We start from the raw sequence: 72,089 nt of genomic DNA on the forward strand, positions 1-72,089 counted from the left end.
AAATTAAAATAATAATAATCAATAACTAATTATTAACTAGTTATGCCATGTGACTTTTTTCTAGGCTGCCAATTGACTTAAGGAGAGTGTTTTTTCCTCTCCTTTTAATAATATATAGATATAGATTACTTTAATTTTCTCAATGCATAAATATATGCATACAATTGAGAAAATCTTTTTATTTGCAGTGTTCTTGAAGCTGTTGTCCCTGAAATTGGGTACACGGCTTAAATCTTAAGTGCTTGTAAAACTCTATGTAAACGTTGAGAACCTTTACTATATAGATTATCGACACGTCAATCTGATGATAGTAAAGACAATTCATGAATATAAAATTGGAAGATTCGAGTAGTATCCAAATCACATGTTCTAACTACTTGGTAAACGCAGAAAAGACAAATTAATAGTAATTAAAAGACCTCGCAGCCCTAGTATCAGTTTTAAGTCTTTGTTTTTCCAGAACATACAAAATTATTAGTAAGTGTAACTTTATTCAAACGAAGCTCTGCATATGAGGCAATGTTTATGACAATGTTATTCCCTTTAACTAGGGAAAGAAACACTTCACTTTACATTTCTTTCGAGCATTATGTAGATATTAGTAGATAGCTTTCCTCCTCTTATACTTGTTGGTTTAAGCTTTAATTTTACCAGGTTCTTGACCTACAAAGGTTGGACAGGATTACTCCTGTTATATTTTAAAGCTAACATAAAGTGATCCCTCTATCTGTTGTTGTTTTTTTTTTGGCATGGAAAGATAATATTATATTAATTATAAAGATGCATTCGTACAGAGAGGATGGTGCTGGGGATGCACCAAAGTACTAATACTACAAATATTACTAGTAAAATTGTTACTGACATCTATTATGGAGTGTTGACTCAAAGGATCAGTACAGAAAGATGAGTTTTATACTATAGTAACTCCATTTACAGCACCATGTTGCAGACGGTGAGTGTCTACTGCCAACAAGTCCGCCGGATGTGAAGCAAAAGGTGGTGTTTCAGTGTCAAGCCTGGCAGATTGCCATGCTTTAGCTGGTGGTACTTTCTGAAGAGTTGTAGCGCCTAACTGATCTGCTCTTAGTTGGTCGATAACAAAAGTGGGAGGTGAGACAAAAATAGTTGGTACTGCTGAGTACTCTATCGTACAACCTTGCTTGGCTAACCTATCTGCTACCCCGTTTTACTCTTTGTACACATGTATAAGATTCGAATCAAGGAGCTGGTAGAGCAGGTGCCTGCAATCATAGGCGGAGCTAGGATTTGAAGTGTGTGGGTTCTAAATTTTAAAATAAAATACTGCTTTCAACGAGAATCGAACCCCCATCTTTTCCAGCGAACCCACAACCCTTACCGTTGAACCAAGACCTTTTTTGTTACTGGGTTCGGCAGTATATATTTATATAGATTTAGTAAATATTTCAATACAAATACAGGGTTCCGAAAAAAGTCACTGGGTTCGCCCGAACCCGCACCCACTACTGTAGCTCCGCCCCTGCCTGCAATCAGAGATGATATTACTATAGAGGAGATTTTCATTTCTTAAAACTGTGATTACCTCTGAGGCATCAATATTTACTTCAAGTGGAACCAAGCTAAAATTAATTGCTAATTGTAATCCATGAAAAAGTGCCTGTAATTCTGCGTCCATGCTATTTTTTGTAGTGATATTACCAACAAACCTTGTAATCCAAGTTCCCTGAGCATCCCGAATGAGCCCCGCTATGCCGGAATTCCCAGTTTGATGAGAGACTGCTCCATCAGTATTTAATTTATAATAATTTAGTTTTGAGAAATCCATTTGACAACAATTTGTACTGTAGGAATTTTAGCAAGAGAATTTATCGCACAATAAGTAAATTATATAGCTTGATTAATTATATATTGTACATGGGCTTTGCTTTTTCTATGTTCAAAACAGTTTGTATTCCGTGTAGTCCTGATATTCCATAAACTAAAAGAAAGGAATGTGTGTGGGTGGAGGTTGTGGGGCATATGCTTTTTTCTTCCCCTGGAAATTAGATGAAGCTACAGAGATGGAGTGGGAAATCGATTTAGCGATAGCTTGTAGACCTAGAGTTTTCCAATAGGTTTGTATGTTAGGACATGTCAAAAAGATGTGGTTGAGTGTTTCATTAGGGTCTTGACAGTATAAATAGTTCGTCTCTGATAGCAAACCTATGTGGTGGAGATAGTGGCGAGAAGGTAGACGGTTATGTCTTAGGAGCCAAAGGAAAGACCTATTTTTTTAGGTTACTGGGAGCTTCCAAATCTATTTATATTGAGGTTGGTGTGCATTAATTGAAGGCGCGTGATTAAGGAAAGAAGTGTACATGGATTGTACTAAGAATAAACCATTGTTGGTCAAAGCGTAGAATGTACTATCAATATTCTTTTTGTATATAGGGAAGTGTGAATTTTGCATAAGGGCCTTGATACATTGCAGTATTTCAAAAGAAAATTTTTGCCAATCCAACCTGAGTGAGTTCTGTATGATGAAATTGGGAGGTTGAGGTCTTCTTCTGGCAAGGGTCCAGAGATGGTATAGCGTATGATGGTTGCAGCTCCAACCCAAGCGTCAGTCTAGAATTTAATATGTTGGCCATTGCCTATGCGCCATTGTAAGCCTAATTGGTAGTGTATTTAGCCCTAGAGAATGTTCTTCCAAGCGTGGGAATGAGTTTTAGCGGAACAACGTGTAAAAATATATTTGTGAAGTAGTATTGTTTCCCAAAGTGTGGTTGGTATATGGAATAGCCACCAGGAGAGATTAGCATGTAAAGCATCATTTTTAAGAGATATTCTTTGTATGCCTAATCCTCCAAACTCGCGGGGGGTGGTTATTTTTTTTTTTCCATTGGATTAGATGGAGTTTCTTTTTTACGAAAGTAGTTCCCCAAAGAAAGTTTCGTTGTTATTGCTCCATTTTATTTAATATGGATTTGCGAATAGAAATGTATTGCATTATATGATTAGGAAGGCTGTTAAGCGTGAATTTAATTAGAGTTGTTCTCCCTGCTAGGGATAGAAACTTAGTCTTCCAGCCTGCAAGGCGAGCTTTGAGATTGTCAAGGAGAAATTGAAAGTCGGATTTTTGTGGTCGCTTGACGAACATGGGAAATCCTAAGTATTTGACGAAGATGATCCCTTATGACATGCTAAATCATGGGAGCACATAGGCTTTATCACCGTCAGTGCAATTCTTTGAGAAGAAAATGTTTGACTTTTAAAAATTTATTTTCTGGCCTGAGATTGTGTTAAAGTGATTAAGCGTGTCAATTATGGCATGAAAACTTTTATTAGTTACTTTGGAGAGGAGAATGATGTCGTCAACAAAGAAGAGATGTGAGAATTCAGGTCCATTTCGTGAAATTTTAATAGGCTTTCAGAGAAGATAGTCTACCGATGTGGAGATGCTACGCGAGAGCATTCCCATACACATAATAAAAATATAGTGGGAGAGGGGATTGCCTTGGCGAATACCTCGAGACGGTTGAAAAATATTTGTCCTTATGCCATTTATCAGTATTGAGGTTGAGGTGGTCGTGATGCAGGACATGATTAGAATAATTATTGAGAGTGGAATATTAAAAAAGTGGAGCGTACGACGAATGAAGGACTACTCTAACATGTCGAAGGCTTTTCTTGATCTAGTTTTAGAAGCATGTGGCTTTGTTTATCCCTTTTTTTACGAAAATGTGTGAGAATATTTTGGACAATGATTGCATTGTCCGAAGCGCACTTTCCTTGTTGAAAACTGAATTGAGTGGGTCCTATAATTTTATGTAACAGAGGCTTGAGACGATTGACTAAAATTTTTGTAATTAACTTATAGATAGTATTGCAAAGCCTAATTGATAGCAATTGAGTAATTGAGACAATATTTTTTTATCTTGGATATGAGGCACAAATAAGTTTTATTTATTTCAGGAGGGATGTGGTTATCCGCAAAGACTTTGTGACAAAAAGTAATAACATTAGAACCCACTTCCGACCAGCAATCTTGAAAGAAATATTACTGTAAGGCATCAGGTCCTAGGGATATGAAAGAGGGCTTGAGTAATTTCAATATCCTTGAGAGGGGAGGATAAAGTAGCTTGATCAGCAGGAGATAAGCAACTATTATAAACAGGAGAGTAAAGCCGATCGAAAAAGGCCTGTTCTGTAGTGAAGAGAGTATTGTAGTACCGGTCGATCGAATTTTGGATTTCTGTTGGATTGAAGCACCAGTTGCCTACACTATCTTGAAGAGCGGTAATTCAATTTCGTCTACATCTTTCTAAAGTCGTCATGTGAAAGAACTTTGTGTTAGCATCTCCATCATTTAGCCAATTAATTCTAGATTTTAACTTCTAAAAGTTTTCTTTTAACCTAAGAATACTATTGTATTCATTTGTGAGTTGGATCTCTAGATTTTGTAAGAAACTACTCGTGGGATAATGAATAGCGGATTGGATTCCATTTAATCGAGCAAGAAGCTTTCGTTTTTTAACAAATATATCTCCAAAATATTCTTTCCCTCTATCTGTTAGTTAAAAAGGTATCGACTTAAAGTTGGTAAGAACTTACTTTTAGGGGTGGGCATTCAGTACTTCGGTAAGATTTTTAAGAATTTCGGTATAGTACACTACTAGAAATTAGCTAAAAACCGACCAACATTGGTCGGTTATGGCAAATTACCGACCAAAATGCGACCATTACGGTGTGGACGGTGTTTTGATGGTCGGAATGTCTTATCGACCAAAGTTGGTCGGAAATTACCGACCAACTTTAGTCGGTATATTAAAACGACCATCTGACAAGTTTAATTACTTACCGACCAACTTTGGTCGGAAATATATTTTATTAATTTAATTTTACCGACCAAAGTTGGTCGGTTTAACTAAATTATATTTTTTTTATTAATTATTAAAATTAAAAAAAATCGGCCAACTTTGGTCGGTAATTGAAAATATATATTTTTTAAAAATAATTAAAATTAAACATTACCGACCAACTATGGTCGGTAATCTCAACAATGCAAGCAAAATACCGACCAAAGTTGGACAGTAGTGTTGAATTCTGGGAATTCAATGTTCATTAACCGACCAACTTTGGTCGGTATTTTGGAATAATTTATTTTTTTTATTAAAAACCGACCAACTTTGGTCGATTTTTTTGGGTTTAATTTTGGCATAAAATGCCTGTTTTGGCAGCTACACCACCTGCCAGCATACCAATACAACAACACAATAATAACAACAACAACAACAACAACAACAACAACAACACAACAACAACAACAACAACCAAAACATTCAATAAATACTTTAAAACTAACAAATTAAAGTTTAATTGAACATAAAAATCCAAAACCAAGTTAAAACTAATTACAACTAGTTCAAAACTGGTTCTATTTGTCTAGTTCAAAGTATATAAAAGTCAAGGGGTATTTTCTACAACAACATCATCACCGTCTGATGAACTTTCATTTACAAGACGATATAGAGAACGGTCTTGTGGAGGACGGGAAGCACGATCACGGGGAGGACGGGAGGAACGATCACGAGCAGGGCAGGAGGAACGATCACGTGGAGGTCGACCCTCTGGAGATGACTCACGAGATCGGGGCAACGGAAAAGCTCCACTAGATAGGAGAGTTCTGATCTGAGCTTGCATGCCAAGGAATTGAGCATCTCTAAGCCTTTCTCTTTCCTTGGCCGCTTCTAGCTCTGATGTGAGCTTTGTCACTGTCTCCCGCATAGCGGAGAGGCTCTCCCTATTAAGTTGCTCGCCTTGCGAGGAAGTCCCTATTCCTCGCATTCCACACTTATAGCGATGGAAGTTTTTAGTAGGAAGCCCGTATACCTTCCCCCATTTTGGACCGCCAACAGACTCCAACCATATTCTTTCAGCATCCTCGTCCGAAGGTTGGGTTGGCTCACCCGATTCACCAGCTGGATGACTACGGATGAATTCCTCCACGTTACTTTGGTAGCGACCCTATATTATTTTAAATTAAATCAGTATTTCAAGTTTTTTATAAAAGTAAATTATAATACTTAAATAAAATTGAAAGCTTACATATGCAGTCGAGGCCCGGTCCTCGACCCACCTATCTTGATCCCCCTCTTTCTTCTTCTTCACAATATGTGTCTCCTTGAATAGCTCATCATGACTCATTGGATGCCCATACTTCTTTTCCTAAAAACAAATTAATTTAGTTAATAAATAGAATAGATATACTTAGAAAAGTAAAATAATTTAAGCAATTACATACCAATCTTCTTTTTATTGTCCCTAGGCTGATCGCACCTCCAGTGTGCAAGGAGCCTCCCTTCTCGGATGCGCGAGCTTTCTTTCCCTTTTTGCTCCTCTCTAAGAACTCTGCGGTAAGCCATTGCCTTTGCAAATCATTCCACAAATTCTCAAGTAACCAGCCAGGCCTCTTGTTCTTCTTTCTAGCATCCAAGAAAGCATCCGCCAATCTCTTGCGAGCTTTATGATGAAAATTTATAGCCACTTCCGCGCTATAGCGGTCTTCCCATACACACTTGCTCTGTATTTCAAAAGTTAAATATTAGATGGAAACATCATAAATATAAATTATTAAACTGTTTAAAAGAACATTTATACCTTAAATTGATTGAAAATTTGCTCCTTCAGTGAGAATGGGCAATCAGTCCAAGTCGCATAAGGGCCATCATAAAGCTTTCTGATGGCATTGGTGATTATCCTCGTAGTCTTATTACCCGGCCTGAACCTGCAATTTAACAATAAAAACACATTAATATCTTAGTAAAAATGTTACAAATCAATAGACGCAAAAATAATGAATAACACTTACCCATCACCCTCAGGGACTATGATGATCCTGCCATATCGATCATAATACACTACCTCGTGTAAGAAAGACAGGCCAACATGAATATGGTGTCGCAGATATAGAAAAAGGCGTGAAGCCATCGGCACACAGACCTAACCGAATGTTCCTTGGTTCACTAGCAAAATCTGGATATGTCCTATCAAAGTGCTTCCAAGCTTCTCCATCTGAAGGATGACACATAACACCAGGTGGTCTTCTATTTTCAAAGTGCCATCTCATATGAGGAGCAGAACTCATCGACGCATATAACCTCTTTAACCTAGGTATAAGAGGTAAATAATGCATTGCCTTGACAACGACCATATTCCCGCTGGAAAGCCTCTTGAAACGAGGCTTTTCGCAAAATTTACAACTGTCTAAAGTTGCATCATCTTTATAATATAACATGCAACCATCTTCACAACAATCAATTCTCATTGACGAAAGTCCTAACTTAGAAACCAATATCTTCGCCTTATAGAAATCACCAGGTAAGTTGATATTAGGGTCAACTAGTTCACTCATAAGGTCAATGAAAGAGTCCATGGCTGCTTGAGAAATATTCTAATTAGAATTGATACTTAGTAATCTAACAACAACAGACAGTTGAGAGTGCGGACTTCCTTCACGTAGTGGACGACTAACTTCCTCTAACTGTTCATAAAAACGTTTTGCGTCATCATTAGGAGTTTGTTCAACATTTTCATTGGGCTCACCCCCAAAAGCATCCGCAACCATATCCTGAATTCTAGAATCAAGATTTGTATTCTCCACCGACCTACTACTTTCACCAACAACCATGTTATGAAATATCCCACGGCTACCATCGATCTCTCCATGATTAGTCCACACAAAGTAATTCTCTATAAACCCCTTCCTATAAAGATGAAGCTTAACTTCCTCCGATTTTTTAAACTTCATACAATCGCACCTGACACAAGGGCACCTAATTACTCCTTCACTTTGGTATGGTGGAAGTGACATTGCATGTCTAATAAAGTCATCAACCCCTTCTACAAAATCCTCCCGCAATCCCCGCCGATTAGGATAATTTCTATTGTACATCCAAGTACGATGTTCCATCTATACAAATAAAACAAGAACAAATTAATTTATTCTACAATTATAAATTAATTATATCTTTTTTAGTTAATTCAAGATAATTATTTTTTTCTAATTACATCAATTTATATCCTAAAAGTTCAATTCATATCCAAAAGGTCCAATTCATATCTTAAAAGTTCAATTCATATCCTAAAAGTTCAATTCATATCCAAAAAGTCCAATTCATATCTTAAAAGTTCAATTCATATCCTAAAAGTTCAATTCACAAGAACAAATCCTAAAAACTAAAATTTCAATTCATATCCTACGAGTTTAAACATAAACTAACTAAACTAAAGAAATTCAACCCATACCCTAAAAGTTCGATTCACAAGAACAAATTAATTTATTCTACAATTATAAATTAATTATACTTATTTAGTTAATTCAAGATAATTATTTTTTCCTAATTACACCAATTTATATCCTAAAAGTTCAATTCATATCCAAAAGGTCCAATTCATATCTTAAAAGTTTAATTCATATCCTAAAAGTTCAATTCACAAGAACAAATCCTAAAAATTAAAATTACAATTCATATCCTACGAGTTTAAACATAAACTAACTAAACTAAAGAAATTCAACCCATACCCTAAACTAAACTAATTCATAACTAATTGACTAATTAACAAAACTAATTAGTTAATAAAACTAATTAACAAAACTAATTAAAACAAGACCTAAACCCTAATCCTCAATAAAATGCAATGTTCAAATAATTGAAACACTAATCAATTGAAACTAATTCATAACTAATTAACAAAACCTAGAAATAATAAATAAATGGGTTGTAATTCAAACCTAGAATTTTTAGGAGATGGAGAAGGAGAGGGGTGGCAGTGGCAGTGGCAGCGGCGACGGCAAGGGTGAGGGCTGGACGGCGAGGGGGAGGGCTGGGAGAAGGAGAGAGGGGAAGGTTTAGAGTGAAGAGGGAAAAATTTCAGAGAAATGGGGGTTTTCCCCGTTTTTTACTTCTCTGATTTTAGAATTACCGACCAAAGTTTGTCGGTAATTTTGGTCGGTACATTAAGTGCTGACCGTAAAATTAAATTCTTTTTTTTTGTGTTTTTTTCTTAAAATATTATAAACTATAAAAAAATATTATAAACTACAAGCATTTATTTTATTTAACTATGCAATTATTATAAATAATTATAAACTATAAGCATAATCTTTATAAATAATTATATTAACTATTTAATTTTAATAAATTATAATAGCATCTATCTAAGTAAATTTTCTAAGTTATAATTAAGTATGTGAGTAATTTCTCACACACACACATACACTATATTGTAATTGATGCTAATAACTTCTTTTTTCATTCGTTCATCACTAATAATGCATGACATAGATTAATCGATATATAGGTCGAGACGTTTTGATGAATCATCGATTAATATTCATCAATACATCTAAGTAAGTTATAAGTCGATGAATCAATTTACAAATAGATATATTTGATGATAAAGTATATATACGAATTAATATCTTCCCAAGTCTATCCCTAAAAGAACCCGACCCTGTGGTCCTAGCGCTTCATGTTCTTATATATATATATATATATATATATATACACACACACACACAAACACACTTCACTGTAATACTTTAACTATATATATAGCTTGTTATAGTATATGTTAGTATGTATATATATAGCTTGTTAAAGTTTGACCATGTTTGACCTATTAATTTAACTCGTTTACTTAATACTAATATCTTCTTTCGTTTATTTAATTTGTGATCCATATATATATATATATATATATATATATATATATATATATATATATATATATATATATATATGTCACAGATGTTTAGTATTAATTCTTTTATTTTTCATTCATTCATCACTAATAATACATGGCATAGCTAGATTAATTGATATAAGTCGAGACGTTTTGTTTTTACTATTAGTCGATATAGGTCAAACGTTTTGTTTTTAATATTCATCGATGCATCTAAGTAAGTTATAAGTCGATGAATCAATTTACAAATAGCATGTTATATATAGTATATGTTAGTGTATTAATTATTTGTATTACAAAAGTGTTAACGAATTACATTTATATTATTTAGATAGTAAATATAAAAGTAATTCGAAAGTTTGATCAATGTTGACGTAATAACCGACCAACTTTGATCGGTTATTTTGCAGAAAATAACAATTACCGACCAAAGTTGGTCGGTAAATGCTTCTCCTACATTAACCGACCAACATTGGTCGGTAATTTTAAATATAAATTCTTAAATATTATAAAATATTTTAAATAATAAAATAATTATTAAAATTTAAAAAATTGGACAAAATTTTCTTGTCTGACCAGCTTGGTCAATTCGTTGGCCAATTTACCGACTAACGTTGGTCGGTATTTAGTTTTAAAAAAATATAAATATTTTTTTTCCCCATTTTCCGTCCAACCTGGACGGTGTTTGGTCGCTTTTTTTGACCGACCAACGTTGGTCGGAAATAGTTGGTCGGTTTTTAGCAGATTTTTAGTAGTGGTATTTCGGTATACGGCTTATCAATTGTGCATACCAAATACCGTACCAAAGTAGTTTGGTACGGTGGTACGGTTCGGTATTTTCTTATTTGGTTCGGTATGATTTCGATACGGTTCGGTATTGTACCAAATCTTTGTGAATAAAAGTGGTGAATTCTAATTCATTAGAAATCACATAACGATATAAGATCAGGACCCAATTATAACTTAGAGCCCCGGTCTATTTCTAGCTACATGCCTCTAAATAAAGAATGCATATTCAAAGTCTATTAGAATATACAGATGCTATGAAAATGTTTAAAGGTGATGATCGGCACTATCTGTGCATACAAGAAATCCTGTGCATACAAGAAATCCATAGCGTCCACCCCACTCTCCACCCAATTCACACAGTAACAATGCAGCAGATCCACCATAACATGCATTAGTTGAGTTAACTCCTTCAATGTAATTATTCCCACATTTCTGCATGTTTCATATGGCCAGGAAACAAGACTCACTACAATCAACTTATGAGATACTAAAGTATAAATTAATAAGTGAAGTAAAAGTTTAAAGGACAAACAACATAGCTAATGCAACCAAACAGTCAAGGCCAACTCCCAAAGAACAGTATGATTGAAAAGAAAAGCCATGAAACTCATTGTTGGGCAGGCTTCTTAAGTATTTCGGTAGTTCGGTATTTCGATTTACCGAAATATCGAAAAACCAAACTTTTGAAAAAGTGATACCGAATTAGTACCAAAGAACCGCTACCGAAATATCGAATTAATTCGGTCCAATCCAATTCTTTAGTTTTTCGAATTTTATGCTCACCCCTACTTGCTTTAATCCTTACACCAGCAATAGTTGTTGGTAAAAGATATCAACTGAAAATATGTGGTCTACATTGCATTCATGACAGTCTGGATTGCAGAATAAAAGCTTCCAAAAAAGTTCAACTCACGATTGAGACAGAATAATGGAGCTCGTAAATGTAATATGGTCTATATCCCATGATTGTTAGTATAAATTTATTCCTATTTTTCACGCAGAGATGATTCGTACTATGTATGTCCAAGTGCCTAGCTATTCGGTATCATGCAAAACATGCGTCTAAAAAGTTCATTTAAAAAATATTGAGCAGCACTAATTAAAAGTGTACTGAAATATCTATGACAATGATCTACCTTTTTATGAATAAGCTAGGTTCCATTATTCAAATATTTCATATAATAATAGGCATATCCTAACATTAGGTAATGGATTAAGACCACTTTAGCGTTTTTTAAATTGCATTAGGTTATGTTAGGAAGGGGTATGGTATGCCTAACTCCGCCAATATAAAAGTGAATTTAACTGTTAACAAAATAGATATATAGGGACATTTATTTTAATAAAATAATGCAAAAAGACATTGATAGAACATACGACAAGAAATTTGGCAAATCAATCTTCATACTCTATTATTCTTATTTGGAGTTTATCATGACGTCTCTCTCCACAAATAACCGAATTAAGTTTCGTATGGGAAGTATTCATTGCTTCCTCTAACAAATTTTGTTGAATGTCATTTTAATGCACTTAACTTGGTTTAAATAAAACATGAAAAAAGAAGAAGCAGCTATATACATACGTATTTGATTAAGATGCCATGAAAACAAATTAAGAAAGTCTCCATCATTTACACTAAAATAAAATGAAAAAAAGCATCCTTTTCTACAATTAGTAAGTATTTAATTAAGTTCGACCACTTAATCCTCTTTCAACAAATACTTCAGATTCTTCTTTTTCCGTAGACTTTCCAGCTTTGAGCTTTAATTCATCAAGATATTGCTGATAACCATAGGATAAAAATCCCCAAAGAGCCAAAATCATAGAAACAGCTTTCACCCCACTCATCTTCTCATCAAATATAATGACAGCAAGAACTGGAATTAAGGGCACACTTAATGTGGTAATCACATTAGCAAATAAAGCAGATACCTTCATAATCAAGCTGAGAAGTCCAATTGTGTAAATCTGCCAACACAATGCAGTCCATACTAAAGTCATAACATATGATACTTTCCCTAACTTATATTCTTGCATCTCTGATTTCATCCACTTCCATTCCCCACTCGCGAACAGACCAATTAGAATCGCACACGTGGCAAAAAAAGATTGCCAAATCACTACGTTCATCACTTCTCTCACTGTGCGTTTTTTCATAATTTTTCTAAAAATACGTTCAGTGGAGGATAACAACAACGCCATACCTGCTGAACCAAAAAGTGTGCATATAAATCCTATTGTATAACTCTTCCCTTTGGATGATTCGCCGTTGCCTGAAGAGGAATCAATAGGTTGAAACACAAGAAGAATTGAGGAGATTGTGAGTAAAATTATAGAATTGGCTATATAAGTAGTTATTTTTTGGGAATTGAGGAAAAAGGAAAAGAGAGCATTGAACCCCAATTGGCTAGCGGCAATTAAGGAAAATGTAGAAACAGGGAGGTGTAATAGTCCGACAGCATTCAACATGCAACTTCCACCCAATAGTAAACCGAGAAAAACATAGACAGACAAAAACATCCAAAGAGATGGATTTTTGTTATTCCTCGCGTTGTTGTCGTCTTGAGTTTCTTCTCTTTTTTTCAAGAAGAGAATTGGGAAAAGTACTGGAAATCCACCAGTTTGTACAAGTGAATTCATCCAAGTGCTTTTTCCACCTTCTTTGTAGTAAAGCTCACCGAGTAGTGTAGCAGCTGCTAGGCAAATTAGGACTAATAAAGAGTTGAAGCCTATTTCGAGCCACCTCTTGTATTTTGCACGCCACGAAGTCAATGATTGAGAGATAGTAATATTTGAACTATTCGCCATATAATCTGCTCCTTTATTAGCTTCCTCTTCAACTATATGAATTAGTGGCAAATAATAGTTTAAAATTTTAGGAAAACACAAACAAAAAAAGATGAAGACTGAAGGAATGTGCAAAAATCTTACAAGAAATGTGGTGCTGCTTTTCTTGAGTATCTCCCATTGAAAAATATATCAAAGTTCTTCAGACTTCTTAGGCCTCGTGGACACTTTAAGCTGAGATTATGTTTTCTTTTTGTAGTAATAAATGTCTAAATATATGTGAAATTGTACTAAAGCACACATCATCCCAGGAATGGATTTATGAAAGTGTGGGGGTTCATTTATTTAGGGAGGGGTTAGGTGAGTCGTTGCGTTTGGAGTGGGTGGGGGATGTGGGGTAATATGAGAGCACAAAACAAACAGAGTAAATTATTATCTGTTGCCAATCATGAAATATGGGTGGTTTTGTTCACTGTTCTTGTCGATTCACATTTCAGAAAGTCACCTTTTCCACTTTATAGAAAGTTGGATTAGGAACGTGTAACTGTTTTCTGCTATTCTTAGCTAATTTGCCTGTTTAATTATTGGATTTAATTACTTCTATCTCTTTTATTAGATGTGTTATGGTTTGATACACAAAATTTAAAATTGTAGAGAAAGACAATTTTGTGATAAACATGTCATTAGAATGTTGAAATTAAAAAATTGCTAAATGCTGGATATGATATCCTTTTTGATATATATTAAAAAAGGAAAGTAATATGCTTTCTCTGATCCATTTTAGTTGTTGTGGTTACGAAAAATAACTAGTTCAAAATATTTGTTATTTTAAAAAATTAATTATTTTTTCTCATTTTACCCTTAGTATTAATTGTTCTTGAAAGTATATGATTAAAAAAATAAATAAGGGTATAGTGGTTAAAAAATCCTTAATATGAATAATTTTTAAGGGACATGTAAAAAAGAAATATGACAACTAAGATGGACCGGAGAGAGTAATATAAATTGATTGTTAGAATTAAATCATGTGTTATATCTTTCTGATTTAGACGAGTTCTTTAGCAGGTGTCTATATACAGTCAAACATCTCTATAACAACGTCGTTTGTTCCGAATATTTTTGGATGTTATAGTGGAGTGCTGTTATAGAGAACATATATTATAACATAACATAAAAATTGGTTCCGAAAAAGCTTGGCTTTTATAGTGAAGCGTTGTTATATATGGATGCTCTTATAGAGATGTCTGACTGTATATAGCAGAAATATATACAATAAATTTGTAAATGAAATTTGACGGGGGAAGAATTTATTGAATTTGACAAGATTAATGTGAACTAGTGTGAACATTTGAAACCTCATTTTAGGAAGAAATTGGTAGATGCATTTTTCATGCATTTACGTTGCATGATCACACTTAATATGATGTCATGCACGACATTATTAAGGCTATCTCCCTTCTATAAATAGCAAGTGTTTTGTTCATTTGAAAATATCTCTCACTTGCCTTCTTATATCCTAAGGCATTTGAATCTTTTTTCTCTCATGTAGTATTTCACTTGTATTTTTGGAGTGAAATAAAGTTTGAGTTGATTGTGTCCGAGGACTAGGCAAAAAATCAAATTTTACCGAACCTCATTAATTTTTGGTGTTCTTTTTATTATTATCTCATTTACTATTTATTAGTTACCTTTAGATATAGTAGTTGTAATTTAATCACTCTCTATATATTCGGCTTCCGCAATAATTGGTATCAGAGCCAAGGTTCTATCTTAGTATGCTCTATGGTTGTAGCATAGTCTGAACTTCCACATTAGAAAAGAATTTCTTTGGTGTTCTGTACTGTCAGCAAATAAATAGTATCTGTAGCAAAAATGGGAGATAATAAAAATGAAGAGTCCACATCGGGTGTCAGTAATACGTCATTGGCATCTTCGCTTACGACAAGAATTATGTCAAATGCGAAATTTGCAGTTTAAATTTTTGACGGGTCAGGATATTTCGGGATGTGGAAAGCTGAGGTTCTTGATGTCCTTTTTCAACAAAGGGCTAGATATTGCCATAGAAGAAAAGAAACCAGACAATATCAGAGAAGGATATTGAAAGATTATCAACCGCGTTGCTTGTGGTACCATTTGATCTTACCTCGCAAGAGAACAGAAGTATCCATACCCAAAAAGAAACTTCTGCAAGTAAATTGTGGAATGCATTGGAGGATAAATTCTTGAAGAAAAACAGTCAAAATAAACTTTACATGAAAAAAAGACTGTTACGCTTCACATATGTTCCTGGTACTACAATGAATGATCATATCACCAGCTTTAATAAGGTGGCGACATATTTGTAGAATATGGACGTGACCTTTAGTGATGGAGATATGGACTTAATGTTATTAAGTTCACTTCCCGATGAGTACGAGCACCTCGAAACTACTCTACTTCATGGGAATAATGAAGTGTCTCTCAAAGAAGTTTGTTCCGCCTTGTACAGCTATGAACAAAGAAAGAGAGAAAAATAAAAAAGTGGAGAAGGACAAGCACTGGTCGTGAGAGGTCGTTCTCAAAATCATATGAGAACGAAGAAATGAAGATCCAAGTCAAGATCCAGACCCAGCAAAGATGAATGCGCCTTTTGCCGAGAAAAGGGGCACTGGAAGAAAGACTGTCCAAAGTTGAAAAATAAGGCCAAACCTAACAATGGGAAGGCTGTCATGGATTTAAATGTAGCTGATTGTGACGACTTTGATTTCTCACTAGTTACAACTGAGCCATTCAAACCATCTGACATATGGATGATGGATTCAGCTTGTAGCTATCATATGTGTCCCAACAAGGACTTGTTCGTTGACTTTCAAGAACGAGAATATGGAGTTATTCACACCGCAAATAACAATCCTTTTACCGCATATGGTACTGGTTCAATCCGATTAAGGAACCCTGATGGATTGATCAGAACATTAACAAATGTTCGATACGTACCGGAATTGAAGAAAAATCTCATTTCTGTAGGAGCTCTAGAGTCAGAGGGGCTCAAAGTCATTGCAGAAAATGGGTTAATGAGAATATGCTCCGGTGCACTAGTGGTAATGAAGGGAATTCGGTGAAATAATAACATGTACCACTATCACGGTAGTACAGTTATTGGGACACCAACAGTGACATCCAGTGATGACAAGGAGGCAGAAGCAACCAAGCTATGGCACATGCGCTTGGGACATGCTGGAGGAAAATCCTTGAAAATTTTATCAGATCAAGAATTGTTAAAAGGAGTAAAGACTTGCAATTTAGAGTTTTGTGAGCATTGCGTCAAGGGAAAATAGATAAGGGTTAAATTTGGAACAACTATCCATAATACTAAAGGTATTTTAGATTATGTTCACTTTGATGTTTGGGGTGCTTCCAAAACACCTTCATTAGGTGGGAAACACTATTTTGTAACCTTTATTGATGACTTTTCCCGAAGAGTGTGGGTGTATGCTATGAAAACTAGAGATGAAGGATTTGGGTGAGGCGAAGAAAATTCTTGGCATGGAGATAAAAAGAGATAGATATTCAAAGAAACTCTATCTATCTCAGAAAGAATACTTGAAGGGAGTAATAGATCGATTTGGCATGAATGAGAACACGAAGTTAGTTAGCACTCCTCTTGCTCCTCACTTTAAGCTTAGTGCTGCTATGTCACCGAAGAATGAAGCTGAACGAGAGTATATGTCAAGAGTGCCATATGCGAATGCCGTTGGTAGCTTGATGTATGCAATGGTTTGCACAAGACCTGATATTTCACATGTTATCGGAGTTATAAGCAGATATATGCATGATCCTAGAAAGGAGCATTGGCAAGCTGTGAAATGGATTCTATGGTATATTCGTAATACTGTAGATGTTGGATTGATTTGTGAGTAGGAAGATAGTCAGTATCTGGTTGGATATTGTGACTCAGATTATGCGGGTGATTTGAACAAGCATAGATCAACTACTGGTTATGTTTTCAATTTTGCAAATACACCTGTTAGTTGGAAGTCTACCTTGCAGTCAACGATTCCTTTGTCTACTACTGAGGCAGAGTACATGGCAATTACGGAGGCTGTAAAGGAGGCAATTTGGCTTCAAGGGTTGCTTAGAGAGCTTGGTATTGGTCAAGAAAGCATCACACTATTTTGTGATAGTCATAGTGTTATCCAATTAGGAAAGAACCAAGTTTATCATGCAAGGACGAAGCACATTGATGTACTATATCACTTTGTATGAGATATTATAGAAGAAGGTGGAGTCATGGTGCAGAAAATTAGGACTACAGATAACCCTGCTGATATGCTAACAAAAATAGTGACTCGATCAAGTTTCAATATTGTTTGAACTTGATCAACATTGTTGAACTTTGAAGGTTGAAGTTGAAGACACAATCAAAATTTACCAGTGAGAGAAAATTAAAAAAGTGAAATCTTGCCAAGGTGGAGATTTGTTGAATTTGACAAAATTAATGTGAACTAGTGTGAACATTTGAAGCCTCCTTTTAGGAAGAAATTGGTAGATGCATTTTTCATGCATTTACTGTTACACCCTTGCGTCCCAAGGTGACGTAGTGAATATGAGACTTTTTAATCATGATTTAAATGATTTTAAAGTCATAATATGTCTATATATGATGTTTGGATAGAAAATATGAAGTGTGGAAAAAATCGGATTAAAGTTGCTGAAAAAACGACTAAGGATTTGCCCTGTAATACAGCTTTTTGAGAAATACATTTCGTATACTATATTAGGTCTTTTTGGAACATATTATATACCAAATTGAAGGTCTTGGAATGAAGGTTCCAACGCACTTAACCGTTCATTCATACGACATCCGGATAAAAAGATATCAGCATCGGAAGATGTGCGAATGAGAAGGTGCCAAGCTAGCACCTTTTGACTTTTCAAATGTTGATAAATCTGTCTTAACTCGTCTCTCTCATCATTTTCACATAGAACCCGATCATAGAACACCATAGAACCTGTCTTTGAGCTCTCTAATAGTGTTTCAAAGAATATTATCATCCCGGGCACGGAATCAAGAGGCGATAACATTAAAACGATCCCTACGACATAAGTATCGCTATATCGCCTCTCTTTTTCTTTGTAGTTTGAGTTTTGGAAGGTATTTCATAGTTAAGAAAATGTGTAATTTCTGTATTTAAGTGTTTAAATATCAAGAAATGTTGATAAATTTGTTTCCTAATAGTTAGAACTCACGGGACGGTGATCGAAAGCCGTGAGTTCGAGTTATTTGACTTGTAGTGGACTGTATATTTTTCTACTGTTTAATAGGGTTTTGGAGGACAAATGGTGTGGATAAACACCACATAATGACGGAATGGTGGGCTGGTCATTCGTCGTTATATTTTTAAGTTGTTTGACACTACTTTGGTTGTCATTTTATGTATGAAGTGATTAGGGTGTGTGGGCTGTTTTGTGGTATATTGTGATGGAGATAAGATTGGAAAATGATGCTTACATGTTATTATTGTTGTGTTCTTATTGCTGTTAGTATATGGTATTGGAGAAGGGCCTAGTTACAGGGGAGATGCTGCCCAAATTTACGTAAATGAGCTACTAGTTTAAGTTGAGGACTTAGCCTTTACTCAGCACTAATTTTGAATCTCCTTATGATGTGGTAGATTGAATTGAGTTGTTTGAAGAATTTCTTGGAAGGTATTAAGGACTCAACGAATTTAAGGTATGTTAAGGCTATCCCTTCTTTCTTTTTGGCATGATCCAAATGATACAAACGAAACGAGCAAAATACGCAACTTTCATAAATGACTCTATTCATAGAAATACTAGGGGTGTCTATATTCTTGATTCCCTATATGAATTATTATTATATCCTCTATTCATGGGTCTCATAAAAATACGTATTTGATAAAGTTTGTCCGAAAGGCATATTGATTTTATGATATTCGAGAAATCTTATTAACGTATTTCTTATGTATTTCATGCATTTATACATGTACATTGACCCATGACCAGAAGGCGTTATATACGCATATATTATCTGTATATGGGATATGGGAAAAGGTTACGGCGTTATATACGTACCACCACCTGATCAGCTGGTATACATTGATGATTTTGCCCACAGTGGCTGAGATGATATGATGGGATGCCCTCAGAGGCTTGATAATGTTATGTACGCATATACCTATGTATGGTATGGCATTTATACGCACATGCATGACATTATAAATTTTCATGATTCACAGAGTTATTCATAATTTCAGGTTGAGTTCTTTACTCCATGTTTCTTTTATGTCTTTTATATACTACTATCATGCCTTACATACTCGGTACTTAATTGTACTGACGTCTCTTTTGCCTGGGGATGCTGCGTTTCATGGCCGCAGGTCCTGATAGATAGGTTGAGAGTTCTCCTAGTAGGCTATCAGCTCAGCAAAAGGTGTTTGTGCACTCCACTTTCTTCGGAGTTGCCAATTTGGTCAGTATGATTTGAATATGTATTGTTTGGTATGGCGGGGCTCTGTCCCGACCTTTATGATATTTATGTACTCTTAGAGACTTGTAGACAGATGTCATGTATATGGATACTGGTATGGCCTTATAGGCCAGTATGTAATATGTATACGTCGGTATATCAAGTTGGGTCATCCTATATTGAGTATTTCCTAATGTTTTGTTCTACTTATATCACGATAGCCTCTTCGGCTCAATTATCTATGATAGTATGATACGAAAGATACGTTACGTTGGTACTCGGTTGAGTAAGGTACCGGGTGCTCGTCGCGGCCCATCGGTTTAGGTCGTGACATTTACATTGCATGATCACACTTAATATGATCTCATGTATGACATTATTAAGGCCATTTCCCTTCTATAAACAGCAAGGGTTTTGTGTCACGACCCAAAATCCATTAAAGGTCGTGATGGCGCCGGACATCACTGTCAGGCAAGCCAACACTAAATAGATAGTTAAATTCTCATTTTAATATTTTTTTTGAAATCGTAAATTTACCTCAATTTATCTAGTTAAAATGAACTTACAGAATAAATAACAATGTTTTTCCAATTTCAATACTGAACATCCTATAATCATCCCAGAACCCGGTGTCACAAGTGCATGAGCCTTTTCTAGAAATTTAAAATAAAATACAATAACTGTCTGGAATACAATTTGGACAGGAAAGAAAATACAATACTCTGAAGGAGACTCTGCTAGCCGCGGTGCGTCGTATAGAATGCAGCTCATCTAAGTCCCCGCCATAATCGCGCCTCTGCACCCACAAGGCCGCTAAACATATGTGTACCTACACAAAAATGTGTAGCAAGTGTAGTATGAGTACGTAAATCAACGTGTACCTAGTAAGTATCCCGCCTAACTTCGAAGAAGTAGTGACGAGGGGTCGACTCGGATACTTACTATGGGCAATAATTAATACACCAATGATATGATAAATTATGAATTTTATGAGGCAACGGTAAACACAATAATGTGAGGTATGTAAATAATTCTCTTGTTAATAGGGGATTTCCAAATTCATTTTCATCTTTTAATAATTTATATCTCCGGCCAATGAGGCCATATCAATTATCAATAATTCCAAACAATAAAATTAAGTCATGCGCAACTCATGCCGAGGTCGTACGACCCGATCCAACAAATATTTAAATTGTGCACTGCTAGAGGGTCGAATGGCGCGAACCATAGATGAATCTATTTAATCTGCCGAGGCGTTCGGCCCGTTCCACAAAAGATAAACACATTCAAACCACTAAATTAAGGATTTATTTAGGTTTGATGTTCAAGGAAATATCAATTCTCATTAACGGTCAAGTGACCCGTCCGAAACCCAAGTAGGTGAAGTTTAACCTTTTGAAATTTCCTTTATCAAGTTCCAATATGTTTTAAATGGTTAAATTATCAAGTAGGATGCAAGCATCGCAAATATAACGCAATTTGGGTCTGAGACTACCCGGACATAAGCATAATAGTAGCTACGCATGGACTCTCATCACCTCGTGCATACGTAGCCCCCACAAATAGGAGCACATATTGATTTATTTCACCTATGAGGTAAATTCTCTCTTACATGGTTAGAAAGGAGATTTACCTCGCTCCGAAGTCCCATAACCGGCTCCAACGCCACTCTAGCACCTCAAACCGATGTCCAACGCTCCAAACTAGCCAGACAATGTGAAAACCAATGAAAATATACTCTAATACTCATAACAATTCAATTTATAACAATTCCCCACTCCGCTCGAAAAGTCGATAAAATCACCCTCGGGCCCACGTGCCCGGATTCCGAAATTGTTTTTGAAGATAAATAACCCCACAAACTCAAATATATAATTTATTCTCCATTCCATGCCCAAATTCGTGATCAAAATCCAAGAATACCAATTTCTAGGTTTCCTACCAAAACCCCACAAATTCTATAAATTTTCATGTCTAAATCCATATATAAACCAAGTATTTAACTTGCAATAGGTGGGAATCACTTACCTTGACATAGATGATGAAGATGGAGCTCCAAAATCGCCCCAAGACCGGCTCCCATGGAGAAAATGAAGTGCAAATGGCCAAAAATCCCGTTTTAAAACATCTCACTGCCCAGTCCGACTCCTTCTTCGCGACCGCGGCAACCCCTTCGCGTTCGCGAAGCTCAGCCAACCCAGGCCCCGAAAACCTCCTTCGCGTTCGCGTTCGCGTTCCTCACGACGCATTCGCGAAGATTTCCGCCCTCACTGCTTCGCGTTTGCATACCCAGCCTCGCGTTCGCGTAGGCCAAACATCCCCAGGCCCAGTCCTCATTTCCTTCTACGCGTTCGCGACTCCCCACTCACGTTCGTGTAGGTTCCTCAAGTTCTTCACCGCGTTTGCATCTCAACCTTCGCGTTCGCGAAGGCCAATCTCAACAGCCCCACAATTTCCTCTTCACGAACGCGGGACTTCCTTCGCGTTCACGAAGAAGGACACCAGACACCAGCAACAGCAATTCCCAAGCAGCTCCAAATGATCCAAAACCACCCCGAAACACACCCGAGCCCCCCGGGACCACGCCGAATCATACCAACCAGTACCATAACATAACACAAACTTGCTCGAGACCTCAAATCACATCAAACAACATCGAAATCATGAATCACACCCCAATTAAAACTTAATGAACTTTGAAATTTCAACTTCTACAATCGATGCCGAAACCTATCAAATCACGTCCGATTGTCCTCAAATTTTTCACACAAGTCACAATTGATATTACGGACCTACTCCAACTTCAGGAATCAGATTCCGACCCCGATATCAAAAAGTCCACTTCCGGTCAAACTTCTCAAAAGCCTTCAAATTTCTAGCTTTAGCCAAATGACTCCAAAATGACCTACGAACCTCCGAATCCACTTCCGGATGCGCTCCCAATACCAGAATCACCACACGGAGCTATTCCTAGACTCGGAATCCCAAAAGGATATTGATAACATTGAAATGCACTTCAACCCAAATTTATGAAATTCTTCCAAAATGCCAACCTCCATAATAGGCGCCGAAACGCTCACGGGTTATCCAAAATCCGACCCGGACATACGCCCAAGTCTGAAATCATCATACGGATATGCTGGAACCTTCAAATCCCAATTCCTAGATCGTTTACTCAAAAACCCAACCTTAGTCAATTCTTACAACTTAAAGCTTCCGAAATAAAAATTTTCTTTCCAAATCAACTCTGAACTCCCTGAATCTCAATTCCGACTACGCGTACAAGTCATAATACCTGAAGTGAAGCTACTCATGGCCTCAAACTGCTGAACGGCGTGCTAGGGCTCAAAACGACCGTTCGGGTCATTACATTCTGTCCCACTTAAACATACGTTCGTCCTCGAACGTGGTAAGAACTGCGCTGGAGTTGTCCGAAATTACTGATTAGCACCTAGTGCACCTACTCGTGCTACCACAACTGAGTTGAGCACACTGGCTCGAGTAAATCTGTGGATTCCCCTTTTGTTTAGTCAAACTAGCCTTAGAGCCAAATTCCAACATCCGGAATCTTCTGCTAGGCCTATTTCCAACATACGATCACTGTATCAATTAAAACATGACTGCATACCTTTGCTGAATTCACTATGCACCGCATTATTCACACGACCATAATAACATCCTCTGATAACAATAGCCGAAATTCCACGAACCTGATGTCCACAACACACCTCATGCCACACACATGTCCTGCTCCAACTCTTGAAATGCTGCAGCAGCGGAAACGATGCGTAGAAATTTACAACTAACTGCCGAGTCAACCATTCATTGAGTTTCTCCCCTTAACAAGAACCATTACCTCATTCTGGACTGAATACCGATATTTACTCTTTAACTATGCCTCATACCGATCTGATCACATTGACCCCAGGTCCAATAATCCCGTCTCCCCTAGCATAAGCTCTCCCTCAACATAAGTTGCCCAGGCAATAAGCCACCTCAGACTCTGTCAAAAATATCATATGATGCCACAATGTGCCGACAAACTACAAACTTGAATGCGATACATAAGGAAAACGAACTCTGGAAAGAACTACTCAACCCATGTAACTAACTAGACAACCGAAAAGGTATTACGAACCTTCCTCAGAAAATGGAAAACAAAACACATGAAAATAGACATAGGGGACTGTACTCAACATCACACTGTTGCGGCGTGCAACCCGATCCAAACAACATACCCGTGGCGGCATGCCACCTGATTCACACATAATAACCTGTAAGGAATTAGTTACCGAGCTAAAATGCTCATACCTGCGAAATACCCGAATATCGGCCACAAACACGCCAAGTGCATAATACCATCCCTGGGGAGACAGATAGCGCCATACGCTACAAAACTCAAGCACAACTAAGGTGCGATATATGATCTAACACTCGAGAGCCATCCTGCTTACATAACTCCATCGCTACGCAGAACCTCAACTCATATGAAATCATCAACCCGTTTCACAACTCACACGGCACAATACAGTATTACATGAAATAGCCGATGACGAAATAACATCCCATGCCCGAATACTCCTCCATAAGGAGCGCTATGCTGAGATGAACAGATTTGTCCTGACATAGAGCCCTTATTCACATTTAAATCCATCCACAGACCTCAAGCTGATTCTGATCGCACCGTACTAGGCTAATAACCTTTCAAGGGTCCATAATAGCCCCCCCTTTTTTAACATACAAGAACGGCCGTCAAATTCGGAACAAACTTCTATAATCCCACTGGCCACACTAACACCGTGAAACAAATCAAAAATCCGCAAATCAGAACTCAAGCCTCTTACATAAGACACCGATCTCAGGTGACGCTAAAGACAATACCAGCTGGTTCCAACCATCTGGTTCCTCCCTCGCTCATCCGAGCGCGTGACATTCTTACCAACACAGAGCCACAACCTTGATCCTCAACTTCCAAATCCCATGCTAATCACTGCACTTAATCATGCCAATGTGCAAGAGCACAAAATTTTTCATCATAACTCCGGAACCACTAATAGGGTAAATACTTCATCATATAGAAACAATTTACCTAGCTCATTTCAAGAGAACCATTGCAACACACAGCCAAATTCCCATGACCACAAAAAATACAAACCTTGAGTGGTGGTTTAAACCACCATAATCCTTCCGGGATCCGTCTGCACACAACATGCCATAATTCTCGAATGCCCCCAAATAAAATCAATTACGGCGGCCGTCAAACCTCGCACGTACCACCAAAAATCACATGCACAACTCAACATGCTGAAAGAGCTGATCATTGCCATCATCATGCCAATTCAACCATTGCTAACCAAACCCGACTTCTCCTAATTTACTCTGGATCTTCCTTAGAAATAACAACAGCCCTTTTACCAATATAACGAACTTAATCCGCACTCATCCCAAGTGCCCCCATTTCACGAGACCACATTGTCTCAAAACCCACGAACCATTTCATACCCTCCCTGTGCGCATAATCGCATCTTCAACTAATATACCTATTCTAATGATTCTTCTATAAATCCAAAGTTACATGCTACCCTTCCTCTCATGATACCCCGTAGACCAAAGAAAACACGGAACACTCCAAGCTCCTTTATCATAATCCGCTGCAAAATCTCGATATTCAACCATACTATGGACTTGAAATCCTTAGGCACCACACCTTAACTTTTGAATCCACTAGGACCGTTATTGAGAGTTACCCACTCTGACTTGGTCCCGAATATAATCAACTTCAAGGCTCTTCTAGCATATGAGCACACTCTCAAAGAAGCACCTGGCCGAATCATCTTCCTTGTAACTCACCTCTTTACGAAGCATAAATCCCGAGTCTTCCCAAAGCTTGAGCATGAATCAATAAGGCCAACTATAGAACACATTCCTCAAATCGCTTGCTCAAATTACCACTGATGTTCTCTTTCCTTAGTCGTAATAACCCATCAATGTGTCGATAACCAGAAATCTTACCAATAGACGACCATGCAATCCAACTGTAGGCGGTGAGGCTCTTCCACTTAGCTTGAAGCTACCATTTCATAAACCTGGAACCCACCAAGATTCTTTCTTCATCGTTGACATGATCTTGCATAATCAACCCGCCAAATTCCTCGAAATCTTTCTGTTAAACCTTTCATGAACACTCTGAATTACTAGCCACATTTGCATATCCGACCTCTTACTGGATATCTAGTAGAATTTTTTGTAAAATCCCCAATCAACACCACGCAATCGCTAACCTGCTCATAGGAGATATCCCACCTATAGAAATTACATGCCGACATATTCCAACATCGCTGCACTGGGTATAATTACTACGAAATGAGTAACCCATCCTGAGCCCATGCTCATTCACCAGTTGTACAAGTCCATTCACTCCTCATGGACATCAACTAAAGATGCGATAATATATTCCAATCTAGAGTCATGTTGTATCCTTCTTCATATCAAGCAACTCATCTCTATCGCATTAAATCTCCCGCCGCCTAATAGATAGTATTCCAAATTGAGTCCGTAGACCCAGTCACCGTCCACCATAATTCCCAAATCACTCTAAACTTTCCTCAAGGCGTGTAGCTATCCTAACACAGAACCCATATGCTACTCTGTCACTTTCCCACTTTGGTCAAACTCACTCCTTTAAGCAACTACTCGACTTCTGTTTCCTTACACTTAGCCTTCTAGAAGTTTAACTACCGCATGCCACCTCCCACATGTCCTTCCTCATCCTTTGCTGCCCAGTTGTTTCCTTAACTTAAAATTCATCTCTGTAGCACCCGAACCAACAGATCACCGCTAACTCTAAACCTCCCCGAAGATCATCTTCCTTGAGCCATCAACATTAGGATTACCGATTTGATTCTGAACCACTACACACTGCGATTTTTGACAACTGCTTTCCCGACACCATTTATAATACTCTGCCCCAAGGAGAATTGAAGGAAACCATAACACCGGCGAACTTAACACATTTTACCAAATCAAGGATGATGACGCCATATCACAGGTGAAGATTCCACCACGCTCTAAAATATCGAGTCCAGCTACTCTATCAACCCAAGTCTGAACATTCTTAGTTCGATTGCCTATTCTTCGTCGGAAGTAAAATACCGAATCTCTTAATCATGCACTGAGTAATCCCCCTTTCAAGTCATTCACTGCCCTGAGACATAGGCAAGCATCATACCCTCACCTCAATAATGAGCGATAACAACTCATGAGCATCATAGCAACATGTGCATAGACTCAAAGCTCTTAGAAGTACAACTACTGAGCTGAAATGACAGAATATCCTTCCACCAGGAGACGACAATAGCCCAATCAACTACGCAGGGAGAAACATCCCGCACTACATCTGTAGTACCATTACAATTCCTCAATTCTCGATCGAAAGCAAGCGTTTCACGTCGCATAAGATTGAATGGGAAAGAAATGAAGGCATAAGCCTCACAGGAATCAAATCGCACGATGAGGAATCAAGAAGGGAAGTGCTCCAAACAGCCCTGTAGCCTCTCGAAGATAAGTACAGACATCTCCGTACCAATCCGCAAGACTCTACTAGACTTGCTCATGACTCGTGAGACTTACGTGAACCTAGTGCTCTGATACCATGTTGTCATGACCCAAAATCCGTTAAAGGTCGTGATGGCGCCGGACACCACTGTCACGCAAACAAACACTAAATAGTTAGTTAAATTCTCATTTTAATATTTTTTTAAAATCATAAATTTATCTCAATTTATCTAGTAAAAGATGAACTTACAGAATAAATAACAATGTTTTTCCAATTTCAATACTGAACATCCCATAATCATCCCAGAACTTGGTGTAACAAGTGCATGAGCCTTTTCTAGAAATTTAAAATAAAATACAATAACTGTCCGGAATACAATTTGGACAAGAAAGAAAATACAATACTCTGAAGGAGACTCTGTTGGCCGCGTGGCGTCGTATAGAATGCAGCTCACCTAAGTCCCCGCCATAATTGCGCCTCTGCGCCCACAAGGCCGCTAAACATATGTGTACCTACACAAAATATGCAGCAAGTATAGTATGAGTACGTAAATCAACGCGTACCCAGTAAGTATCCCGCCTAACCTCGAAGAAGTAGTGACGAGGGGTCGACTCAGATACTTACTATGGGCTATAATTAATACACCGATGATATGATAAATTATGGATTTTATGAGGCAACGGTAAACACAATAACGTGAGGCAGGTAAATAATTCTCTTGTTAATAGGAGATTTCCAAATTTATTTTCATCTTTTAACAATTTATATCTCCAGTCAATGAGGCCATATCAATTATCAATAATTTCAAACAATCAATTAAGTCATGCGCAAATTATGTCGAGGTCGTACGACCCGATCCAACAAATATTTAAACTGTGCACTGCTAGAGGGTCGAATGACGCGAACCATAGATGCATCTATTTAATCTGCCAAGGCGTTCGGCCCGTTCCACAAAAGATAAACATATTCAAACTACTAAATTAAGGATTTATTTAGGTTTGATGTTTAAGTAAATATCAATTCTCATTAACGGTCAAGTGACCCGTCCGAAACCCAAGTAGGTGAAGTTTAACCTTTTGAAATTTCCTTTATCAAGTTCTAATATGTTTTAAACGGTTTAATTATCAAGTAGGATGCAAGCATCGCAAATATAACATAATTTGGGACCTAGACTACCCGGACATAAGCATAATAGTAGCTACGCACGTACTCTCATCACCTCGTGCGTACGTAGCCCCCAGAAATAGGAGCACATATTGATTTATTCCACCTATGAGGTAAATTCCCTCTTACAAGGTTAGAAAGGAGACTTACCTCGCTCCGAAGTCCCATAACAGGCTCCAACGCCACTCTAGCACCTCAAACCGATGTCCAACGCTCCAAACTAGCTAGATAATGTGAAAACCAATGAAAATATACTCTAATACTCATAACAATTCAATTTACAACAATTTTCCACTCCGCTCGAAAAGTCGATAAAATCGCCCTCGAGCCCACGTGCCCGGATTTCAATATTTTTTTGAAGATAAACTTTACCCATAACCCCACGAACTCAAATATATAATTTATTCTCCATTCCATGCCCAAATTCGTTATCAAAATCCAAGAATACCAATTTTTAGGTTTCCTACCAAAACCCCAAAATTTTTACAAATTTCCATGTCTAAATCCATATATAAACCATGTATTTAACTTACAATAGGTGGGAATCACTTACCTTGATATAGATGTTGAAGATGGAGCTCCAACATCGCCCCCAAGATCGGCTCCCATGGAGAAAATGAAGTGAAAATGGCCAAAAATCCCGTTTTAAAACATCTCACTGCCCAGTCTGACTCCTTCTTCGCGAACACGGCAACCCCTTCACGTTCGCGAAGCTCAGCCAACTCAGGCCCCGAAAACCTCCTTCGCATTCGCGTTCCTCACGACGCGTTCGCGAAGCTTTTCGCCCTCACTGCTTCACGTTCGCATACCCAGCATCGCGTTTGCGTAGGCCAAACATCCTCAGGCCCAGTCCTCATTTCCTTCTACGTGTTTGCGACTCCCCACTCACGTTCGCGTAGGTTCCTCAAGTTCTTCACCGCATTCGCGAAGAAGGACACAAGACACCTGCAACAACAGTTCCCAAGCAGCTCCAAATGATCCGAAACTACCCCGAAATACACCCGAGGCCCCCGGGACCCCGTCCAATCATACCAACCAGTCCCATAACATAACACAAACTTGCTCGAGACCTCAAATCACATCAAACAATATCGAAATCATGAATCGCATCCCAATTCAAACTTAACGAACTTTGAAACTTCAACTTCTACAATCGATGTTGAAACCTATCAAATCTTGTCCGATTGTCCTCAAATTCTGCACACAAGTCACATTTGACGTTATGGACCTACTCCAACTTTCGAAATCAGATTCTGACCCCGATATTAAAAATTCCACTTCCGGTCAAACTTCTCAAAAGCCTTCAAATTTTTAGTTTTAGCCAAATGACTCCAAAATGACCTACGGACCTCCGAATCCACTTCCGGACGCGTTCCAATACCAAAATCACCATACGGAGCTATTCCCAGACTCGGAATCCCAAACGAACATTTATAACATTGAAATCCACTTCAATCCAAATTTATGAAATTCTTCCAAAATGCCAACCTCCAAAATAGGCGCCAAAATGCTCTCGGGTCATCCAAAACCCGATCCGGACATACGCCCAAGTCCGAAATCATCATACGAACCTGTTGGAACCTTTAAATCCTGATTCCGAGATCGTTTACTCAAAAACCTAACCTTAGTCAATTCTTCCAACTTAATGCTTCCGAAATGAAATTTTTCTTTCCAAATCAACTCTGAACTCCCTAAATCTCAATTCCGACTACGCGTACAAGTCATAATATCTGAAGTGAAACTAATCATGGCCTCAAACTGTTGAACGACGTGCTAGGGCTCAAAACGACCGGTCGGGTCGTTATATTTTGTTCATTTGAAAATATCTCACCTGCCTTCTTATCTCCTAAGACATTTGAATCTTCTTTTTCTCTTCTAGTATTTCACTTGTATTTTTGGAGTGAAATAAAGTTTGAGTTGATTGTGTCCGAGGACTAGGCAAAAATTAAATTTTGCCGAACCTCGTTAATTTTTGGTGTTCTTTTTATTATTGTCTCATTTACAATTTATTAGCTACCTTTAGATATAGTAGTTGTAATTTAATCACTCTTTGTATATTCGGCTTCCGCAACAGAATATGCTTTTCTTCATTTCTCTCCACCTCTTCGGGTACTTATTTTGGATAGGACATGAAACTAGGCTACTTCCTCTCTTTTCCTTTTTTCCTTTTCTTTTCTTCTTCCTTTTTGTTTCTATTTTTAAAAAACGTAACAAATTATTTCGTCAAAATAGAATTAAAAAGTACAAATTTGAAACTTGAGATGTTTGTGTTATGAATTGCTTGCAATATGCTATAGAATATATCCTTTTGTTGTTAGGATTTAAAAGCAATAGAGTACATAAGTGAATATATACACGTGCAAGACAATTTTAACCTATATAAATTTTTGAACCCTATACATGTTAGATTTACAACAATATTGCTAATAACACTTAACAGTACATGGAGTAAGAAAAATGAATTCATTGAAAACAAAATTTATCCAATTCTCAATTCCACCCTAAACAAACAAATTATAATGTGATAGTATTTGGGATACAGCGTGTATTATAATTTGGGACACATATTTCTACAAAATACAAAGCAAATAAATAAAAAGGAACCTTGCCCCTTTTCTTACTTTATTATTCGGCTATATGCGGTAGCATCAACGCCGAATCTTCAAAAGTCAAGAGAGTCACTAATAATGTAATCATACAATGATCAGTTTTTAATCAATGAATTTCATTATTGTGAGCGTTACTAGTATTTTAATAGCTCTTATTAGTTAAACTAAGCAAGAGAGTTTCTTGAATACTGTGTATAATATAAAAATTGAATTCCCCATGATCTTTTCGAGTTGTTGACTTACTAGGTTGACTCGCGTAGTGAGATGGATTGGAGATCCAATTATTTCGGATAACATCATAAATAAAGCATATATTCCCACCAAAACCAACAAAAGAAACAAACTGAAGAGAAAAAGGAAGTAGAAAACGACAATAATAAAAGCAAAAGTGGAAGAAGTGCTTTGATTTTAAACGGCAACCCTAATAATTAAGATGGAAATTGTAGGGCTAAACGACCACACTAATGTGGCCCAACTATGGCCACACGGGTGAAATTACTTCGACGACCTCCTAATTATTTAGCCCTATAATTTTTACTCCAAAACAGAAAATTAAATATGGAGAGACTCTTCCTATTCCCAAGCATTGAGCCGCGTGAAATCATCTATGTTCATTTACGGAGAAAGCTGAAAAGTCTTTACATCATATTGTATTTCCATTGTATTTTATGTGTATAGCAAATTATTGTATTTCCTTAAAAAAAATGGTATATGATTTAGTAGGAGGAAGAAAATTTAAATTCACCAGATTTAGTAGTATCAATACTTTCTCCTTATCAAACCAAGTCAAAGTGGACACTTCCTCGTTATCTAAAAATGGATTCAAACCAAGAAAATTTGGCGGTGTAAGAAAATATAAAACCAAATGAATATAACACAAATACAACAACTATAAATATGAACCAAGATAATAGGTTTGATCGAGTTAGGGATGAGTTGTACAGATCTTTAGGGATGACATCGGACGACAGTTTGTTGAATGAATACGAATGAGTCGATGTTCATTCTCACGGTAGTTTCAACAATGTTGTGCACTTAGATGATGATGATGAAGAACCCAATGGAGAATATTATGGAGAAGCTGACGATGATGAGGAGCAGTTTTTAGGAAATGAGTTAGAGTTATATGATGTTGATCAGGAAATGGAGAATGATTTCACTGAAGATGATGTGGTTCTAGATCCAATCTTCGGAATGCAATATAGAGATAAAGATTCTTTGTTTGCATTCTACAAAGAACATGCACGATTGAAAGGATTCTCCGTTGTCAAAAGAAATTCCAACAAGAAGGGTGGTGACACTGCCAGGTACATAACTTACTATTGTAATAGGGATAGGATTCGCAAAATCAAGTTTACCACCAAGAGTAACAATTGTAAAGCTAGGCTCACTGATGTTTTAGATGATTCTGGTTGTTGGCGCATCTCTAAGGCCATTCACGATCATAATCATGATTTTCTCCCTTTCATATCGCGCCTGATGGCTGGACATATGTCCGTTTGTGATTCTTTGAAGAGGAATCTTGTAGCTCACGATTGATCTAGTATTAGACCCTCCAAGAATATTAGACTTGCGGAGATTTAACGTGGTGGACCGTAAAATTTGGGTTGTAGTCCAAAAGATTATAGAAATTTTATTTTAAAGAGTAGGAATTTTGAAATGCAAGAAGGGGATGCACAGTCATTGCTCAACTAATTTCGTGAAATGCAGGTAAAGGATAGAGAGTTTTTCTATTCAATAGACGTTGATAATATTGCCAGGCTGCGAAATGTGGTATGGGTGCATTCACACTGTAAGGCGGCGTATGAGCAATTCCATGATGTGATATGCTTTGATACGACGTACCTTGTGAATCGATATAATATGCCATGTGCTACATTTATTGGCATCAATCACCATAGACAATCCATCTTACTCGGAGGTGCTCTCATGTCTCATGAAGATATCGATAGTTATAAATGGTTTTTAGAACTTGGCTTGAGGCCATGAGAAATTTTCATCCAGATGCGATCATAACTGACCAATGTCCGAGTATTAAGCCAACCATTGCTGAAGTGATGCCACATACAATACATAGAGTATTGTATTTGACATATATTTTCAAAGTTTCCTCTTTACTTAAGTAGTGTTCGTCCTTCTAAAATTACACGTGGAGAATTTAAATCCATGGTCCTTTATAGCATTACTGTTGAAGTTTTTGAGAGAAAATGGATAGAATATATTGCAAAGTATAATTTGCATACAAGGAATTGGTTCAACAAGCTTTACTCTAAGAAGGAAAAATAGGTTCCTATGTACCTTGATGTGTATTTTTGGGCTGGTATGCTATCTACGCAAAGAAGTGAGGGGATGCATGAGTTCTTTGATGGATATATTACCCGTCAAAGCACTCTTAGCATGTTTGTTCACCAATATGAGCTAGCTATAAGAGCTAAGCATGTGAAAGAGTTGGAAGCGGAATACATGTCAAAGGGCTTTCAAATTGTGTGTGAGTCATTGTTCAAGTGGGAGGAGAAGGTAATTTAGTGTTATACGCATACAGTGTATGAATGTTTCAAGACACAGCTAAGGAAATTGTATCATTGTGAAGTCAGCAGCCCCGACGATCATCAAGTTGTCCCTGGTGTTGAGAAATTCATCGTTAGTGATTATTCAGTTGTACAAAAAAATGGTGAAAATCTAGGAGAGTACACTGTTGAATATATACCTATCGGTGATTATTTTAGTTGCAGCTACAAATGGTTCAAGTCTAGAGGGATACTTTATTTCCATATACTCAAGATCTTGTCGTACAAGAAGATTGATAAAATTGATGAAAGGTATATACTGACAAGGTGGAAAAGCGATGTTATTAGGCCACACTTGGATCAGTTCCATCAAGTTGGTTAACCAAACATGACTCCTGAGTACAAGACATACATGAGCATGTTGAAGTATTTTGACATGGCTTGTGATATAGCACTGGGCACTAGCGTGAAGGTTCAATATGTTAAGCATAAATTGAAGATGATAGTGAATGATCTTCAAAACTGGGACGACGAAATGATCGTGCCAAACCCCGACCAGGATGACTCAGATGAAATTTAAGATACAACTCTACGAGATCCCCAGTACACTCGTTCACGTAGCAGGCCACATTTGAATCGATATAGAGGAAGAATTGAATACTACTTTACAAGTTCAAAACCGCGTGGTTTATTTGGAGCTAGTAATGGCGGAAGAACTGGTGTTAGAGGGGGTGACAGGGGTGGTGGCAGGATTGGTGGCAGTGGTAGTGGCAATCGTGGTGGTAGAGGTGGCAGTAGAAGTGGTGGACGCAGGGGTAGGGGTAATGGGCAAGGAAGAGGTACAAACATTGAGCATGATGGTTCCCTAGGTGTGAATGAGGTATAATTTTGCAACTACATTAGATTTATTACTTATTATCTTTTCTTATAGTGTTTGTTTGATTTTAATTGCAGCAAATTGACGCTACGCAATCGCAATCAAGCTTGTTTGATCTCAATTCCAAACCAGACTTGAAACTATAATATTTGATAAAGACTATTTCTAAAACTTGGAGTTCTCAATAGGCCTAATGCATTGTTATTTTATTTGGTCCAGGACTTTTTATTTTTGAAAATATTTTGCTTGTTTTGCATAAAGTTTGTGGTTTAATGATTTATAAAACTTATGCATTTCTTAGTTTGTTTTAACATTTCAATCAAAATGAATTCTCCAACGTTTATGCCTTATGGCTGGCATATTAGCTACTACATAATTATTGCTATCTCTCCCCATGGCTTTGGATTAGTTGCGTTGTATTCTAACTTCAATACTTGAAATAAAATTATTCTAATAAAGAGAGTGCAGAAAGCATTTGCTCGATGCCAAAATTTTGTCGTGTTGAACTCTAAAATGATGCACGATCTTAATGTAGCGATAAAGATTAAGAAGTTATTAGCGATGAAGAAACAATCTTGAAGTTCATAATACTTAACCTTTGCGATGAAGAAAGCATTTGCCAAGTGTTTCCCTTAACCTTTGATCCCTGGGTTCGAAAAAAGTAGCGACATTCTCTTTTTTTATCAACTCACTAATAAAGGTATTAAAGTATTTATAATATTGATTCCAACTATAAATGCCGATAGACCCTTTGGTTGATCAACTCTCAAAGTTCCTTTCCTTTCATATGGTTCCAAGGTTCGAAATCTGGCTGCAACAATGTTTTTCTCAAAATTGTTCTTTCCCTTATTAGTTTGTTTTCATCCGAAGAGTCTAGGTGATTGAATTGTATTTAATATTTCGGTCTCCAAAACTTTGAATCACTAATTAATACAATTTTTCATTATTCGTGATTACTTTTTCATTCTCTATGACCAAATTAATTTCGATTTTCAATAGTTTTTTAATGCTTCACAGTCTTGTACTGGGTTCTATTATATCCAAAAGAAGAGGGGGACTTGTAATTTCCAGTCTTCTTCCTAGTAGTTTAGGTTTTAGTCATTTTTTTCCTTGTACCAAATGTATAAAATAATTTCCATAAACATGAAAAAAATATAACAAGGAAAAATCATAGACAATATTTCCAGTCTTCTTAAAATAAATAAGTATAACAATAATACAAGGAAAAATAACAGACAATATTATAAAAAAAATCATATTAATCCATAAACATTTTAATGACAAGGGTAGAACACAATCACTATATGACCTTAATGAAAAAATCGAAAAAGCTAAGCATTAGATGTTCCTAGCACTTCAACAACGAATATCACCGCCCTTGATGTAGCCTCAACAAGTTCAAAAAGAAGAACACTCCCTTTCTTCAAATTATTGTCGACAATAAATTGTTTCCACCCCTTAACAAGTCTTCTTCGAACAACACCTGTTAGAGACACAGTCCACTCCTTCCCATTATATCAAAGTATTGTTTTAACCGAATAGGAGGAAGATAGTCACAAATACTCTTTGAAAGAAACTGCAAAAGCATAATGGAAAGATAGGGTAAAAAATCATATCATGTAAACTAGAAAAACAAAAAAAGTGAATTTACCAGATCATCGTGCTTAATGTACGATCTGGGCAGGTTCATCCTAAACCATGGATAGAAATCATCTTCAATCCATCCGTTAGCATTCATGTTTTGTCACGACCCAAAATCTCACCTGCCGTGATGACGCCTATCTCAATACTAGGCAAGCCAACAATCTCAATAAACTCCCATATCGTTTATGTTTAAAAACAAAATGATTAAATTCAGGGAAAGAAAATTTACAAAAACATATATAAACACTCCCAAAACCCGATGTCACTGAGTACATGAGCATCTAAATGAATACAAAATCTGACTGGTAAAAATCACTGTCTGAAATATAGAACAGAACAATAAGTAAACATGAAGAGAATCAAGTCTGCGGTCTTCAAGCAGCTACCTTGATAGTCTCCAACGGAAAGAACTCCGAATTCTAACAGCCATCGTATCCGGGAGCACCTGGATCTGCACACGAGATGTAGAGTGTAGTATGAGTACAACTAACTCAATAAGTAACAAGACTAACCTCTGGGCTGAAAGTAATGACGAGCTCCGCAGGTACAGTTCAGTATAAATAATGGTACAAAATGTAGACATGCTTTCAAATTTAACAGTTAAACTCAGTACAAGTGAAATAGATCAATACCGCATGATATGAAGAATATGACATCTCAGTAAAAAAAAAAAGACCTCATGTAAATACTGGTCACAAGTTATTCGATCACTCAGTACAGTTTATGGCCAATCCTTTCCACGGGTGTTCCAACCCGTATATATATACACATCGACTGACAGTCAGTCACTCAGTACCGTATAAGGCCAATCCAGCCCTGGGGTAATTTATCCCCAAATGCAAATAAGACGGACAAGATTCATGTCCAGGTAAATTCATTACAATATAAATAAGTAAGGCAAGTCCATGCCTTGAAAAAATTCATCCCGAATATATATATAATCATCGTAAGTAAGGCAAGCCCATGCTCTGGGAAGTCCATCCCGAATATATATAATCATCTATGCTCACTTGGGGAGTGTACAGACTCCGAAGGGGATCCTTCAGTCCAAGTATGATATAAAGATAATATGGCCTACTGCAAGCGGGCAGTCCCGATCCGTATAATAATAAAGCCTATAAGGCCTGCTGCAGACGGGCAACCCCAATCCATAAAATAGTAAAGCCTATAAGGCCTGGCCTGCTGCAGGCAGACAGCCCCGATCCATATAATAGTAAAGCCTATAAGGCCTGCTGCAGGCGGGCAGCCCCGATCCATATAATAATAATGTATAAAGCCATTATGGCCTATTGCGTCGTGCAACTCGATCCCATAAATATTCTCACAATGGACAAATATTACTGAGTGTGAAATATATATTTTTTGAACAATTAATTCAACAGCAACACGACCCCATGGGTCCCAAAATATTGGCACGTAGCCTAAACATGATCTTTAATAGGAGCCTCAGTTCAATTTCTCTAACACGTGGATAATGTTCAGATAATAACATGATTCATTAATCTTACAACTACACAGGATTTATTCAAGACATAATTTATATGGTGCACGTCCACATGCTCGTCACCTATCGTGTGTGTCACCTCCAAACAAATTATATCATACCAAATTCGGGGATTCATACCCTTAGAACGAAGTTTAGAAGTGCTACTTATCTCAAACCGTGTAATTCTTTACTCCGCTATGCCTTTGCCTTGTGAATTGGTCTCCAAACGCATCGAATCTAGCCACAATTAATTCGATTCAGTCAATAAAATTTATAGAAATTAATTCCATAAGAAAATACTAATTTTTCATAAAAATCTGAAATTTAGCTCAAAAATCACCCGTAGAGCCCATATCTCGGAATCCGATAAAACTCACAAAATCCGAACCCCCATTCAACCACGAGTCCCACCATACAAAAATTACTCAAATTCGACCACAACTCGGCCTTCAAATCCTCAATTAAAGTCTATGATATTTTCTACTATTTTCAACCCAAAACACTAATTTGTTGGTAAAAACAACAATAGATTTGTGTAATTTAAACAAAATCGAGTTAGAATCACTTACCCGAATCCATATGGTGAAAATCGCCTCAAAAATCGCTTCAATCCGAGCTCCATAACTCCAAATATGTTAAAATGGCCGAAACCTCAAACTATATCTTCTGTCCAGGCCTTTACTCTTCGCGATCGCGAAGCACAAAATTTTTCAGCCCCAAAATTGCACTTCGCGTTCGTGAAGCACAAACTCCCCAACTCTTCTAGAGAGCCTCTAGTATAATGGTCATAAGGTTTTGTACAAACTCCAAATTGCAAATGGTTTAACTTTCTGAAAACTAGACACCAAGGGATATAACTTTCATTTGTTGCTCATCTCCCAATTCCTTATGTATTTCGATACATAAGCTTCCAAAGTCAGCCTGTGCAACATAGATTTCTACACTCTTCTCAGATAGCCTATAGTATATCCACCACAACTTTCTGTACACAACTCCAAATGATAAATGGTTTACTTTTCTGAATACTACACATCAAGGGCTACAACTTTCATTTGCTGCTCATCTTCAAATTCCTTATATATTGCTAGATATAAGCTTCCAAAGTCAGCCTTGTGCAACAGAGATTTTCAAAATCTTCCCAGACAGCCTATAGTTTATTCACCATACCTTTTTGTAAATAACTCCAAATAACAAATGGTTTACTTTTCTAATAACTAGACATCAAGAGCTACAACTTTCATTTTTGGATCATCTCCAAATTCTTTATAGATTGCGAGATATAAGCTTCCAAAGTCGGGTCAGTGCAGCAGAGATTTTGTTCTACGCGATCGCGAAAGAGCTTCTGCGATCGCGATTCACAAGGCCCCAAACTGCTGTTTGCTCTTCGCGAACGCGACCAAATGTTCGCGATCGTGATTCACACCTCTATAGGCAGAAACCAGCAATTAAAAATGGCCTAGAAATTGTCCGAAACCACCCCGAAACTCACCCGAGTCCTTCGGGACCTCAACCAAATATACCAATAAGTCCTAAAACATCATACGAACTTAGTCGAAACCTCGAATCACATCAAACAATGCTAAAACCACGAATCGCACCTCAATTCAAGCCTAACGAACTTTGAACTTTCAAATTCTATATCTTGTGCCGAAATACATCAAATCAATTCGGAATGACTTCAAATATTTCACACGAGTCATAAATGACATAACGAAGCTATTCCAATTTTCAGAATCGGATTCCGACCTCGATATCAAAAAGTAAACCCCCGGTCAAACTTCCCAAAAATTCAACTTTCGGCATTTCAAGCCTAATTCCACTACAGACATCCAAATAATTTTTCGGATACGCTCCTAAGTCCAAAATCACCATACAGAGCTATTGGAATCATCAAAACTCTATTCCGGTGTCGTTTAAACATAAGTCACCATCCGATCAACTATTTTAACTTAAGCTTCCAACATGAAATTTATTCTTCCAACATGAGATTTATTCTTCCAAGCTAACTCCGAAATACCTTAAAACTAAAACTGACAATTCACATAAGTCATAATACCTCGTAGGAAGTTATTCAAGACTTCAAATAGTTGAAAGGAGCGTAAATGCTCAAAACAACCGGTCGGGTCATTACAATCTTCCCCACTTAAAGATACATTCATCTTCGAGCGTGTCAAGAGTTATTCCTAAACCTTTAAATCACTGTTCCTCCTTACCATGCATATACCTGGGGTGATCCCACATCACCCTATTCTATATAGGATAGACAACATAACACAACTGAAAATCATTAATTTAACCTTAGCCCAAAACTTGGAGCCCAATTTCTAACACCCAGAATTTTTTCCAAGATCTAAATCTCACATACCGTATAAGTCTGAACAAGCTGTATCAAGCCATAGCCATAACCCCAGATATAATCACATTACATACTACACAACTCATATGCTCGCAGCACCATTCCCGATCACAATCATAGTAATTACTCCAAACCAACCAAGTACAAGTATTAAAACCCCGCATTCAACAGAACCTCATTCCAAAACCTTTGTACACTGCTAATGATGAAAGAAACAATCAAAAACTCATAACCACTCATCAGATCAACTAGCCATGGAGCTCTCTCGCCCCAACCAGAGCCATAATCCTCTCGAATATACCATAATCAAGCCTGATAGTACCCATTCTAGGTCCAATGACCTTATATTATTAAATAAAACTATCCCACAGACACGCCACATCAATATAACTCCAGCCACCACTGCACAATCAGTGTACCCAAATATGGGAGATGTCTCAAGGAAGAGAACCATATTGGAAGTTCAACAAGCACCACTACAACTGTAATGTTATAAGTTCATTATATATAATAGAACCAAGACACACAAATTTAATAACAGTAACCAACTCTTCTAGAGCTCACATTAACATCACTCGCACGGACAACTCACGTGCTATAGTATCAATATCTGGACCTGTACGGACAACTCACGTGTCAATAATATAAATATCTGGACCCGCACAAACAACTCACGTGCCAAAAGTATCAGTACATGGATCCGCAGGGACAACTCACGTGCCAATAACATAATGCGCCTGGCATGGTCACAGGCCTCTAATCCAAGCATATCATACAGGAGAAATCAAATAAGTACACATGAACCATCGTAACTGATCACAACTCCTGCACTCGCATGGCTATCATATCCTTCATGTACGATCATCCCACTAGGAATATTTCCATAATTCCTCTATGCCCCATATCAATAACTCGTATATCAGTAGTCTATTAACTAGGTGAGTATCACAATACCTATGGCATCCGAAAGTCAGAACACAATGCGCCTTTTGTAATGCGCACCCTTCTCAGGGATTACCGCGCAGTTATAACATTCATCTAAATATGTGAAGCTGACCATGCTATCCAACATTCGTTACCTTCTCTTCAAGACTGAACTGTCACCTTGTACATGTAAATCCTAATCCCGCACAACACACCACATCTATTATGCCATCATGTGACAAGCACAAGAATCCCATTAATAACTCTGAGTCACTAGCAAATTATATACTCGGTTAGTTAGAAACCTTCCTCTTGCTTCCTTCCAGGTGGAAATCACAATACACAACACGTTTCCCACACCAGTAGAAAATATCCGATTCAAACTATGGTAGAAACCATCAAGAACGCTTTGAAATCCATCTGCACATAACCAAGCTATTAGAACTAAATTCCTCTAACTCGACCAAACCACGTAGTTCATCAAAACCCAAGAATATTGCCACCAAAACATCTGTAGAGTCTCACCACATCATAATTACCCCTATAAATACCACAACCGAAACGCCCACTTTGAAAATACCTTATTTAAGTCTAAGGCCGTTTCATTCACCTTCCTAATACCGAAATATAAAATCCATAATGATATACAAAAATGCCACAAGTCTCGACACCATCCAACTTAAATCTCAGATTTTAGCCATAAACAAATCCGCCAAAAATTCTCAATTGTTACATATTAATCTCGAATCCATTAGAACTTTATCGAGAGTCACCCCCTTTATTCAAATCCACATTGCACCGCCCAAATGGGCCAAAAGACACGTGCCCCATTAGCACAACAACACTCAAAAAAGTAACTCTACTTTAATACCACCTATCAAATTCATACTCTGTGCGCACTACATCATTCACAAATAACAATTCACTTATCCCACGATTTTCATATACTCATAAAGCGCAATATAACCCGTATCCATAAATTTCCTTACTCAAGTCATTCTCGAACTCCACCTCTACAAGTCATCACTGATTCCCAAGTATACTTCAGACCAAAACAAAACATTTAACACATAACCATAAAATGAATTGTCAATAGCAGGCTCCCCCACTTGGCCAAAGCCATAGATTAAAATACTCGATAACTCACAATACCCATACTTTATTACTGCCTTAATACCGCAGTCAGTTCAACGAAAATTCTTCTCAAGCTCAAGACACACCAACCATAAAACACCTCAATCGTCCGCTAATCTCGCATTCTTTCTTATAACACTCAAGTCAACTTTCGTAACCTATTTCAAATTCAAGTCTCAACACATACACCCCGCTGGCAGAAAAAAACCTCTTTATTCACATCATAAGGAACTCACTTACATAAATTACTTCGCAGGAGATAACCCACCTGTTTAGTCTCAAATTGGCATCTTGTTATACCCTTTCGCAACCACAATTACTATGAAATCACTTAATCTTTCTGAGTCCAAACTCATTAACCACACAGGAGAATTTAATTTGCCCCAAAATTTAACAACATGAAAGATATTTCAAAACATTCACACTCGAGATTGTACGTCACATCAAAATGAAAATAAAGCACCTAATGGCCTTCCTTTATATTTCAAGGAAGTACTTCTCGTCACATTCAAATCGTCTTAACACATCCCGCAGTTATATCATACTCATCACAAAGCCATTCCACCGCTCATCGAGCCACAAATTCCACTCGTAGGGACATTACCAGACATATGAGTCCAAATGTACAGGTTACAATTGAAGCTACTGAGCCTAAGCCCCGGTCTAAACCTGGCCTCAAGTCCTCCAGACTGGCCCATCACCAAAACACAGAATACACATCTTGAACCTCGTTTATAGAATCACAAGCCGGCGATGCACAGCTGATACCGAGTGCTCATATGCGCATACGAAATGTGTGGAAAGAATTCAAAGAGTTATGTTTCAAGCTGAATCAATTCTGCACGATAGAATACAAGAAAGTGAAATTTTCCTAAGGGTTCGGCAGCCTCTCAAAGATAAGTGCAGATTTCTCCGTACCGATCCGCAAGACCCTACTAAACCTGATCATGATTCGTGAGACCTATGTCATCTAAAGCTCTGATACCAACTTGTCACGACCCAAAATCTCACCTGTCATGATGGCGCCTATCTCAATACTAGGCAAGCTAACAATCTCAATAAACTCCCATATCTTTTATGTTTAAAAATAAAATGATTAAATTCAGCGGAAGAAAATTCACAAATACATATATAAACACTCCTAAAACCCGGTGTCACTGAGTACATGAGCATCTAAATGAATACAAAGTCTGACTGGTAAAAATCACTGCCTGAAATATAGAACAGTACAATAACTAAACATGAAGGGAATCAAGTATGCGGTTTTCAAGCAGCTACCTTGATAGTCTCCAACGGAAAGAACTCCGAATTCTAACAGCCGTCGTATCCGGGAGCACCTGGATCTGCACACGAGGTGCAGAGTGTAGTATGAGTACAACTAACTCAATAAGTAACAAGACTAACCTCTGGGCTAAAAGCAATGATGAGCTCCGCAGGTATAGTCTAGTATAAATAATGGTACAAAACGTAGAGATGCTTTCAAATTTAACAGTTAAACTCAGTACAAGTGTAATAGATCAATACTGCATGATATGAAGAATATGACATCTCAGTAAAAAAAAGACCTCATGTAAATACTAGTCACAAATTATTCGGTCATTTAGTACAGTTTATGGCCAATCCAGCCCCGGGGTATTCCAACCTGTATATATATACACATCGACTGACAGTCAGTCACTCAGTACCGTATAAGGCCAATCTAGCCCTGGGGTAATTTATCCCCAAATGCAAATGAGACGGACAAGATCCATGTCCAGGTAAATTCATTACAATATAAATAAGTAAGGCAAGTCCATGCCCTGGGAAAATCCATCCTGAATATATGTATATAATCATCGTAAGTAAGGCAAGTCCAAGCCCTGGGAAGTCCATCTCGAATATATATAATCATCTACGCTCACTAGGGGGTGTGTACAGACTCCGCAGGGGCTCCTTCATCCCAAGCATGATATAAATCCAATATGGCCTACTGCATGCGGGCAGTCCAGATCAGTATACTAATAAAGCCTATAAGGCCTGCTGCAGTCGGGTAACCCCGATCCATAAAATAGTAAAGCCTATAAGTCCTGCTGCAGGCAGGCATCCCCGATCCATATAATAGTAAAGCCTATAAGGCCTGCTGCAAGCGGGCACCCCCGATCCATATGATAATAATGTATAAAGCTATTATAGCCTGCTGCGTCGCGCAACTCGATCCCATAAATATTCTCACAATGGACAAATATTACTGAGTGTGAAATGTATATTTTTTAAACAAGTAATTCAATAGCAACACGACCCCATGGGTCCCAAAAAATTGGCACGTAGCCTAAACATGATCTTTAATAGGAGCCTCAGTTCAATTTCTCTAACACGTGGAGAATGTTCAGATAATAACATGATTCAGTAATCTTACAACTGCACAGGATTTATTCAAGACACAATTTATATGGTGCACGTCCACATGCTCGTCACCTATCGTGTGTGTCACCTCCAAACAATTTATATCATACCAAATTCGGAGATTCATACCCTTAGAACCAAGTTTAGAAGTGCTACTTACCTCAAACCGTGTAATTCTTTACTCCACTCTGCCTTTGCCTTGTGAATTGGTCTCCAAATGCCTCGAATCTAGCCACAATTAATTCAATTCAGTCAATAAAATTTATTGGAATTAATTCCATAAGAAAATACTAATTTTCCATAAAAATCCAAAATTTAGCCCAAAAATCGCCCGTGGGGCCCACGTCTCGGAATCCGATAAAACTTACAACATCCAAACCTCCATTCAACCACGAGTCCCCCAATACCAAAATTACTCAAAGTCGACAACAACTCGGCCTTCAAATCCTCAATTAAAGTCTATAAATCTTTCTACTATTTTCAACCCAAAACACTAATTTATTGGTAAAAACAACAATAGATTCGTGTAATTTAGCCAAAATTGAGTCAGAATCACTTACCCCAATCCATATGGTGAAAATCGCCTCAAAAATCGCTTCAATCCGAGCTCCATAACTCTAAATGTGTTAAAATGGCCGAAACCTCAAAATATATCTTCTGTCTAGGCCTTTTCTCTTCGCGATCGCGAAGCACAAAATTTTTCAGCCCCAAAATTGCACTTTGCGTTCGTGAAGCACAAACTCCCCAACTCTTCTAGAGAGCCTCTAGTATAATGGTCATAACGTTTTGTACAAACTCTAAATTGCAAGTGGTTTAACTTTCTGAAAACTAGATACCAAGGGATATAACTTTCATTTGTTGCTCATCTCCCAATTCCTTATATATTTCGATACATAAGCTTCCAAAGTCAGCCTGTGCAATATAGATTTCCACACTCTTCTCAGATAGCCTATAGTGTATCCACCACAACCTTTTGTACACAACTCCAAATGACAAATGGTTTACTTTTCTGAATACTAAACATCAAGAGCTACAACTTTCATTTGCTGCTCCTCTCCAAATTCCTTATATATTGCTAGATATAAGCTTCCAAAGTCAGCCTTGTGCAACAGAGATTTCCAAAATCTTCCCAGACAGCCTATAGTTTATTCACCATACCTTTTTGTAAATAACTCCAAATAACAAATGGTTTACTTTTATAATAACTAGACATCAAGGGCTACAACTTTCATTTTTGGATCATCTCCAAATTCTTTATAGATTGCGAGATATAAGCTTCCAAAGTCGGGTCAGTGCAGCAGAGATTTTGTTCTATGCGATCGCGAAAGAGCTTCCGCGATCGCGATTCACAAGGCCCCAAACTGCTGTTTGCTCTTCGCGAATGCAACCAAATGTTCGCGATCGCGATTCACACCTCTATAGGCAGAAACCAGCAATTAAAAATGGCCTAGAAATTGTCCGAAACCACCCCGAAACTCACCCGAGTCCTTCGGGACCTCAACCAAATATACCAACAAGTCCTAAAACATCATACGAACTTAGTCGAAGCCTCGAATCACATCAAACAACGCTAAAACTATGAATCGCACCTCAATTCAAGCCTAATGAACTTTGAACTTTCAAATTCTATATCTTGTGCTGAAATACATCAAATCAATTCGAAATGACTTCAAATATTTCACACGAGTCATAAATGACATAACGAAGCTATTCCAATTTTCAGAATTGGATTCCGACCTCGATATCAAAAAGTCAACCCCCCGGTCAAACTTTTCAAAAATTTAACTTTCGGCATTTCAAACCTAATTCCACTACGGATCTCCAAACAACTTTCCGGACACGCTCCTAAGTCTAAAATCACCATATAGAGCTATTGAAATCCTCAAAACTTTATTTCGGGGTCGTTTATACATAAATCACCATTCGGTCAACTATTTCAACTTAAGCTTCCAACATGAAATTTCTCCTTCCAAGCTAACTCCGAAATACCTTGAAACCAAAACCGACAATTCACACAAGTCATAATACCTCGTAGGAAGTTATTCAAGACTTCAAATAGTTGAAAGGAGCGTAAATGCTCAAAACGACCGATCGGGTCGTTACATGTTTAGAGTATGTATTTTGTTTGTAGAGTAGGAATTGTAGGTTAACTTATGTTTAGGAGATTTATATATATTAAGAGTCAAAAACTTTTAATATCCCTCCAATCATATTTTTAAGAGTCCCTTTGTTTCCCTCCAAATATATATAAAAGAAGTTAGAATTCATTTTAGTCCTAAAATTTAATCATGTTTTCCCTTTATTATAATAAAGATTAACCAATAAAATATATTATACTGAGATTCTACAATAATATTGTAAAATATTGGCCAAGAATGTTATTGCTATGAATAACTAGCGGCCGATACGTATGACCTTAATGAATAAAATTATATATTGGCTATTATATAAACGGTCAATATAACTATGAATTACAACGATGTAATTAACATTAGCGTAGTATACGACTACAACCTTAGTCAATAGACTTATATTGTTGCTACGAATAATTAGTGGCCGATACGTATGACCTTTATGAATGAAATTATATATTGGCTATTATATAGACGATCAATATAACTATGAAGCGCAACGATATAATTAACACAGGTTATATGACTACAACAGTCACGACCCTATTTTTCCTATAGGCCGTGATGACACCCAACGTCGCCGCCAGGCAAGCCAACGGTGAACTAGCCATGTACTTATTCTTTTTAATAATTTAGAAATGGTTTATTTTAATTATTAAACAAGTGAGAGGTGAGATATTGAATAAAAATAAAGTGTGAGCAATTATAAGGTCAAGTGTAGTGAAATAAATACCCAAAAATTATCAAATGTCTACTAGCATAATTCCAAGACCTGGTGTCACAAGTGTATGAGCTACTAGTAGAATATACAAAACACTAACTACTGTTTGAAGTAGAGTAGACAGAAAATAAACACAAAAGAGAGACTTCGGGTGCTGCAGAACGGACTCGGAAGTAACTCACCACTAAGTCTCGGAGTATCAGGGGGCGCGCTGGGATAACTACCAGATGCACATGCCTAAGAACCTACACGATTAGTGCAGAAGTGTAGCTTGAGTACATAAACAACATGTACCCAGAAAGTATCCAGTCGAACCTCGAAGAAATAGTGACGAGGAGTCGACATCGACACTTACTATGGGCCAATAATAAAATGCAGGAATTATAAACAGGTATGGAACATGGAAATAAAATTAATAATAATAATAACACAACAACAAATAGTAAATAAATGGTTCATTCACTGGGGATAAAATCCCAAGAATTTCTCTAGCCAACACCTACTAATCCCAATTCAATTTCTGTCGTTAAATGAATTATATCCTCACAGGCCATGAAACAATATCAAGTGTAATCAGGTTCCGAGTATTATCATGCACGATTTATGCCGAGGTCGTACGACCCGATCCAAAAATATATTGTGTACACTGCCGAGGGTCGAACGCCACAAACCATAGATGCATCTATTAACATACCGAGGCGAACGATCCGCTCCCATGAGAGTAGAGACGTTTACCTCACTCACGGAAGTACTTGCGACGCGAGTGGACATGTGTTTCTTAGAGTTATTATATATGTAACGACCCAACCAGTCGTTTTACCTCCTTGAACCCCGTTCCCCTAAATAAAACTCCCCGTATGTGCTTTTACTATTTTATAACTTGCGGGGATGGTTAGTTCAGGAATTTGAATGGCTCGGATTGAAATCAGAACACTTGGTTCCTTAGTTTGGCTTTAAAAGGGTAAGTTTGACTTTGGTCAACATTTTGAGTAAACGACCTCGGAATCAGGATTTGACGGTTTTAATAGGTTCGTATATTGATTTTGGACTTGGGCGTATATTCAAATCGGGTTTTGGACTACCCGGGAGCGTTTCGGCGCTTAATAAGTGAAAGTTGGCTATTTGAAGGTTTAAAGTTCTTAAAATTTGGTTTGGAGTAGGTTTTGGAGTAATCGAGGTCCGTTTGGAATTCCAAGCCTGAGAATAGTCCCGTATGGTGATTTAAGGCTTGCACGCAAAATTTGGTGTCATTCTGAGTAATTTAAGTATGTTTCGGCTTCGGAGTAAGCTTGAAGAACTTGAAGTTTCTAAGTTGAATCAATTTGGTTTGGGGTATGATTTTTAGTTTTGATGTTGTTTTATGCATTCCGAGGGTTCGAGCGAGTCCGTTTTATGATTTCAAACTTGTTGGTATGCTCGGGCGGGGCCTTGGGGCCTCGGGTGTTAATAGGACGAGGCTCAGACCAAGTTTGGACTTAGGAGCAGCAGCTGCGCTTGGCCAGCCGCAGGTGTGAGCTCGCAGAAGCGAGCCACAAGCCGCAGAAGAGGTCCAGAGGGGGGCTGCCAGTGACCGCAGAAGCGAGGAAATGGACTGCACCTGCGAAGGCACAGATGCGAAGAAGGCATCGCAGGAGCGGACGGAGGTCGCAGGTGCGACACACGCACCACATAAGCGGTCTTGCAAAAGTGAGCCGCTGGCCGCAGAAGCGAAATAGCTGGCTAAAGAGAAGGACCGCATCTGCGAGACTCTTTCCGCAGATGCGATTGTTGAACCGCAGAAGCAAAAAAAATCGCTGGACAGAATGTCTTAAAATGTGGCTCAGCCATTTTTTAGCCCATTTTCTTCATTCTTGGGCGATTTTGGAGCTTCTTGAGAGGGGTATTCACCTAGAAACTTGGAGGTAAGTTAATTCTACCTAATATGAGTTAAATACATATATTATGGATAGATTGTAACATGTAAATTATTGAAAATTGTGAATTTAGATGAAAAACCTAGGTTTTGACAAAATGAGATTTTAACTGCGAAAATGGTTATAGAATGGGATGAAGATTGTATACTTGAGTTCTTAAGGTTATAGGTGACGATTTCCTCCAAATATTTTAGGAATCCGAGCACGTGGGCCCGGGGTGAATTTTAAAATTTTTACTAATTTGGGGTGGGTAATTAATCTGATAATTTAATTTCGAATTTTTGAGCATGTATTGATTAAATTATATTACATTTGGCTAGTTTCAGATTTTTCGGCACCAAATTGAGGCTTTAACATGAAATCGTGACCGTGAAGTTAGCTTTGAGACGAGGTAAGTCTCTTGTCTAACCTTGTAATAGGGAATATACCCCATAGGTGTTTCAAATAAATATTTGTTTCTAATTGTGGGGGCTGCGAGGGTGGGGAGGGGAGGAGGGGCTACGTACGTACGGGGTGATGAGAGTCCGTGCATAGCTATAATTAGGCTATTGTCCGGCTAGTCTTAGGACCCAATTCATGAATTATTTGGAAATTTTGCACCATACTTGTTAATTTAAAATGCCTAAATTATATTAGTATTTGTTGGAGAAATTGTGAAATATCACTAATGAAATTTGTATTATTTTTGTATAAAACCTCAATAATGTTTAAGTCAAATGCTTATAAAGTACCCTCCTTTCTTGTGGAGGTGGCCGAACGCCTCGGCAGGAGATAGATGCATCTATGATTCGTGCCGCTAGACTCTCGGCGTTGTACACATTATTACGGATCGGTCCGTACGACCTCAACATAAATTGTGCTTAATAATAATACTTGGTGTCTTGATATTTTGTTGTGGCTTGTAAGATTATAGCCTTTAAAAGTAATGACTTATTTGGAAATTATATAATTGCGAAAGAATTATATGCTCCTGCTTGTTGAGAAGACTTCAATTTATTTACACATCCAGTATTTATTTAAGATTTTATCCGAATAATTATTGACCCATAGTAATTACCGGCGCGTATTCCGGATATCCCGAGGCCTAGTGGTGAGCTGCTTCCTGAGCCGTTCTGCAGCCCCTAGAGTCTCTCATTTGTATTTGTGTTCTGTCTATTTTATGTTCAGACAATAGTTAGAATTTTATTTAATCTACTAGATGTTCATACACTTGTGACACCATATCTTGGCACACACACACTAGTGGAATTGTGGTTTGTAAACTATTACTTGGTTTTATTTACTTAAACCTTTTATTTTCTTAAATCTTGCAAATAAGGAAAGTTTAATTACTCGAAAACTTATTAAAAGAGGAATAATAAGTCTAATTCACTAGGTGGCTTGCCCAGCGCTGATGTTGGGCGCCATCACGACCTATCAGTGAAATCAGGTCGTGACAACATGATATCAGAGCACTAGATTCACGTAGGTCTCACAAGTTATGAGCAGGCCTAATAGAGTCTTGCGGATTGGTAGAGAGACGTTTGTACTTATCTTCGAGAGGCTATAGGGCATTAGGAAACTACCTTTCTTCATCTTCTATCGTGCAGTTGATGTAGTACTAAGTATCTTTCTCTTATTCTCTCACAGATGGTGAGAACGCGCTCTACGGAGGTTCCAAACCAGGGAAGAGCTGCTCCACCTATTGCTAGAGGCCGAGGCAGAGGCCGGGGGAGGGCTCCAGCCCGTGGCAGGGGACGAGGACATCCCATAGTTCTACCAGTGGATCCGGTAGAGGATCCCATTATTGAGGAGCAGGGCGAGTGCCTGCGGCAGAGCCTGCTTCGGTGGATTTCACAACAGCTCCGGGATTCCAGGAGGTCATGGGCCGTATGTTGCGGTTCATGGATTCTATGACTCAGACAGGTTTATTTCTGGCAGACCCAGCCACATCTCAGGCGGGAGGGGGAGCACAGACCCCTACCGCGCAGGCTCATGGGCATGCAACTGCTGTTTATCAAACCCAGGGTACACTACCCGTGGGCGAAGCTCGGCCAGTTGCAGCAGCTACACCGGAGCCCATACTAGCTGCGACAGGTGATCCGCACAGGCTATTAGACAGATGGACCAAGCTTCATCCTCCTACTTTCGAAGGTGAGCGACATAAGGACCCCCATGAGTTTATTGATCAGTGCAGGGATAGACTACACAACATGAGGATACTAGAGTCCCACGGGGTAGACTTCACTACCTTTCAGCTGGAGGGCAGGGCCCGTAGGTGGTGGAAGTCACATCTTCTCAGCAGACCAGTAGATTCCCCTCCCATGACTTGGGAACAGTTCACACGCCTTTTCTTGGACAGATACATTCCACCCTCTCAGAGGGAAGAGTTGCGGTTCCAGTTCGAGCAGCTCCAACTGGGTCAGATGTCAGTGACCGATAATGAGGCGAGGTTCTCTGAGTTGTCTTGCCATACACTTATGATACTACCTACCGATACAGAGAGAGTGCAGAGGTTTGTCGCCGGATTGCACTCTGGTATTCAGGCCACCATGGCTCGAGAGGTGGAGATGAGGACTTCTTATAGGCTAGTTGTGGAGATAGCTCGGAGGATCGAGGGTATCCGTCAGTGGAGCAGAGAGAAGGCGGCGAAGGACAAACGATTTTGATATTCGGGAGGGTTCAGTGGTGTCCCGGGTGCGGGCATAGGTCAGTTCGTGAGGGGTCAATCTAGCAGGCCCCCTTATCCAACATCACCACCTCCTCAGGGTGCTATAGTGCGACCTTGTTTCAGTGCTATGCTAGAAAGTTCTTATCGCCCACCAGCTATTCAGGGTTCCTCTGGTGGGTATTCAGGTAACCAGGGCCAGACTTCGGTTCAGCAGTCCACCATACCGAGGGGTTGTTTTGAGTGCGGGGATTTCAGTCATATGCGTAGATTCTGCCCCAGGCTTTGGGGTAAAGCAGTGTAGCAGGATCAGTAGTCTATGATTACAACACCAGTTGTTGCACCAGCCGTCCGACTGCCCAAAGGTAGAGGGCAGATGTGTAGGGGCTAGAGGTGGAGGCCAGCCAGGTGGAGGCCAGTCAGGTGGCGCTCCAACTAGGTTCTATGCTTTTTCGGCCAGACCAGATGTAGTGGCCTCATATGCCATGATCACAGGTATTATTTCTGTCTGCGGTAGAGATGCCGTAGTATTATTTGATCCAGGGTTTACGTATTCCTATGTGTCATCTCTGTTTTCTCATTTCCTGGGTGTTTCTCGTGAGTCCTTAGGCACTCCTATTTATGTGTCCACTCCTGTGGGCGATTCTGTTGTTGTGGATCGGATCTACCGGTCCTGCATTGTTACATTCCGTGGTTATGAAACTAGAGCAGATCTTCTGCTGCTTATGATGGCTGACTTTGAGATCATACTGGGCATGGACTGGCTATCTCCATATCATGCCATCCTTGATTTCCATGCCAAGACTATTACCTTGGCGATGCCAGAGTTGCCTAGGTTGGAGTGGAAGGGTTCGTTTGCCGATGCATCTACTCAGATTTTTTCCTTTCTGAAGGCTCGACACTTGGTCGAAAAGGGTTGTTTGGCTTATCTGGCCTATGTCCGTGACACTACTACAGAGACTCCGGCGGTTGATTCAATTCCTGTAGTTCGGGAGTTCTCCGATGTATTTCCTTAAGATCTTCCAGCCATGCCACCAGATCGTGATATTGATTTCTGTATCGACATGGCTCCAGGTACCTAGCCTATATCTATCCCACCATACCATATGGATCCGAAAGAGTTGAAGGAGTTAAAGGAATAGCTTGAGGAGTTGTTAGCAAAGGATTTCGTCAGACCGAGTGTGTTGCCTTGTGGTGCACCGATATTATTTGTGAAGAAGAAGGATGGGACTATACAGATGTGTATTGATTATCGCCAATTGAACAAAGCTAATATTAATAACAAGTACCCATTGCCGCGTATGGACGATTTGTTTGACCAGTTGCAGGGTGCCAGAGTTTTCTCTAAGATCGACTTGAGATCGGGGTACCGTCAGTTGAAGATTCGGGTTTCAGATGTTCCTAAGACTGCTTTCCGGACTAGGTATGGCCATTACGAGTTTCTGGTAATGTTATTCGGGTTGACTAACACCCCGACAATGTTTATGGATTTGATGAACAGGGTGTTCATGCCATATATTGATTCGTTTGTTATTGTCTTTATTGATGATATTTTGATCTACTCGCGCTGTAAGGAGGAGTACGAGCAGCATATGAGAGTGGTGCTTCAGACTTTGCGGGAATAAAAGCTATATGCTAAGTTCTCCAAGTGTGAGTTTTGGCTAGACTCTGTAGCATTCTTGGGGTCGCGGAAGCAAAAGAGCCGGCTAAGGGGAAGGACCGCATCTGCAAGGCCCTTTCCGCATATGCGGTTGTTGATCCGCTGAAGTGAAAACAATCGCTGGGCAGAATGTCTTAAAATGGGGCTCAGCCATGTTTGAGCCCATTTTCTTCATTCTTGGGCGATTTTGGAGCTTTTTGAGAGGAGTATTCATTTAGCAACTTGGAGGTAAGTTAATTCTACCAATTGTGAGTTAAATACATATATTATGGGTAGATTTTAACATGTAAAATAGTAAAAATTATGGGTTTAGATGAAAAACCTAGGTTTTGACAAAAATAAAATTTTAACCACGAAAATGGTTATGGAATTGAATGAAAATTGTATACTTGAGTTCTTAAGGTTATGGGTGACGATTTCCTCCAAAGATTTTCGGAATCCGAGCACGTGGGCCCGATGTGATTTTTAGGAATTTTACTAATTTGGGGTGGGTAATTAACCTAATAATATAGTTTCGAATTTTTACGCATGTATTGATTAAATTATATTACATTTGGCTAGTTTCAGATTTTTCGGCACCAAATTGAGGTTTTAACGCGAAATCGTGACCGGGAAGTTAGCTTTGAGACGAGGTAAGAGAGAATTTACCCCATAGGTGTTTCAAATAAATATTTATTTCTAAATGTGTGTGGGGGGGGGGGAGGGGGAGGGAGCTACGTACGTACGAGGTGACGAGAGTCCGTGCATAGCTACTATTAGGCTATTGTTCGGGTAGTCTTAAGACCCAATTCATGAACTATTTGGAAATTTTGCACCATACTTGTTAATTTAAAATGCCTAAATTATATTAGTATTTGTTGGAAAAATTGTGAAAGATTGCTAATGAAATTTGTATTATTTTTGTATAAAACCTCAATAATGTTTAGGTCAAATGCTTATAAAGTATCCTTCTTTGTTGTGGAGTGGGCCAAATGCCTCGACAGTAGATAGATGCATCTATGTTTCGTGCCGCTCGACCCTAGGCAGTGTACATATTACTTCGGATCGGGCCGTACGACCTCGGCATAAATCGTGCTTAATAATAATACTTGGTGTCTTGATATTTTGTTGTGGCTTGTAAGATTACAACCTTTAAAAGGAATGACTTATTTGGAAATTATATAATTGTGAAGGAATTATTTGCTACTGCTTGTTGATAATACTTCAATTTATTTACACATCCAGTATTTATTTAAGATTTTAACTGAATAATTATTGACCCATAGTGAGTGTCGAAGTCGACCTCTCGTCACTACTTCTTCGAGATTAGACTTGATAGTTACTGGGTATCCGTTGTTTACGTACTCATGCTACACTTGCTGCACTTTTTGTGCAGGATCTGAGACAGGTGCATCAGGCGGCCCTACCGACGCGTATCCCGGATATCCCGAGACCTAGTGGTGAGCTGCTTCCTGAGCCGTTCTGCAGCCCCTAGAGTCTCTCTTTTGTATTTGTGTTCTGTCTATTTTATGTTCAGATAGTAGTTAGAATTTTGTATAATCTACTAGATGTTCATACACTTGCGACACCAGGTCTTGGCACACACACACTAGTGGAATTATGGTTTGTAAACTATTACTTGGTTTTATTTACTTAAACCTTTTATTTTCTTAAATCTTGCAAATAAGGAAAGTTTAATTACTCAAAAACTTATTAAAAGAGGAATAATATGTCTAATTCACTAGTTGGTTTTCCTAGAGGTGATGTTGGGCGCCATCATGACCTATCGATGAAATCGGGTCGTGACAATATATATTCCTCAATTCTTCCCAAAAATAAGAAATCTAAATTTGAGAGTTTCAACCTTACAATCCCTAATCTCAGCTTTATTTTAGACAATTAATATGCATAATAAACATAACAGTATAATTAAGGCATGATGTAAATCTAAGACTACCTGGACATCTCATGGAATATAGCTATGCACAGACTCTCATCACCTACTGCGTACGTAGCTCCCCACACCCGTAATTCACAATAAAAATACACCTAAGGGGATGAGTTCCCTCTTAAAAGGTTAGGCAAGAGACTTACCTCGTTCTCAAGCTCACTTTCGATCCACAAATATGCTTTAAATCCTCAACTCAGTGCTAAACAACCCGAAACTAGTCAAATATTATATAAATTAATCAATATGTGTTCAAAAGTTCATAATTTAACTATTAGAGTAATTACCCAACCCCAATTGCAAGATTCCTAAAATTCATCCCCGGGCCCACATTCCCGGATTTCGGATATATTCAAAGATAATTGTTACCCATAACCTCACGAACTCAAATATATAATTTTCACCCAATTCCATAACCATTTTCGTAGTTAAATCCCATTTTTATCAAAACATAGGTTTTTCATCTAAACCCAAAATTCTCATAATTTTACATGTTAAAATCTACCCATAATCTATGTATTTAACTTACATTGGATAGAAATTGCTTACCTTCAATAGCTAGGTGAAATCTCTCTCTAAGAAGCTCCAAAATCGCCCAAGAAGTGAAATAAATGAGCCAAAATAGCCTAAGTCCCATATTAAATGGACCTCACTGCCTCCAGCATTTTTGCTTCTGCAGAAAGATCATCGCAGATGCGGCTCTCCCCCAACTGGCCTACTTCTGCATCTACGGACAACTGGCTCGCTTCTGCGAGACCGCGTCTGCGACGCATGTGCCGCACCTGCGACTTTGGCTGCTTCTGCGGTTGCCTTCATCGCACTTGCGCTTTCGCAGGTGCGGTCCATGCTCCATATCTACGATCCCTGGGCAGCCCATGCTAGACCGCTTCTGCGGCTGTTTGCTCACTTCTGTGAGCTCGCACCTACGGCTGGTCCTCTGTAGGTGCGATTGCACCAGAAACTCTGATGCTTCAGCCCTTTTCTCTAAGTCCAAACGACTTCTGCGCATCGTCCGAATGGCATCCGGACCCCTCGAGGCCTCACCCAAACATACCAACAAGTTCGAAATCATAAAACGGACCTACTCAACCTCACGAAACACGAAAAATAATACCAAAATTAAGAATCACACTCCAAACCAAATCGAATCAACTTATGAACTTCAAGTTCTTCCAATTTTCTCCAAACGCGCCGAATCATACTTAAACTACTCGGAATGACACCAAATTTTGCGTGCAAGTCTTAAATCACCATACAGAGCTATTCCTAGGCTCAGAATTCCAAATAGACCTCGACAACACCAAAACATACTTCAAACCAAATTTAAAGAATTTTAAAAACTTTAATAAACCAACTTCCAAATTTAGGCGCCGAAACGCTCCCGGGTTATCCAAAACCCGATCCGAACACATGCCCAAGTCCAAAATCATCATACGAACATATAGGGACCTTCAAATCTCGGTTCCGGGGTCCTTTACTACAAATGTTGACCCAAGTCAAACTTAACCTTTTAAAGCCAATATTAAGGAACTAAGTATTCCGATTTCAATCCAAACCCTTCCAAACTCGAATTACCATCCCCGCAAGTCATAAAATAGCAAAAGCACATACGGGGAGTCTTATTTATGGGGACGTGAATCTATAAAGAAAAACGACCAGTCGGGTCGTTACATTCTCCACCTCTTAAACAAACGTTCGTCCTCGAACAGGTCTAGAATCATACCTGGAGTGTCGAACAAGTGTGGATATCTTCTCTGCATATCCTCCTCGGCCTCCCAAGTCGCCTTCTCGACTGGTTGGTCCCTCCAGTGAACTTTTACCGCAGAAATCTTCTTGGACCTCAACTGGCGAACTTGCCTGTCAACAATGGCAACTGGCTAATCCTCATAACCCATGCTCTCATCCAACTGAACTAGGCTGTAGTCTAACACATGCGACCTGTCGGCATGATACTTCCGGAGCGTAGACACGTGGAAAACTGGATGAACTCCTAATAGACTGGGAGGCAAAGCAAGCTCATAAGCAACCTCCCCAACTCATCTTAACACCTCAAATGGACCTATAAACCTTGGGCTCAACTTGCCCTTCTTCCTGAACCTCATGATCCCCTTCATCAGCGAGATTTTCAAGAGAACCTTCTCACCCACCATAAATGATAAATCACGCGCCTTCTGATCCATGTAACTCTTCTGTCTGGACTGTGCTGTGCGAAGTCGCTCCTGAATCAACCTTACCTTTTCCAAGGCATCCTTCACCAAATCAGTACCATATAACGTTGCCTCGCCGGGCTCAAACCATCCGATGGGCGAACACCATCGACGACCATATAAAGCCTCAAATGGAGCCATCTCAATGCTGGACTGATAATTGTTGTTGTAAACAAGGCCGGCTCTTACGTGATGAGGGGTAAGGCATGTGCCTTAGGCCCCCAAATTTGGAGGGCCCCATTTTTTAAAAAGAATAGGTTTATAGGTATTTAAAAAAATAATATTTAGTACTTTTAATACAAAATTAGAGTTTTTAATATAAAAGGAAATAGAGCTCTTTAGATATGTAAATAAAGTAATAATTTGACATATTTAAAAATGGATAGATGAATAGTTTTCGCAACGTTTTAGTTTTACTCCTTCATTAGATAATGTATACAAAAATTCACTCTCCCATTCTTAATATGTACAAGTCAATCTTTCTTTTCTCCAATCTCTTTATATTTCAGAAACCCCTCTATATTTTCTGTCTTTCTCTTTAATATTCTTACTCACCTTCTTTCTCCAATATTTCGTTACTCACTTTCTTTCTACAAGATTTCATTAGCTCCACTGTTCAACAATACTTTTAAGCTTCCAATAATTCTATACTTCTATTGATCTATAAAATATTATCTAATATCAACAATATCTCAAGAAAGATTAAATGAGCTGGCTATATTATTAATTGAATAAAGATAATTAGAGAAAATCGATTATAAAAAAGATTATTAACAACTTTGTATTTCAAAAAGTTAGAAGAATATATTTTAAATAAAACGTATGTTATAACTATCTTTTAAAAATTTAGGCCCCATATTAAACTGTGGCCTTAGGCCCCGCATATCCTTGAGCCGCCCCTGATTGTAAGCAAACTCGTCCAAAGGCAAGAATCGATCTCACTGCCCTCCGAAGTCAATTACGCATGCTTTGAGCATATCCGCTTCGACTACCCGTCGGTTTGCGGATGAAAGGCTGTGCTGAGCTCTATTCGGGTCCCCAACTAACTCTATACTGCCCTCCAGAAATGCAAAGTAAACTGAGGGCCTCTATCTGATATAATGGAGACAGGCACACCATGCAACCGAACAATCTCCTGAATGTAAATCTGGGCCAATCTCTCTGAAGAATACGTGGTCACCACCAAAATAAAGTGTGCCGACTTGGTCAACCTGTCGATAATGACCCAAACTACATCAAACTTCCGCAAGGTCCGCGACAACCCAACTACGAAGTCCATAGTAATGCGCTCCGATTTCCACTCAGGTATAACCATCTACTGGAGTAGGCCACTTGGCCTCTAATGCTCGTAGTTAACCTGCTAGCAATTAAGGCACCTCGCTACATACTCAACTATGTCCTTCTTCATCCGCCTCCACTAATAGTGCCACCTCAGGTCACGATACATCTTCGTAGCACCTGGATGAATAGAATACCGAGAATTGTGTGCCTCCTCTAGTATATTTTCCCTCAACCCATCAACATTAGGGACACATAGATGACCCTGGAGTCACAGAACACCATCATCGCCGATAGTAACCTCCTTGGCACCACCCTGTAGTACCATCTCTCTCAGATCCAATAAGTGCGGATCGTCGTACTGGCGAGCCTTGATATTCTCGAATAGTGAAGATTGGGCGACAACGCATGCAAGAACTCGACTGGGCTCTAAAATATCTAACCTCACAAGTCTGTTAGCCAAGGACTGAATACCCAACGCTAGTGGCCTCTCCTATGCTGAAATGAATGCCAAACTACCCATACTCCCCGCCTTTCTGCTCAAGGAATCCGCAACTACATTCACCTTGCCCGGATGATAAAGGATGGTAATATCATAATCCTTTAGTAACTCAAGCCACCTGCGCTGCGTCAAATTGAGATGCCTCTACTTGAACAAATGCTGCAAGCTGCGATGATCAGTGTAAACCTCACAGGACACCCCATAAAGATAATGCCTCCAGATCTTAAGAGCATGAACAATCGTGACCAACTCCAAATCATGTACATGGTAATTCTTCTCGTTGGGCTTCAGCTAACGTGAAGCATATGGGATAACTTGCCCCTCCTGCATCAATACACAACCTAAACCAACGCATGAAGAGTCACAATACACAGTATACATCCCTGAACCGGAAGGCAACACTAACACCGGAGCTGAAGTCAACACGGTCTTGAGCTTCTGAAAGCTCAATTCACAATCATCAGACCATCGGAAAGGAGCACCGTTCTGACTTAATCTAGTCAAAGGCGCTGTAATAGATGAGAAGCCCTTCACAAACTGGCGATAATAACCTGCCAACCCCAAGAAGCTCCTAATCTCGGTCACTGTGGTAGGGCGAGGCCAACTCTTAACTACCTCTATCTTTTTGGGATCCACCTTAATACCCTCTTCTAATATAATATTCACCAAGAATGACAAAAAATCTAACAAAAACTCACACTTGGAGAATTTAGCATATAGCTTTTGTTCGCGCAAAGTTTGAAACACCACTCTCAAATGCTGCTCGTGCTCCTCCATGCTACGCGAGTAGATCAAAATGTCATCAATAAAGACAATGACAAATGAGTCAATATATATCCTGAATACCCAGTTCACAAAATCCATAAACACCACCGGGGTGTTAGTTAACCCGAAGGACATCATTTGGAACTCATAGTGGCCATATATAGCCCGGAAAGTCATCTTCGGAATGTCTGAATCACGAATCTTCAACTGATGGTACCCCCGATCTCAAGTCAATCTTAAAGAATACCCTGGCACCCTGCAACTGGTCAAATAAATCATCAATACGCGATAACAGGTACTTATTCTTAATGGTAACTTTGTTCAACTAGTTATAATCAATGCACATCTGCATAGTCCCATCTTTCTTCTTCACAAATAACACCGGTGCACCCTAAGGAGATACACTTGGTCTGACGAACCCTTTTTCTAGCAACTCCTCAAGTTGTTCCTTCAACTCCTTCAACTATTTCGGAGCCATGCGGTATGGTGGAATAGAGATAGGCTAGGTACCTAGAGCCAAATAAATGAAGAAATCGATATCACGATCTGATGGCATGCCTGGAATATTAGAAGGAAAGACATCGGAGAACTCCCAGACCATAGACAATGAATCAATCGTCGGAGTCTCTGTGGTAGTATCTCGAACATAGGCTAGATAAGCCAAACAACCCTTCTCGACCATGTGTCGAGCCTTCAGAAAAGAGATAACCCGACTGGATGCACTAATAGACGAACCCTTCCACTCCAATCTAGGCAACTCTGGCATCGCCAAGGTGACAGTCTTGGCATGACAATCAAGGATTGCTGATACAGAGACAACCAATCCATGCCCAGGATGATCTCTAAGTCGGTCTTATCGAACAACAGAAGGTTCGATCTAGTCTCATAACCACAGAAGGTAACAATGCAGGACCGATAGATTTGATCCACAACAGTAGAATCGCCTACCGGTGTGGACACATTAATAAGAGTACCCAAGGACTCACGAGGAACACCCAAGAAATGAGCAAACAAATATGAAACATATGAATATGTAGACCCTGGATCAAATAGTACCAAAGCATCCTTACCGCATATGGAGATAATACCTATGATCATGACACCTGAGGCCACTATATCTAGTCTGGCCGGAAAAGCATAGAAGCTAGCTGGAGAGCCACCTGACTGGCCTTCAACTGTCTGACCTCCACCTCTAGGACATCCCCTACCTACCTTCCCTCCGCCTCTGGGCGGCCGGACGACTGGTGCGGCAGCTGGTGCTATAATCATGGGCTGATGACCCTGCTGTACTGCCTTGCCCCGATGTCTGGGAAAAAACCTTTTAATGTGGCCAGGATCCCTGCACTCATAACAACCCCTTAGAACGGTAGACTACTGACCTAACGTCTGACCCTTATGGCATAAATACCCACTGGAGGAACTCTAAATAGCTAGTGGGCGGTAGGAACTCTCTGGCGTGGCGCTGAAATAGGGCTGCACTGGAGAACCTCGTGGGACTCCAATATCCTCATGTTTTGCAGTTTGTCCCTGCACCGATCAATAAAGTCCTGGGGGTCCTCATGTAGCTCACCCCTAAATACAGGAGGATGTAGCCTAGTCCATCTGTCCAATAGCTTCTGCGGATCGCCGACCACGGCTGGTCTGGGCTTAGGTATAGCTGCTGCAACTCGCTGAGCTCTGCCCATAGGTAGTGCGCCTGGGGTCTAATACACGGCAGTTGCATTCCCTGGAGCCTGAGTAGTAGGGGTCTGTGCCCCTCTCTTGCCTGAGATGTGGCTGGGTCTCCTGGAAATAAACCAGCATGAGTCACAGAATCCATGAACCGCAGCAAACAACCCCTGACCTCCTGGAATCTCGGTGCGAACATGAAATCTATCGGGGATGGCTCTGCTGCAGGAACCTTGCTCTGCTCCTCAATAATAAGATCCTCTACTGGATCCATTGGTGGCACAACTGGGGTAACTCTGGGACGTCCTCATCCTCTACCATTGGCTGGAGCCCTCCCTCGGCCTCTAGCAACTGGGGGAGCAACTCCTCCATGATCAGGTACATCTGTCGTGCGCGTTCTCACCATCTGTGAGAGAATAAAAGAAAGATACTTAGCACAACATCAACTTCACGATAGGAGATGAAGACAGAGTAGTTTCCTAACACCCTATAGCCTCTCTAAGATAAGTACGAATGTTACCACATCGATCCGCAAGACTCTATTAGGCCTGCCCATAACTTATGAGACCTATGTGAACCTAGTGCTCTGATACCATATTGTCACGACCTTATTTCCCTTATTGGTCGTGATGGTGCCTAATGTCGCCGTCAGGCAAGCCAATGGTGAACTAGCCATGTACTTATTCTTTTTAACATTTTAGAAATGGTTGATTTTAATTATTAAATAAGTGAGAGGTGAGAAATTGAATAAAAATAAAGTGTGAGAAATTACAAGGTCAAGTGTAGTGAAATAAATACCCAAAAATTATCAAATGTCTACTAGCATAATTCAAAGACGTGGTGTCACAAGTGTATGAGCTACTAGTAGAATATGCAAAACACTAACTACTATTTGAAGTAGAGTAGACAGAAAATAAATACAAAAGAGAGATTTCGAGTGCTGTAGAACGGACTAAGAAGCTACTCACCACTAAGTCTCGAAGTATCAGGGGCACGCACCAGGATAACTACTAGATGCACCTGCCTCAGAACCTGCACGATTAGTGCAGAAGTGTAGCGTGAGTACATAAACAACATGTACCCAGTAAGTATCCAGTCTAACCTCGAAGAAGTAGTGATGAGGGGTCGACATCGACACTTACTATGGGCCAATAATAAAATGCAGGAATTTTAAACACGTATGAAATAGGAAATAATAATAATAATAATAACACAACAATAAACAGTAACTAAATGGTTCCTTAACTGATGATAAAATCCCAAGAATTTCTCTAGCCAACACCTACTAATCCCAATTCAATTTCTGTCGTTAAATGAATTATATCCTCACAAGCCATGAAATAATATTAAGTGTAATCAGTTTTCGAGTATTATCACGCACGATTTATGCTGAGGTTGTACGACCCGATCCAAAAATATATTTTGTGCACTGCCGAGGGTCGAATGGTACGAACCATAGATGCATCTATAAACCTGCCGAGGCGAACGACCCGCTCCCATGAGAATAGACAATTTTACCTCGCTCACAGAAGTACTTGCGACGCGAGTGGACATGTATTTTTTAGAGTTATTATATATATTCCTCAATACTTCCCAAAAATAAGAAATCTAAATTGGAGAGTTTCAACCTTACAATCCCTAATCTCAGCTTTATTTTAGACAATTAATATGCATAATAAACATAACAGTACAATCAAGGCATGATGTAAATCTAAGACTTCCCGGACATCTCATGGAATATAGCTACACACGGACTCTTGTTACCTAGTGCGTATGTAGCTCCCCACACCAGTAATTCACATAAAAAATACACCTAAGGGGATGAGTTCCCTCTTACAAGGTTAGGCAAGAGACTTAGCTTGTTCTCAAGCTCACTTTCGATCTACAAATATGCTTTAAATCCTCAACTCAGTGCCAAACAACCCAAAACTAGTCAAATGTCCTATAAATTAATCAATATGTGTTCAAAAGCTCATAATTTAACTATTAGAGTAATTACCCAACCCCAATTGGAAGATACCTAAATTTTATCCCCGGGCCCACGTGCTCGGATTCCGAAAATTCTTTAGGATAATTGTTACCCATAATATCACGTACTCAAATATATAATTTTTACGCGATTCCATAATTATTTTCGTGGTTAAATCACATTTTTATCAAAACATAGGTTTTTCATCCAAACCCAAAATTCTCACAATTTTACATGTTAAAATATACCCATAATCTATGTATTTAACTTACATTGGATAGAAATTACTTTCCTTCAATAGCAAGGTGAAATCACTCTCTAAGAAGCTCCAAAATCGCCCAAGAAGTGAAATAAATGAGCCAAAATGGCCTAAGTCCCGTATAAAATGGACCACACCGCCTCCAGCATTTTCGCTTATGCGACTCATTGGCCGCTTTTGCAGCTCCGCATCTGCGAAGAGATCATCGCAGATGAGGCTCTCCCCCAACTAGCCTACTTCCACATCTGCGGACAACTAGCCCGCTTCTACGAGACCGTGTCTGCGGCGCACGTGCCGCACATGCGGCATTGGCTGCTTTTGCGGTTGCATTCATCGCACCTGTGCTTTCGCAGGTGTGGTCCATGCTACGCATCTGCGATCCCTGGGCAGCCCACTCTAGGCCGCTTCTACGGCTGTTGGCTCACTTCTGTGAGCTCGCACCTGCGGCATGGCCTCTGCAGGTGCGATTGCACCAGACACTCTAATGCTTCAACCCTTTTCAACAAGTCCAAACAACTTCCGCGCATCGTCCGATTGGCATCCGAGGCCCCCGAGGCCTCGCCCAAACATACCAACAAATTCGAAATCATAAAACGGACCTGCTCGACCTCACGAAACACAAAAAATAACGCCAAAACTAAGAATCGCACTCCAAACCAAATCTAATCAACTTACGCACTTCAAGTTCTTCCAACTTGCTCCAAACGCGCCGAATCATACTTAAACTACTCGGAATGAAATCAAATTTTGCGTGCAAGTCTTAAATCACCATACAATCCTAGGCTCGAAATTCCTAACGGACATCGACAACACCAAAATCTACTTCAAACCAAATTTAAAGAACTTTAAAACCTTCAATGAACCAACTTCCAACTTTTGACGCCGAAACACTACCGGGTCATCCAAAACCCGATCTAAACACACGCCCAAGTCCAAAATCATCATACAAACCTATTGGGACCTTCAAATTCCGGTTCCGGGGCCATTTACTACAAATGTTGACCCAAGTCAAACTTAACCTTTTAAAGCCAACATTAAGGAACTAAGTGTTCCGATTTCAACCCGAACCCTTCCAAACTCGAACTAACCATCCCCGCAAGTCATATAACAGCAAAAGTACATACAGGGAGTCTTATTTAGTGGGACAGGGATCTAGAAAGCAAAACGACCGATCAGGTCATTACAACAACCTTAGTCAATGAATTTATATGGTTACTATGAATAACTAGTAGACGATATGTATGACCTTAATGAATGAAATTATATATTAGCTATTATATAAACAGTCAATATAACTATGAAGCGCAACGATATAATTAACATAGGTTATATGACTACAACCTTAGTCAATGGATTTATATGGTTACTATTAATATCTACTTATTATTATGGTTTGAATTAAATAATTTAACAATTGAGGTCAAAATAAACATTACACAGGGAAACTTAATCATTAATATTTCATAATTAAATTGCTAATTAGGTCCCAAATCTAACAATTGATGTCAAAATTAACATTACAAAGGGACTAAATATGCAAAATACACATTTTAATATGGTTCCAAATCTGCATTTTACTAAACTTTATGGTCAAATATGCCTTTTTGAATGGTTGGCTGTGTATATATACACATTCACCCACACTACCCTAAAGACATAAACACACACTCTTACACAAACCCTAAAAAACCAACTACGGACTCCTCTCCCAGCTCTACCAAACGATCCCTATTGATAGCATCAAGGACAAGGATAGAGCTTTAGAAGATCCAAGAAGGCCATTTACAAGATCTTTATAACGACCCAAAATCCACTAAAGGTCGTGATGGCGCCTAACGCCGCCGTCAGGCAAGCCAACATTGAATGGTAAACTTAATTACTCATTTTTATATTCGAATTCGTAGTTTTCATTAACTAAATAGTACCAAAATAGAATTTACAGAGTAAGTGATAATATTTTTGCAGCAACAATAATGAACAACCCGTAAGCACCCCCAAAATCCGGTGTCACAAGTGTATGAGAAACGACTATGAAAATATAATAAAATATAACATCTCTCTGGAATACAAATTAGACAGGAGAATATAAATAATTCTGATGAAGACTCTGCAAAATGCGGATCGTAATATGAAGTGCAGCTCACGGTAAGTCCCCGCAACATCCGCGCCTCTGCACCCCAAAGTCCACCAGACATGTATGTACCTGCACAAAAATGTGCAGCAAGTGTAGCATGAGTACGTAAATTAATGTGTACCCAGTAAGTATCTAGCCTAACCCCGAGTAGTAGTGACGAGGGGTCGACATCGACACTTACTAGTGGTCCAATAAGACAGATACAGTAAGAAGTACACAAATATGGGGCAGAGTAAATAAACGAAATGAACAAGTATAAATACGTAGTACAATCCTCCTCTCAGCAATAAACTCAAGCTCTCAATTAGCATTTTCCTCCTCAACTGGAGCATATATATATAATGGACCTCACCATATAGATCGTCATAATTCAAAATCAGGAAGCCTCGTAAATACACTGACTTCTTATCAAAATATTATACACGATTCCATGAGAGTATTTTATAGAAATTTCGAGGCGTACGACCCGATCCCATCATAATCTGTGCACTGCCGAGGGTCGAACGACACGAACCATAGATGTTACAACCCAAATTCGCATACCATAGATCACGCCGTAAGTTAGTCGACGTAAATCCAAGAAGAGATTATCTTTGAGATGATAAGAAGTTAATCCTATTGGTCTTAAACGATACAAGGGTGTATAAGAGTGGTTAACAAGTATTTGAAGTTAAACGAATCAAGGATGTTGTAACCCGTATTTTCGGGTAACACTAGAGGTGATTAATTTTCCCAAGAGGTCTTGTTTTAATGTATTTGAATCATATAATATCCGCATCATAAGTCTTGAAGTCAAGCGAGTTATGAAACAAAAGTCGATAAAAGTTGTCGCAACTTAGGTTTATAATTTTACTTAAACTTTAGGTCAAATATTACTGCATTTTCCTCCCAATGTGCTTGGAATTATGGGGTGATCTACCTATCAAATTGAATATCTATGAGTCTAGTTTCCAACGAATTAAACCGTTCGTCGATATGATCTCGGAATAGAGAGATATTCGCGTTTTCGCGAGAGTGCGCCAAGCTGCTCTCTATGGGGCCCACAAAGGCGGTTTAAGACATATGGACATATATAAGATACCTCAACCCCGTTTTAAGTCATTATTTTTCAGTATATTCAGACCTTATAACCCTAAAAACAGTCTCTCAAGGTTCTCTCATGATCCAAGACCCAAACAAAGGGCAAACAACACAAATCAAATGTCGGGAATCCCGTGGCGCTAGTAAGTTTCTTGTTCTTCTTGTTGTTGCTGATTTTTGTGTTGTTCCAGCTCGTGTGGGAGGTTGTTTTAAGTGTTTTATGTCCTGTAAATACACCTTCAAGTTTTTAATATCAACCCTAGGTGATTTCAAGTCTTCTAAAGTAATTCTAGTGCCGAAAAACCCGAATTAATTGCTAGTTTCGCTTCCTTGTTCTTGTGGCAGAATTGAAGGGATATTTCGGGGAAAATTAAGGTCAAATTGGAGGTTGTTCTTTCTGTTTAAAGGTAAGGAACCTCTTACTCTATATATATTTAAGATTATCCAAGTTGCAGCTAAGTCGTTGAAGCTAGAACTTGTGAAATATATATCGAAAGGCTTGGTAGTAATGTTGTTGGTTGGTGGACTGTTTTGGAGGCTCAATATGATTATTAATGATGTTTTTTGGGCTGTTTGGTGATTGTATTGACTTGTGGGAAGTCATATAAATAGGGGAGGTGCTGTCCGTTTCATCGTAAAATAGGTTGTGGTCGATACATAATAGTTACGATGCTTAAACGATAATGATAGTGTCATTTGTCTTATTGTAGACTAAGGAGTCGTGACATTTGCATAGCTTGAGGTTGGGCAGTATATACAAGGTATGTGAGACTATCCCCTTCATTCTTTTGCACGACTCCGATTGTACATAATGTAATGAACGAGCTCCCAAAGATACTCTACTCTTAGAAGCTAGCAGTACTTACATTGCTGCCCTTCTTATGAAACGATTGATATTGATGTTACTTCTCTTATTCTTATATTATCAATGTTGTTGGTAGTTCCTGATTCTTATAAGATTCTTGATGAAAAGTTAATCCTAATAACGTGTACGAAGGATACCAACCTTATGTCACTCCGAAAGGTTCAAAATGTGATTCCAATGAGTCCAGCATGCATCATATATATGTATCTATTTTACTCTACCGAGCCGCGCTATAGTCGGCTGGGTACGGCACCTATTGTGCAACCACTGATCAGTTGGGTTTTACCGAGCTCCACGTGGCCGGGTACGATTCTACCGAGCCCTATGATGGCCGGGTACGTTTTACCGAGCCTATTATGGCCGGGTACGATATGATGATGGTGATGCCCACAAAGGCGTATGTTTTAAAAGTTTATGTATATATATGTATGTATCATGTATTTCATGTCAGTAGCCCTCAGAGGTACCCAGATGTCACAGGTTGTATATTCTCTATCCCTGTTTACATTACTGTTCTTACTTATGCTTTCTTGCCTCACATACTCAGTACTTTATTCGTACTGACGTCCTTTTTATTTGTGGACGCTGCATGTCGTGCTGCAGGTCCTGATAGACAGGTAGACGTAGCTCCCCCACCACAGTAGGCTGTCCAGTTCAGCGGTTATTGGCGAGATCCCTTCTCCGGACTTGCCGTGGTCTTGGTATGCATTTTTGTTATAGACATTATGGGTATGTCGGGGCCCTGTTCCGGCAATGTTGTAGCACTTATGTTCCTTTAGAGGCTCATAGACAGGTGTCGACTTATGTATGGTTTAGAATGCCTTTTCGGCTGATTTTTGTTGTATAGTCTTTCATGGCATCATGATAGCTCGTACCTTATATATAGTTTCTTGACAGTCTTGTCGTCCCATGTTATGTATGTTCATGACATTATCTTTCATTGTTGGATGTTCATGATCCATGTCTACTATTTATATTGATCTTGTCGGCCCTTAAAGATAATAAGGAAGGTTAGATAAAATGTACGTTGGTGCTCGGCAAGTATGGCCCGGGTGCTAGTCATGACCCTCCAGTTGGGTCGTGACAAACTTGGTATCAGAGCAAGTCTGTCCTAGGGGATGTCTATGAGCCGTGTCTAGTAGAGTTTTGATTATGGATGTGTAGCGCGCCACATTTATAGGAGGCTACGTGACATCTAGGGTTGTTACCTTCTTCCTGAATCTAGATCGTGCGTAGAGTTGAGTAGTAAGTGTTCATATCTAATATTCACCTTGTTTTATTTCAGCGATGCCTTCGACTAGGAAGCAAGCAATTAGTAAACGGCTTGATACAGCTGTGGGAGAGGGTAACATTCAGGTGCCTCCAGCCAGAGCAGGCCAAAGTGAGGCTCAGAGTGAGATGCCGTCTCATACCTCTCCGTCTCCTCCAGAGGATATTAGGAGGCACCCAGTACATCCAGTTCCTCCGTCTAGCACTACAGACCACGATATGCGCAGTGCGGTGCAATTGTTGACTAGCTTGGTAGCTACTCAAGCTCAGAGGCAGAATATCGGTGCTGCTGATAAATCGGTTAGTGCGAGAGTTCGTGATTTTATTAATCTAGACCCTCCAGTGTTTATCGGATCAGACCCCAAGGAGGACCCACAAACATTTATTGATCAGATTCATCGTACATTGCGGGTTATGCATGCTAGTGATACGGAGGCAGTAGAGTTGGCTTCTTATCGGTTACAGGATTTAGCGGTTTTCTGGTATGATAGTTGGGAGAGATCTAGGGGTCCGAACGCTCCTCCAGCCGTGTGGAAGGAATTTTCTGAGGCCTTTCTTCGTCACTACTTGCCAGTTGAGATACGACGAGCTAGAGCTGATAAGTTCTTGAACCTTCGACAGGGTAATATGAGTGTACGAGAGTATAGTATACAATTTGATTCTTTAGCAAGGTATGCTCCCCATATGGTGGCCGAGATGAGTGATAGGGTGCATCTGTTCGTGAACGGGTTGGGACCACATCTGATAAATGAGTGCACAACAGCCTCCTTGGTAGAGGGCATGGATATTTCCCGTATTCAGGCTTATGCCCAGACCCTAGAGGATCGTAAGCGCCAGCAAAGGGCAGATAGGGAGCAGGATAGGGGCCAGCATAAGAGGCGAGATTTGCAGGGTATTCTGATGAGTTCAGAGGCAGTATCAGGCCCCAATCTTCGAGGAGTTCGGCGCCACCTGTAGCTAGTGCTCCTCCAAAGTTTCAGAGGCCTCGGTATGATCGATTTACCTATTCTGGTTCAGGTCAGAGTTTGAGGGCATCAGGCTCACAATTTCATAGAGATACTAGTCAGACGAGACCCCCAACACCTCGTTGTGATCAGTGCGGCAAGGCCCACTTTGGACTGTGCCGTCGAGGTTCCGATGCGTGCTATTCTTGCGGACAGCGTGGCCATATGATGCGGGATTGTCCTAACAGAGGAGGTGGTGGTATGGCTCAACCGACTGGATCTGTGTCTGGTTCTTCCTCATCAGTTCGACCTCCAGCACAAGGTTTTCAACAGTCGACAGGTTGTGGTAGAGGTAGAGGTTCAGTGCCGAGTTCGAGTGGTGCTCAAAATCGAACCTATGCTCTAATAGGTCGACAAGATCTCGAGTCATCTCCGGATGTTATTACAGGTATATTGTCTGTGTTTTCTTATGATGTATATGCGCTAATTGATCCAGGATCTACCTTATCATATGTTACACCCTTTGTGGCTAATAAGTTTGGCATTGAACCTGAATTGATAAGTAAACCACTTGCGGTATCCACTCCGATAGGAGATTCTGTGATTGCTAGAAGGGTATATAAAGGTTGCACTGTGATGATTTGTAGTCGTCAAACCTCGGCAAATTTATTTGAGTTAGAAATGGTTGATTTCGATGTGATAATGGGAATGGACTGGTTGGCCTCATGCTATGCAAATGTTGACTGTCGTACGAAGATGGTTAGGTTTCAGTTTCCTTGTGAACCCTCCATTGAATGGAAGGGGAACATTGCTACGCCAAAAGGTAGGTTTATTTCCTATCTTAAGGCAAGGAAGATGATCTCAAAAGGTTACATTTATCATCTTGTTCGTGTTAGGGATGCGGAGGCGAAGCCGCCTACTCTACAATTAATCCCCGTGGTCAATGAATTTCCAGATGTTTTCCCAGATGAACTCCCAGGCCTTCCTCCTAAAAGGGAGATTGAGTTTAGCATTGATGCATTGCCTGACACTCAACCGATCTCTATCCCTCCATACAGGATGGCCCCGGCAGAGTTGTGAGAGTTGAAGGCACAGTTGAAGGACTTGCTGGATAAGGGTTTCATTAGGCCTAGCACTTCACCTTGGGGTGCGCCAGTCTTGTTCGTGCGGAAGAAAGATGGGTCGTTAAGGATGTGTATCGATTATCGACAGTTGAATAAGTTTACAATAAAGAACAAGTATCCACTTCCAAGAATTGATGACCTGTTTGACCAACTCCAGGGTGCCAAGTATTTCTCCAAGATTGACTTGCGTTCAGGGTATCATCAGGTGAGGGTTAAGGAGAAGGATATTCCAAAGACGGCCTTCCGGACAAGATATGGGCATTTTGAGTTCTTGGTGATGTCGTTCGGGCTAACAAATGCCCCAGCAGCTTTTATGGATCTCATGAATAGTGTATTCAGGCCCTATCTTGATGTGTTCGTGATCGTATTCATTGATGACATTCTGGTGTATTCTCGTTCGGAGGCGGAACATGCGGGCCACTTGCGGATAGTATTACAGACCCTTCAGGATCATAAGTTATATGCTAAGCTCTCTAAATGTGAATTCTTGCTGAACTCAGTAGCATTCCTTGGCCATGTGATATCTGATGAGGGTATTAGTGTCGACACTCAGAAGATCGATGCAGTGAAGAATTGGCCGAGACCTACAACACCATCAGAAGTCCGCAGCTTCCTGGGGCTAGCAGGATATTATAGG

At 39.1% G+C, this 72,089-nt stretch overlaps 2 protein-coding genes across 2 annotated transcripts; one reads left to right on the top strand and one right to left on the bottom strand.

The window, feature by feature from the left end:
- Window positions 1–12,065: 12,065 nt before the first annotated feature.
- On the bottom strand, window positions 12,066–13,594 carry LOC104101965 (purine permease 21-like). Its single transcript, XM_009609537.4, has 2 exons — window positions 13,426–13,594; window positions 12,066–13,334 (listed from the first exon to the last, which is right to left on the bottom strand). Exons 1-2 carry the CDS (start codon window positions 13,460–13,462, stop codon window positions 12,181–12,183), a joined length of 1,191 nt encoding a protein of 396 aa, XP_009607832.1. The 5' UTR covers window positions 13,463–13,594; the 3' UTR covers window positions 12,066–12,180.
- A 19,833-nt stretch (window positions 13,595–33,427) lies between these two features.
- LOC138904917 (protein FAR1-RELATED SEQUENCE 9-like) lies at window positions 33,428–33,967 on the top strand. The gene is made up of 2 exons (XM_070193413.1): window positions 33,428–33,595; window positions 33,644–33,967. Exons 1-2 carry the CDS (start codon window positions 33,428–33,430, stop codon window positions 33,965–33,967), a joined length of 492 nt encoding a protein of 163 aa, XP_070049514.1.
- The last annotated feature ends 38,122 nt before the right edge of the window (window positions 33,968–72,089 follow it).

Source organism: Nicotiana tomentosiformis, chromosome 2 (genome assembly GCF_000390325.3).
Source record: "Nicotiana tomentosiformis chromosome 2, ASM39032v3, whole genome shotgun sequence".
In the NCBI taxonomy this organism is placed as follows: Eukaryota; Viridiplantae; Streptophyta; class Magnoliopsida; order Solanales; family Solanaceae; genus Nicotiana; species Nicotiana tomentosiformis.

Bases quoted from the DNA above. Each gene is read 5' to 3' on its own strand.
- LOC104101965 (XM_009609537.4), bottom strand. From the start codon at position 13,462: ATGGGAGATACTCAAGAAAAGCAGCACCACATTTCTT. The intron at 13,335-13,425 runs GTAAGATTTTTG...TAATTCATATAG, and splicing joins AAAGCAGCACCACATTTCTT to TTGAAGAGGAAGCTAATAAA.
- LOC138904917 (XM_070193413.1), top strand. From the start codon at position 33,428: ATGCATGAGTTCTTTGATGGATATATTACCCGTCAAAGCACTCTTAGC. The intron at 33,596-33,643 runs GTAATTTAGTGT...TTCAAGACACAG, and splicing joins TGTTCAAGTGGGAGGAGAAG to CTAAGGAAATTGTATCATTG.